Source organism: Leptidea sinapis, chromosome 30 (genome assembly GCF_905404315.1).
Source record: "Leptidea sinapis chromosome 30, ilLepSina1.1, whole genome shotgun sequence".
In the NCBI taxonomy this organism is placed as follows: Eukaryota; Metazoa; Arthropoda; class Insecta; order Lepidoptera; family Pieridae; genus Leptidea; species Leptidea sinapis.
The window spans coordinates 6,694,775-6,766,863 of NC_066294.1; the positions used below are offsets into that span (position 1 = coordinate 6,694,775).

A 72,089-nucleotide genomic window follows, 5' to 3' on the forward strand; every position below is an offset into this window, starting at 1 on the left:
GCCAGCTTCATGGGCACCTTACGGCAGGTAACAGACAGACAGCGTTCTTAATGATATTTACTATTTGTAATTAATTAATTTTATTCGAATATTTAAGTATTATTTTATTATTTTTTATATAAATAGTGATAATTATTATTATGTCATATGTAATTCATTTGAAATAAAACTTATAACTCATTATGCTATATAACTTGTTAGTTGGGTGCCGGGTGCGTATCCCGTTACGTTTTTTTTTTATGTTGAATATGTTGAGTTTGTTATATTGAATAGAAAACATCAAAAAAAGTGTGTGAGTCAGCTCCGACGCACGACTGGAGTATACACCTCAAGAACGATTGTCTTTGTTAGTTAGGCATTTGTACTGAAATTTCAAAATTTGGCCAAAAAATAACTCCTGTTAAAAAATTCTATAAAAATCAAATAAATCTCGCTGAAAATATGTCAGAAAATGCCCAAACACAACTCCTGTTAAAAGCGGAACTCAAAATTCGAATTTTAAAAGGTCCATCAAGGAAGTTACATTTTGGCACACCCTAATAGGTATATACATGCATAATCTATCACGCACTATACTGTAATGCTGGCTACACACAAGTATATAATATAAACACACACACACACAACTGAAAAGTGAAAGGTGCGCGAGAAATGATGCGCACCAAAAACGTTACTATCCCATTTGATGAGTAGGTTTTACTCTCCATATTTTTCTCATACCGGGCGCCTTATATGAAAATTTGATACAATACGATTCTTAAGGAGTAAACTCCAATAATACAGTATATGCCTAGATTGTGGGCAGGTTTTTAATTAATTTATGTGGAAATGGCTCAATTGTTATTAATACTCATTATTTTAATTTTAAATAATCACAGTCTGACAATTTACAATCTATATGATAGTTTGACTCTGTTTATTAAACAAAGGACTTAATTATAATAATTTTAACTTTATATATGAAATATTTTATTTTGCGCACAGAATTCCAGACGCAAATGTGATTTTTTTTATATAAGAGGGGGCAAACGGGCAAGAGGCTCAAGGGATGGGGAGAGGTGAGGCAACCGCCTCGCATAATATTTTGATCGTATTGTAGGTATTTTATTTAAAAATAGTTTTGTGTTGAGTAGAGGCATCACAAATTAGGTAAAAATATAAGCAAATGTTTTATGATCCGCGTGCGTCATGATAGGGACAGGCCGCCATTTTAGTGACGTCAGGTACAGGCTTCGAAGTTGTTATTTGCTGGCGTGAAGGAATATCGGATAGCTGTATGACATTATACTGAAATTAGTGTCATGTTTAAATTTGTAAAGCATCTGTAATTTTAAGAAAACAAATTTGTTAAAAAAACTCAATAATAATAATAATACTTAATAATAAATGTAAAAGAAAAACAATGCACAAATTGTACTGTAATTTTATAGTATATTGTATTTGATAAAAAGAAAAGCATTAACAAAAATTAATAGCAAAAGGTTCTTATCAATATATTACCTATTTTTAACCGACTACAAAAAAGGAGGACGTTCTCAATTCGACTGTATTTTTAACAAAATCGTGCCATTTTTGGAGTAGGCACGTCCTATTGGTATGTTTGCTACATAGCCCACAATATATCGTAAAATTATGAATCCGATACATTCATTTAGACTAGTATGAATGGCGATGTGTAGTCGTTTATCGGGTATTAGTAAATTATTATTAATAACTAGCTGACCCAGCAAACGTTGTATTGCTATCATAGTTACCAACTGTAGTTAATCTACCAACTATTGGTAGCTAAAATTAATTTGTTTTTACCACCTGAGAAAGTTAGAAAGACATAAAAAATCTGATTAGTTATTTATTTTAAACTATTATTTTAATTTGATTTCTGAACGAGGGGGGACACATCAAAGAAAAATCAAAATTGTTGTTTTTATTTAATTCCAAGAATTTTCATATTTGTTCACCGTTTAAACCTTCTATGGACTTCCACAAATAAATCAAGACCAAAATTAGCCAAATCGCTCCAACCGTTCTGGAGTTTTAGCGAGACTAACGAACAGCAATTCATTTTTATATTATATAATAGATAACTGAAGCATCTAAATATTCCTAAGTCTATAGCTCACGCGAGCCAATATTTACTGCGGTTATTTTGGCCGTATGTTCTCACACGTCGCCGATACACATCTGATTCATTACCGCGCTCTATAACTCTATGGTCAAGCTATTATCTACTCATAGATTATTTATGCATCACGTCTGTTATTTATACTCATATTAAAAAGAGATTGGATTTGTTAGGTTTTTTTAATATGTCGGGATCTTTTTAAAATGAAAAAGATTGCAAGAAACTAGTATTGCTTCACAGGTGCTGGATATGATGGGTATTTCGTAGGATAGGCGGATAAGAAATCTCTACTCTAGACGTAGTTCACAAATCTGTAAGAAAAAGCAGGACTATTGACGAGTGATCGTTGCAGAAGGATGTTTTTTTTAATGAAAATAAGGGACGAGACGATCCGGGCGTTGAGCTGATGGTAATTGGTACGTCCTGCCCATTACAACGCAGTGCCGCTCAGGATTCTTGAAAGACCCAAAAATTATGAGCGGCTCTACAACTGCGCTCGTCACCTTGAGATAAAGATGTTAAGTCTTATTTGACCATCAATCATTTCACCAGCTACGGCGCCTATTCGACCGAAACACAGTAATGCTAACAGATTACTGCTTCACGGCAGAAATGGTGCCATTGTGGTACCCATAATCTAGCCGGAATCCTGTGCAAAGGAGCCTCCCACTTTTCACTTAAGACTACATAGTGTTCTGTTAAGCCATTACCAAACGCATTTGGTACGTGTAAAAAGGCATAAAAAGGTATTTATTTTCTCAAAATTGATTCCTTTAGAATTCTTTTTGATCTCATTTCTAATAACTACTTGATACTACTACCGCTTCGGAAACAAATGGCGCTCTGAGAGAGAAGAAGCGGCGCAAGAAACTCTCCCAGCATTCTTTTTTGCGCTCTTTTTAATAAAAATATACAATATTGTACAGTCATTTCTGTCGCTATAAAATAATCACAATCTAGTCCCAGGCTGTCCGATCATTTAGATATTCAGCAGTGGAGTAGGTAATAGGATTTACGACACAGCCAATTTTTAATAAAACATTTAAATTTATTTATAGATAATGCCTGAACAGTGGCTGGGACTTTATTATAGAAGTGTATACATTTACCCTTAAAGCTATTATGTATCTTATGAAGCCTACTAGAATTAGTTACAAGCAATCCCTTAATATATCCCTTGTATAGATAGTAAGATAGAAGTGAAACCTACTGAACATAAATTCCTGCTACCAAATTCATATTTTTGCTACTAGGATGTCGTCTGGATATCTGGCGTTCAACCAAACAATAGAATGGATTCCTAGTGCGGTGTTTTCCAGGACTATATGACATGTTCATAAAATCCGCCAATGCTCCAGTTATTTCTCTGGATATGATAATTTAATAATTAAACCCATAGGTAACGGAGAAGATATTTGGAAATCATCTTTAAGTGTCTATTATGACAACGTAAAGTTTGTTACTACGCAGTCTAAATTCTCTCTCTTCCCTTGTATGCAGAGAAATTTGTCAGAATTTTACAAAGTACTCTTCCTACCTTAAATCTTAGGATACAAGTAACTTAAAAGTATTACTATATTTAAAGTATAAGTAATATTAAGGCAATCTTAGATCGTTTATACGCCTAGATAGACTATGACAGCTGTCAAAACGTCGAAAACTAACCTGTATTTTGAGCAATTCACGCACACTAACACAAAGTGTCATACAAATTGCGAGTGTAAGACCTAGCTTGTCACGCACACTAAACTAATATTCCCGGCCTGTTTTTATCGGTTGTCTAACGGCAAGAGACTCTATCTAGACGTGTTTATTATCTAAGAAAGCAAGATTTTGAATTCTTTATCATCAATAAAGTAAGCAGTAGGTTGATACTTACGTCAGTAACTGTACTAAAAGCAAGGTATTGCATGTATTTATGTACCAACTTCAGTTTGGAACTAATCTAAGTGGTTCCTACAAGTTGGCAGACAAGTGCTAACTTTTTTCCTTTTCATCGTTCGCTGCAGTTCAGTGATATGAACGTAACATGCATGAGAGAGTGGCATAGAGTAGGTTTGCAATAGATGATTTTTAATAATTGACTGAATCATTATGTATCCGAAGGTAGAACTTGAGATTTCGTTACGTTATGATCGAGTATTTGGGTGAGTATATTGAGAGCTAGTAGCTCAAATGTTTGTACAAATACCGTGGAGAGATATAGAGATCACCCAAGTCATATTATTATAGTGCGACCAGAAAATAAACGGATTTGAGGTTGCCACTTTTTGTAGTTTGTTGATTTTTATAATTGCGTTTTACCCCTATTTGTTTTCAATATGATTTCTAATTGGTATAAAATTCGGACGGTTGAGCGTAAAAGGGCCCAGATGAAAATATTGTTATCAGGCATCACCTTTCTTAAAACAAATCCTGAGTGACCGTATCAGTAAGCACTAATGTGTTTTGTGTGTGAAATTGTTGTCCGGTGTCCAAATGAGACTTATGAATGTCTCGAAATGACAATTTTTTTAGAACCCTGAGAGAAAATTAATCAGGGCAGGAAATAGGGCAGGGCGTATCACTCACCACCAGGTGAATGTCTTGCTCGCTTCGTCACTTTTTTTCATTAAAAAACATATAATTTTGCTTTGTCCTTGATATTTTATACCAATATAAGTTTAAAGTTTTGAAGTGAAAAATTCTTTAGCAGCGTTAAGCACTTTTTTTATGGAATAGGAAGACAAACGAGCGTACCTGTTGTTAAGTGATCACCGCTGCCCACAATCTCCACAATCTCTTGCAATCCAGAGGGATCACAGGAGCGTTGCCGGCCTTTAAGGAAGGCTTTTTTTGATGGTACCCATGTCGTATCGTCCCGGAAACACCGCGCGAGGAAGCTTATTCCACAGCTTTGTAGTACGTGGAAAAAAGCTCCTTGAAAACCGCACTGTGGAGGACCGCCACACAACCAGATGGTGGGGATGATATCCTAACTTGCGGCGTGTCGTGCGAAGGTGGAATTCAGTGGCAGGAATCCGGTTGAACAGCTCTTCGGAACACTCCCCAGAACAAGCACATTTCTTGGGATGGGTGTAAAATGTAAAACTCGCGTCAGTACACGTGATCTGATCGAAAATTCGTAAGACAGTCGTTGAAATTATGGATGAAAGTTGAATAATTTAATTTAATATTTGTCATTTTTGTGTACGATAGCGCAATAAATGAATATTGTATTTAACCAGATAAATGCTTAATTTCATAATAGTACTTTTATACTGATAAATAAATCAATTCGTGCGAAATTATTCCCAAACCATTCCAAAATATTCAAAAATTCACAACGTTAATATTCAAGTTTTCACTTCTGCCGGCACTCTCGGGTGCATTATTTGTTCCGTTATTTGTTAGTTTGTGTAGTTTTCAATATCCTCACTTCATAAATAAAAAATTTTAATAGCAAAGATGCTGTATTGTTTTCTCTGTGCGTTGATTAGTCTGCAAGTCACAAGTCAAGAAAAGTGCGGCGTCTAGGTGAGACCGAAATATTCATATCTTCTGCACCGACGCCCTTCTACAACTTTACAGAAAGCTGAAAGATGTACTGCAAATACATTCTGTTTTTTATGGATCTGTATGTATTTATGTTACATTTATTTATGTTCAGTTTTACCCTTTCCTTTTTTCTTTACTAGCATTATATAATTATTATTAACCAGTGGCAGGCAATATTCCATAGGATGCCGGCTTATGGGTACCACAACGGCGCCTATTTCTGCCGTGAAGTAGCAATGTGTAAGCATAATTGTGTTTCGATCCGAAAAGACCCGAAAGTATTGTTGAATAAATTCATCGAAATAAAGAACACGTCACCCTGTCACCCAGCTGTCAGAAACTTGTGTGTGTCAGTGTCAACTAGACAAGTGTCACTACACTACGCTCGGTCAATATATTCCCGCTAAAAATCCCGCTCATTCTGTCTGTGTCTCTGTAGATGTAATTTAATAAAACAAGTATTTAGTCTTTTCAAGTATTTTATTTATTTAATCCTTCAAGTATGGACGTCGTCAGTAGTATGTTTCATGAATTGGGGAATCAAAGATCAAAACGAATATGATGCCACGTGGACAGATTGATGTATTATTAGTGTCAAGTGTCAAGCCTCCGCAGTTCTGCCGCGACCACTATTCTGAATGCAAATGGATAGAAATATCGGCATCATATTAATAAAAGATATATCGTGAGTACCCCTCATAATAATTACAATACCATAATTGACTTTGGCATTATACGGAACTCTCTCCACGCGAGTTCAACTCGCCCTTGGCTGTTTTTTTCTTTTATGCACAGTTATAATGACAGTGACAAAATACACCTGATGACAGATTAGTTATTGAGACGACTACGCCACAAGCGAGTGGGAGGCTCCTTTGCACAGGAAGCCGGCTAGATTATGGGTATCACAACGGCGCCTATATCTGCCGTGAAGTAGTAATGTGTAAGCATTACTGTGTTTTAGTCTGAAGGGCGCCGTAGCTAGTGAAATTACTGGGCAAATGAGACTTAACATCTTATGTCTCAATGCGACCAGCGAAATTGAAGTCCCGCTCAGAATTTTTGGGTTTTTCAAGAACCCTGAGCGGTTCAGCATTGTAATGGGCAGAGCGTATCAATTACCATCAGCTGAACGTCCATTATTTTCATAAAAAAATAACTGGCCTAGCTTGCTTACATTAATTTGTTACACACCGTCCCGTGCTAAGCCTTCGTGTCAATGAAAACTGTAGTCATATTCAAAAGGGTAGGTAACTCATGCTCCCAATGCCATACATCAACACGAATTGCCATTACGTGTGGACCATTAGTATGTGAACCCCTGATAACATCTGACCTCCGTTTATAATCGGTTACCCGACGAATATTCAACTTTCCCCAGTTTTCGGTAATAACGCACGAGTTGATTTACATTAATATGTTCGGATGTTAATTTAGATTTCGTTCGATATTCAAATATTTTAGCCGTTGAGGTAATGTGTACTGTTTACGTACTTGAAAAGCCATTCCGAACAAATTATAGAACCCAACTTCATGACAACCAAACACCTCATCTAAGGAAAAATCAAAAAATATTATGACTAATAACTAGTAAATATATTGATAAAATAAATATTCTAAATTAAAATTTTATAAATTTAACTCTGACTTTATATAACTTTCTAAAGACTTAAGGCATAATTATGCTCGATGGCCTCAATACAGCTTCCCAAGGAGTCTCAGAATGAACATAGTTGTCCATGTTCCAAGAACATGTAAAATGTCCCTGTCGCACCTACTCCCATAACAATTAAGAACTGTACTCTCGAAATTGTCGACAAGTATATCTACCTTGGACAGGTCCAAATTCGCGAAAGAGGTCACTCGTCGAATCCAACTCGGATGGGCAGCGTTCGGGAAGCTCCATAAAATCTTATCGTCCCAAGTACCACAGTGTCTGAAGACGAAGGTTTTCAACCAGTGTGTGTTACCAGTGATGACTTACGGAACGCAGACGTGGTCGCTAACTATGGGCCTTGTGAAAACGCTCATGAGAGGGCTATGCTCGGAGTTTCGCTGCGAGATCGAATCAGAAATGAGGAGATCCGTAGGAATACCAAAGTTACCGACATAGCCGAATGATTGCCAAACTGAAGTGGCAGTGGATAGGACACATAGTTCAACAGACAGATGGCCGTTGGGGCAGTAATGTCCTCAAATGGCGACCACGTACCGGAAGACGCAATGTTGGTAGGCCTCCCACAAGATGGACCGACAATCTGGTCAAGATCGCCGGAATGCGTTGGATGTGGGCAGTGCAGGACCGATCGTCGTGGAAATCTTTAGGGGCCTTTGTCCAGCAGTGGACGTCTTTCGGCTGATGATGATGATAACTTTCTATAATTAGGTACAGAAGCTGGAATGCAATGTATGTAATATACCTATAAGTTACCAATTGTCACTGTAATGACATGTCGTCACTAGTTATAAGAACAAAATATTATCATTATAATGTACGCGTTTTTTAATTATAAGTATCTAAGTGTAAGGTCTTGACTTTCAGTTGTGTTTTGAGCGTAATTAAAATAAAATCTCAATAAACACGAAGGCATATTTCAAACAAAACCTAGCTCTCAGATGCTCGTTGTTACTACAAACGTTGAGAGTACAAAGAGGATGTAAGTACTACGTAATAAGAGGCGGCACAGTCTAAGTAAAAATTGAAATTTAGTTTAGTATGGAACGTGGGATTTGACATATTAAGATTGAAATAGTAATAACAATATGGCGACGAAGTATAATCCGGCTAAGTTTGAAAGCAAACAGTTGCTTAAAACGTAGTGGATTTCGACGATCTCCGTTTTTTACAATATTATAGCCGTCAACTGTCAATTTATCAATGACTGCACGTTTCATACAATCGCTTTTATCATAGAGAGTTTCGCATTCGCTTAATACTGTATATAGTGTCTTATTAATAAACGAAATGTAAATTTACTCCAAGTTTAAAATTATTACTTCTCCCTGTCATGCAATTCTGTAGTACATACAAACGGCGTTACAAGTGATAAATTGTTTAGATCATGGAAATCTTCACCGCATAATATAAATAAACGTTTAGAATATACAAAGTTTAGAAATAAAGTTAACAAACTAATAAATACAGCAAAAAATAACTATAGAAGGCAAGAAATAAAAATTTGTAAGGGTGATTATAGAAGAGCATGGGTTACTGTTAATAGCTGGTTAGGTAGGATAAAGCCAAGTGTAGATAGTGTAATTAAGAAATACTTAGGACAAATAAATAATAATATGTATAGTATATGTAATAATTTCTCAAAAACATTCACTCAAGAAATAATTCAAATTAAGCACAAGTGTTCAGTTAAATTCTTAGAAAGAAAAACTTACGTTAATCAATCTAACGTTTGCTTTAGATTCAAAAAAATACATCATACGGAGGTAAAAAAATTTATTATGAATCTAAGCAGCGACAAAGCTCCCGGCTATGATAGAATAAGGGTTCAAGACGTTAAGTTTATAGCAAACCGGTTGGCATCGATTTTAGCCCACTTTGTGAATTTGTGTGCTCGACAGGGTGTATATCCAAAAGAGCTAAAAAAAAGCAATTATACGCCCGATACATAAAGGTGGTAGCCACATTGAATACACCAATTATAGGCCAATCGCAATACTATCGGTAATAAATAAAATAGTCGAAAAATTAGTAGTAGGACAAGTATCACGGTTCTTGGAGAAACATAATATATTGAGTAATGCACAGCACGGGTTCAGGAAAGGACGAAGCACTGTAACAGCCCTCACTGAGTTCTCAGATGAAATTAATTTAAATCTTAACAGCGGGAAACAAATTTTGGCACTCTTTATTGATTATAAGAAGGCCTTTGACACCCTGGAAAAAGACGTCTTATTAATGGCAATGAAAGAGTGTGGCATTGAGGGCCCGACTAATAACTGGTTCCGTAATTACCTGTCAGAACGAACGATACGCACATGTATTGACGGGACTGTGGGTGACGAGTGTCAGGTAACCTTAGGAGTACCGACTGGCTCGATATATGGACCAGTGGGATATTTAATGCTTGTTAATAGTGCAGTTAATGTGATTAAGACATGTCGAGTATTTATGTATGCAGATGATATGTGCTTGCTATACGCGTCTAACGACGTGGAAGAGGCGCGTGATAATATCCTAATAGATTTTGAAAGCCTAACTAAATGGGCACACGATAATGGCATTATTATTAATATGGACAAAACAAAATGCATGCATATTTACTCGCCATATAACAGACGCGCTAAGACAGTCCAATACAAGGATATAGGTATAGTGGGGCATAGCTACGACTGCCTACACAGAGATAAATATGCGTGCGCGTGTAGCTATATTCAATATGTAGAAAATTATAAGTATTTGGGATTGCACATCGATTGTAACTTCAATTTCAAAACACATGTGACAGCGGTATGCAATAAACTACGATCAGTTCTAGGGCAGTTCTATCATCTCGAGCCCGTGCTGAACAAACATACAAAACTGGTAGTATATTATGCACTAGCTGATTCAGTCTTAAGCTATGGTCTAAATATTTACGGTAAAACGTTTAAGACTTACTTAAACGAGATTGAAAAAATTCAAATTAGACTATTAAAACTAATAATTGGAAGCAAGGAAAAGGAAAAATACGGAAAAAATTATGACAATATATTTAAAGACTTAAAAATACTGCCAGTAACTAACAAAGTAAACTATTTAATAACAAAAGAAAATTATTACTCAAATAGATTTAAAAACCCTGTTAATTTGAGGGAAAATTTGAGAAAGAATATCAGGAATATTTATATAATACCAAAAATATGTAACTACTATGGGGAAAGATTAAGGGAATATGTTGTGCCAAAAAATTTTAATAGTATAGAATGGTTAAGAGAGGATAAAAAAGACTGTAGAGTAGTACTTAAGAAAAAATTAAAAGAGCACTTTCTTAAAGTCTCCACATAAGCCTTAATATTTAAAGTAGTATAGTTTAGTTATATGTATACAGGTAAGATTTTAAAATGTTTTAGGAATATTATGAATTGATAACTAAGTAATGATATGTGTGTAATGTTATATGTGTATTAGTAATAGTGTATAATATAACGAACAAATTAGGTATAATTTATTATAGATGCACAATAGTATAATATTGTCTAAGAGCGTAAACTCGCCAACAAACTGTTGCAACAGTTTGGCGAGATGTAAAATTTAAGTACCAACTGTGCATATATTTATGATTAAATAAATTTATAAAATTTATAAAGTAAACTTTGTATAAAGTTATACCTGAGACTAAACCAAGAATATGTAAAATGTTGACAATATTACTGACAATACTGTCAATACAATCATAATTCTGAAGTTTTTCGAATGTTGAGCCTTGCCAATAAACGCGGAAAACTTTTATGTCCGAATAAACCAATCTATTTTTTGTTAACATTTGCATACTCTTGGTTATGCCAATTTTATTTGTAAGTTTACTTCGCGTTTATTAATAACACAATCTATGGTTTAAACCCAAACGCCTCTGAACCGTAAGTCTTAATTATTTGTAAGTATTTGACAGAACATCAATCCCTCGACACGCGACTCAAACAAGACCACTCATTCACGCATTACTGATGTGAAATAAACAGTCGTTTGTGTTCGCATCAACATCACGCGATCCAACGACCCGCTGCGTCGTGCTCAAGAATTAGTGCCACACTTAGCCAACGAGAATGGACTGAACTTTACCAGTGGGAGGCTCCTTTGCAGAAGATGCTGGCTAGATTACCTATGGGTTGTTATCCACGGCAGAACTAGGCGCCGTTGAACACAACGGCGCCTATTTCTGCCGTGAAGCAGTAATGTGTTTCGGTCTAAAGGGCGCCGTAGCTAGTGAAATTACTGGGCAAATGAGAATTAACATCTTATGTCTCAAGGTGACGAGCGCAGTTGAAGTGCCGCTCTGAATTTTTAGGTTTTTTGGCACTGAGTTGTAAAGGGGCGTATCAATTACCAAGCTGAACATCCTGCTCGTCTCGTCATTTGTTGTCATAAAAAATCCTTATCTTCGAAGTTATAACTTTTTAATCAACGGACGCAGTTCACCTCTCCCCATCCCGTGAGCCTCTTGCCCGTTTGCCCCCTCTCATATTTAAAAAAATACATCAAATATCCGATCAAATCAAATCAACGAGACTTAACATCTTGTCGAAGAGACGAGGAGATGAGGAGACCATGAAAAAGCCATTAACTCTGCGCGGCACTACAACTGCGCTCGTCACCTTGAGACATAAGATGCTAAGTCTTTTTTGCCCAGTAATTTCACCAGCTACGTCGCACTTCTGACCAAAACACAATAATGCTTACACATTACTGCTTCACGGCAGAAATAGACGCCATTGTGGTACCGATAATCTAGCCGGCATCCTGTAAAAAGGAGCCTCCCCCAGTGGGAGGCTAAAGGAACAAGAAAATATAGAAAACACTTTATTACCAACAAAATAACACCAAACACAAAAATTTACAATATTAATAAAAATCTTAAAATACTAAATTAAATAAGGTATCAATATCATTAAAATTAAAAAAAAAATAACTGTGCGGCGCGTGATTCCCTGCTAACAGCAGCTGACTCAGTATATTATTGGTCAATGCAGAAGACACCAACACATAAAAGGCATAAAGGCAAAAGGCATATATATTTTCTCATAATTGATTCCTTCAGAATTCCTTTTGATGTCATTTCTAATAACTACTAGATACTACTACCGCTTCGGAAACAAATGGCGCTCTGAGAGAAAAGAAGCGGCGCAAGAAACTCTCCCAGCATTCTTTTTTTGCGCAATAAAAAATATACAATATTGTACAGCCATTTCTATCGCTATAAAATAATCACAATCTAGTCCCAGGCTGTCCGATCATTTAGATATTCAGCAGTCGAGTAATAGGATTTACGACAGAGCCATTTTTTTATAAAACATTTAAATTTATTTATAGATAATGCCTGAACAGTGGCTGGGACTTTATTATAGAAGTGTATACATTTACCCTTCAAGCTATTATGTATCTTATGAAGCCTACTAGAACTAGTTACAAGCAATCCCTTATGTCTAGTGTTATAATAATGAAAATCACTATTAAGAGCAAAAAGCTGACGATTTTTGTGAACGTATATTAAATTTTCATAAATGTACTGACAATGAAGTCATAATATTTATTTCTTCAAATTTTTCTTTGAGAGACACTGGTTTTCAGCAGCCCCTCGTGACATTTGGAGTAGACAGTTGTTGTAGTCTTCCCATTGTAATTAATTTGTGTAGGTATCAAATACTGAATATTTTTAACAGTAGGAGGCTCCTTTACACACGTTGTCGGCTAGATTATGGGTACCATAACGGCGCCTATTTCTGCCATGAAGCAGTAATGTGTTAGTATTATTGTGTATCGGTCTGAAGGGCGCCGTTACTAGTGAAATTACTGTTCAATCGATTACTCAACTTCAGATGAACGTCCTGCTCGTCTCGTCCCTTATTTTTCATAAAAAAACTACACAGCTGTAAAATATAGAAATAGGAAACACTTTATGAGCAACAAAAAACACACAACTTACAATATTAATTAAAATCTTAAAGTACTAAATTAAATGAGTTAAGAAAAAAATGTTTCCGTGCTAAAAGGAGCTGACTCCAGGGGCGTGCATCCCATATAGGCAATTGGGCAATGCCTACCTTAATAAGAACCTAAATTATCTTTAGTATTAAAGCCCACTAAGTTTCGTATCTATAATCAAACTTCTATTGAAGATCCACCCAGTAAGTTTTACATTACGGTAAATACATTGTAAAAACAGTTGCCTCGCAAGGTAAACTCAACCTCTACGCGTTATGCGTGCAATATCTAAATTTCTAACTACATATATTAGGTACCTACTTAGGTTGACCAAACTGTCCGGAAACAATATACGAATCACAAAAAACTTGAATATTTTGACCTCAAAACCTAACGCTGCTCGACTAAAGCGCATTTTTGACTAGTAAGATCTACAGTGCCTACCTTACTTGAAAACCAATGAACGCCACTGGCTGACTCAGTATATTGTTGGTCAGCTCAGAAGACACCAAAGCAACACTGGTTTTCAGCAGCCCCTCGTGACATTTGGAGTAGATAGTTCTACAGTCTTCCCATCGTAAAAAAATTGTGTAGGTGTCAAAGACTGAATATTATAATAATAATAATATTGACACACTTTTTACACAAATTATCTTACCCCAAGTTAAGCATATATAGCCTGTGTTATGAGTAACAAGACAATGATATATTTAATACAATATACTTACTTAAACATACATAAATACATTTAAACATCCATAACTCGGAAACAAACATCCATATTCATCATATAAATGCTTGCACCTACCGGGATTGGAACCCGGGACCTCTAGCTTAGTAGGTAGGATCGCTAACCACTCGGTAATACAGGTATATTATATTTTGTTGATGTTGCGGCGTTGTTTATAAAAAAAAATACATACCCTTTTATTCATAATAGTCTGCTAACTTAAAGCATTGCTAATTCTCACTCTGTCTTCTTCTATTGACCTAAGTCAGAATGAGAAAAAAGAACTCCTTAGCGGCTGTTTTAAGTTAGCGGACCATTATGAATACCCTTATTCTGATAATATGTTATATGAGGTCACTCTGTCTTCTTCTATTGACCTAAGTCAGAATGAGAAAAAAGAACTCCTTAGCGGCTGTTTTAAGTTAGCGGACCATTATGAATACCCTTATTCTGATAATATGTTATATGAGGTCACTCTGTCTTCTTCTATTGACCTAAGTCAGAATGAGAAAAAAGAACTCCTTAGCGGCTGTTTTAAGTTAGCGGACCATTATGAATACCCTTATTCTGATAATATGTTATATGAGGTCACTCTGTCTTCTTCTATTGACCTAAGTCAGAATGAGAAAAAAGAACTCCTTAGCGGCTGTTTTAAGTTAGCGGACCATTATGAATACCCTTATTCTGATAATATGTTATATGAGGTCACTCTGTCTTCTTCTATTGACCTAAGTCAGAATGAGAAAAAAGAACTCCTTAGCGGCTGTTTTAAGTTAGCGGACCATTATGAATACCCTTATTCGGATAATATGTTATATGAGGTACTATTAATGAGATATACATACCTATATGCTACGGACTAGAAATTGTAAAGAGATTTACCGAATATGCGGAGAAATATATGTATAGGAACCTAAACAATTTGTTATTTTTTTAAAGTTCAATCTCTCACTTTCCGTTTTAAATATACGTTCATAAATTTTGGTTACAAATTGTTCCGATTTGAAAGAGCGACATCTCAAGTAAATTTCCAAATATGCAAATATTGGGGTTGAACAGGCTATCAACTGTAAAGTAGATCCTGTTGATGAAGCCACAACCTGAGAGTTGAACAAGACAACAAAGATTTACGAACCATGTGTCACTCGAACGGTTGGCTCAGTTTGTAAGAGCACTCGAACGGAACGGAGAGTTCCGTTCCGTTTTTGGTTACAAATTTATATTTGTATTATATAAGTATCTAAACATAAACTTTTTTCTATGGGATGGATAGCAAGACTAGAGTCTGTATGGTACACTCGATAGTATAGACTCTTTAGTTCGAAAATTTATTTCATGACATTAAGGGACGAGATGAGCAGGATGTTCAGCTGATGGTAATTGATACGCCCTACCCATTACAATGCAGTGCCGCTGAGGATTCTTGAAAAACTCATAAACTATGTTTGATGTCGAGACACTTGGCCCGTGTGGTCCAGAGGCTCGGAGAATGTACAAAGTACTATCTTCGCGCCTCAATAAGGCTACTGGAAACCCAAGCGTTGGCAGCTATTTCGGTCAACGGATCAGCCTATCTATCCAACGTGGAAATGCTGCCAGTAATCTTGGTACGCTTCCACGTAATGATAGTTTTTATTTCATGTAACCAAAATATTGTAAAAATAGTTTATAAGCTTTGTTTTGTTTGAATTAATTATTAATTAGAGACTTATGCGTGAATATTAACAAAAGGGACAACATATAGGTACTAATCTATGAAAAAAGTACCGGGAATAGATCATAATACAGAAAATCTTCCTTCAGAAAACAACCTTCAAAGTAGGAATGCTCTTAAGCTAACGACTCAACTCTGCGACTTTTGTTTTTGGAAAAAATTCAGCGGCCCGATTCACGTAATTTTACATGAGCGATATCGCAGCGACATCTGTCGTTCACCTACGATTCGTATTCACGTGATTTAAATCGCACGTTCGAGAAACGATCCTATCCAAAAATCGCTCAAGCGTATTCACGTCAGCTAGCCGGACTTCAACCGTTGGCAGTGATATTCTGCTATCTTTTTACAATCGGTTACCAACGATTTAATTTCAAATCGAACGTCTGAGAAGTCGCTGAGCTGAAGTAAGTAATTTGCAGTTGTTGGCTGTTGAAAGTATTTTTATAAACATGAATATCAGCTTGTCTTGGCTACTTTTGGATCTTTCCCAAAGGGAACATCGGCGAAGAGAACGTCGACGCCGAAATAAAGTTGTCGTCCTATCGAATCAGTAGTCCTACGTGAATACCAATTTTGGACCAAGTTTCAATAGGACGACTTCTGAACTACAACGATATTTGGATCGTTAGAACATACGTAAATCGGCCTATAGGTCTTAAGGGACTCGCCGAGCGGTAACATTTTCCAAGTGATTATTTAAAATGATACGACCGGCTCGTGAAGCATAGAAACTTTAGCGACTATCACTCACAAGCTTGATTGAAGATTTTGAGCCACTATTTCATTGTCTTTTGCGATGTAACTTAAAAAAAATATTAAATTTGAGTGATATCCCTGATTTCTGTGATTAAAATATATACAAATTAATTTTGTACCAAAATTTTGTATTCAAACCCGCGCCTCTTGGGTTCCGTCCGAGCGCTATTACCAACTGAGCCAACCGTCTAAGTGACACATCCTTCATAAATCTTGGTATGACTTGTACAACTCTCAGATTGTAGCTTCATCTACAGAGTCTACTTTAGATGACTGATTGATGATGATTTAAATTCATACAAATACAATTTGTATAAGTAGTAATTTATGTTTATGATGTTGGTGCCAAATCATAAGCTGATGGCAAATTTACCAGTGGGAGGTTCCTTTGCACAGGATGCCGTCTAGATTACGGGTACCACAACGGCGCCTATTTCGCAGTAATGTGTAAGCATTATTGTGTTTCGGTCTGAAGGGCGCCGTAGCTAGTGAAATTACTGAGAAAATGAGACTTCACACATAAATTGCGGTGCCGATCAGAATTTTTGGGATTTCCAATCCTGAGCGGTACCTACTACATTGTACCTAATGGCCAAGGCGTATCAATTACCATCAGCTGAAAGTCCTTTCGTCTTGTCCCTTATTGTCATAAAAAAAACTGAAGTTTATGTCGTCATTCTTCACTCAGGTCGAGTCAAATCTTCTGACATATCGTGACCGCTTGTGAACGTTCTGTAGGTACCTACCATAAGCATGCGTTTTTGATAGTTAGGCCTTCTGTAACATTTTTAGTGTTTAAGAGCACATAATCCGTTGGAAGTACAATAATTAAGACAAACTCTTTGGTCTATGGTTTGGGGCATCAGGGGCGTGCCTTCTATATATGTAGGCATTTAAGCAATGCCTACCTTAATAAGAACCTTAACTAATATATACCACTAGTAATAAGGTAATTTAGTTCCATCTAATATATAAAATTCTCGTGTCACGGTGTGCTGGACCGAACTCCTCCGAAATGGCTTGACCGATTCTCATGAAATTTTGGGTGCATATTGGGTAGGTCTGAGAATCGGACAACATCTATTTTTCATCCCTCTAAATATTAAGGGTGGTCCACACGAAATTTAATTTTTTAATTTTTTTGAAATTTTTTTGATTATGAGTCAGCATTAAAACATACATACAACTTCAATCATTTTCAACCATCTATGATCAACAGTTACTTTTGTATCGCGATTTTAATATCGGCAATACAACGTTTGCTGGGTCAGCTCGTTATTCTATAACAAAATTTCTATTGAACATCCACCCAGTAGGTTTTAGTTTACTTACTTTTGAAATCACAAAATTGACACGTCGAGAGTAAATCACAACTTTAACCTCCTCGCGTTATGTGTGCGATAACTAAATATTATCTATATTATTAAGTTAGGTACTTGTATCTTCAGTGCCTACCTGGCTAGAAAAGCAATGCTGAAAAACGATGGTTTTTTCCATTAAGAAATTCGCAACACACACTCGATAATATGATCTAACTAAAAACAGCACTGTATTTAATCTGAATGACATCTCAATGGTGATAACAGAAACTTCGCGCCAAAATGAAAAACCGTTGTGCCAATCTAACAACATCAAAAAAACAAAAACTTGAATTTGGAATCTTAAACAAATCATCCATTCCCGATAATTTTTTGACTAAATGTAAGCTACATAGATACCAAAGAGGATGTAAATACAACGTAATAAGAGGCAAGACGACCAAAGTAAAAATTAGTTTAGAAATTTATTTAAGTATGAAACGTGCAGTGATTTGATATAAGTTTGAAATAGTAGTAATTACAGTATGGTGATTGGCGACGAAGTATAATCCGGCTAAGTTTGAAAGCGAACGTTACTTAAAACGTAGTGAATTTCGTCTATCTCCGTTTTTTACAAGATTATAGCTGTCATCTGTAAATCTATCAATGACTTCACGTTTCATACAATCGAGTGAATCGCTTTTTTCTTAGAGAGTTACGCTAGGGTGATAGATATCTAATAAATACTTATCACCTATCACCGTAGCAGAAATAGTATTTTTGCTATAGGTACAAATGATTTAAGTTTTCTTTAGTGTTAATTCCGCCAATATTTGTTTCCAAAACAATTCGACACGTGTTTCGCCTCTACACGAGGCATCCTCAGGACGTGCCTCGCCAAAATCTGGCACAAGACTGACAGTAGAGTATTTTTGCTGCTTATATCGACAACTTGGACAAAATCGCGGGCTGCAGCAATTTAAGAATAATTTAGGTTACCTAAATTAACTAAAACGCAGATAGTAACAAAATTATTATATTATTAAATTATTTATTTTAATTTAATAACTCGAAAGTGATAGCCCTGACTGCTCCGCCGGCATTCACGTAGTGATCGCCGGCAAGTGTCCTCTCCGTACCGCACCGTCTCTTTCAATAGTGTCGCCTAAATTCTCAAAACTCTTAGGAGTTTATATTACTCTCATTAGTGAGTCGGGTGATGTTACTATAATGCAGAAGAAATAACACCACCTATTACCAGAACTTCACTTACCTATTACAAATTCCTTGCCAGATAATACTGTCATAAGATCAAAATGTAATATCAGCCCCAAGGCGCTTAAACTACACAGGCATAAAGGCATAAAAGGCATTTATTTTCTCAAAATTAACTCCTTTAGAATTCTTTTTGATGTCATTTCAAATAACTACTAGATACTACTACCGCTTCGGAAACAAATGGCGCTCTGAGAGATAAGACGCGGCGCAAAAAATCTCCCAGCATTTTTTTTTGCGCTCTTTTCAATAAAAACATACAATATTGTACAGTCATTTCTATCGCTATAAAATAATCACAATCTAGTCACAGGCTGCCGATCATTTAGATATTCAGCAGTGGAGTAATAGGACTTACCACAGAGCCATTTTTTTTATAAAACATTGAAATTTATTGTGGCTGGGACTTTATTATAGAAGTGTATACATTTACCCTTAAAGCTATTATGTATCTTATGAAGCCTACTAGAATTAGTTACAAGCAAACCCTTATTTCTAGTGTTATAATAATGAAAACACTATTAAGAGCATCACTATTACCAGCTGAACAATCCAGATTTTATAATATAGGAACCTACATACCTAAGTATTTATATAACACATGAACTTTGTATAAACTATTCCAATAATTCCATTATTATTTTATTCATAACAACATCACTAAGTTATAAAGTTGTATCTAAAATACTGCTATGGATTTTTTATTGGAACCAAATCCTAACCTATTCATTGAACGTTTTCAAGTTGTGTTTCACAGCTACATAGTTGTCTAAGTATAATATTTTCTATTTTAGTTTGAGTATGTATGTACTCGTTGTAAAGTAAAGTCTATTTCGTCCGCAATCAAAACCATAGAGAAACTAGCAGATAGAAAAATAGATGTCATGAGAAACGAACCTGTAGGTATCCGGAAAAATACATAAGGTAAGTAGGCGTCACGTATGTTGGTATCTGTGTGACATATGTGTTACGGTGTTGTGTGTGTGCAGTAACGGGTGGCCGAGGGGGGAGGCGAGCGGCGCGCGGGGGGGAGGGCAGGGCGTGGCGGGGCGGGGCCTCGCCGGCGGAGGCCCGGCGCCCGGCGTCAGTCCGCAGCACGACCCGCTCGCATCGTCTCGCCGACCTGGACCCGGCCGTCATTCCGCGCTCGCGAGTCGACCGCGACACACGTCTCGTCCGAACCGCAAGTGCCGACAACTTTCACGTCCCAATGCGAACGTCGCTCGCGGCCACCGTCTAAGCAAAGGGTTGTAGCGGCAGTACGATGGACGACAAGCCGAGCGAGGAGCACTACAGCCTGCGATGGAACAACCACCAGGCGCACCTGCTCCGCTCGTTCGAAGCTCTGCTGCACGCCGAGACGCTCGTGGACGTGACGCTGGTGTGCGCCGAGCGCCGCGTGCGAGCCCACAAGGTGCTCCTGGGAGCCTGCAGTCCGCTGTTCCGCCGGATCTTCAGCGAGAACCCGTGCAAGCATCCCGTTATCGTGCTCAAAGACTTTCAAGGGTGGGAAGTGCAGGCGGTTGTGGATTTTATGTACCGAGGGGAGGTTTCTGTGGCACAGGAGCAGCTGGGAACAGTGATTAGGGCGGGGGAGTCGCTGCAGGTGCGAGGGTTGGCAGACCAGGATGTGGCCGAAGTGGAGTCCGAGAGGTCGCCGGCTGTCAGTCCGGCGACGGGACCTCCTCGGGCGGTGAACTCGCCCTCCGCCAGTCCTCACAGTCCGCAGCCCAGGAGGAAGCAGGCGAGGCCTAGAAGACGCTCTGGTGAATCAGATACACCTGAAAACTTATCTATGCGGCGCTCACCCAGTGGTTTGAAGGCCGTGCGGCTGTCTCGAGGACGATCACCGCAGAAGCAGGAGCCGGAAGAGCATGAGCCGGAGTCAGCCCCGACCCCCAGGATGTACCAGCCCCACCAGGACATGTTCCCGCCGGTGCCTCCGCCCGCTGTCTCCGCAATGTCACTCACACCACCCCACAGTAAGTCCAGCACAATAATAAATTTATAGGTATCACTCTTCACTCGAAATCATACAGATACTAAGAATTTCGATAAAATCTAAATTTTATTTCTAAACGTTTTCACCCGATAATTATAGCAGTAGCTAAGTAATATCAGTACGGTATTTAGGTAATATTTTGGTACTTTTTACAAAAGATTTCTTTTCGATCAATATTTTAATAATCCTAACCTTTTCCTAATAATAACCTAACATCATCAATATTGTGTGACGTTCAAATAATTGTGGCATACTTAGGTTTACTTGACTTTAAAACGTGATTAATGAAAATGCATAGAAACTATTGTTTATAATTAATCAATAGATACGAATGGGTACCTTTTTCCATAACTTACTAATTGTAACAGTAATATATAAATGAAAGTTAACGTTATCTCGCACAGTTGGGTGATAAAACGTTCGACTAAAATACCTACCTACCCTAGTAAAAATAATTAATGTTTACACAAAACTATTGTTGCAGACATTTTTAAAAGGCTAAGGTCGAAACCATAAAGCCAGCGTCTTAAAGTGATAAAAGATTATTTTAAACAATGCACAATATTATGATTTTGGAACTTTCGCAGGTAACTTACCTTGAAAGTAATAATAATTTAACAATAAATGATATTTTATTGCATTTTCCACTTATTAGTCTATGGTTGGTATAATAGTTTAGAAAATGAAGCGATTATTGAATATTTTCATAAATTGATTTGAATTTAGAATTAAATATTTACGGCAACTGTCATCACAGAGTACCTACGTGCATTATTTAATAGATAATTCAGATATGTACCTATTTCCGTTTTTTATCTTTATTAGAATGTTATGTGAATATATTTTTTAAAGAACAATTTTAATAGAACAACAATCGAAGGCGTAATAACGGGGGATTTTTGTTTTAATCGAGTATATTCAAAAATAATTTAAATAATCTTTCTTTTATTGTATTTTGTTTTGATGGTCTTGTTACCAACGCTATAAATAAATAAAACAAACAAAAATAAAATTAAAATACATTTTTTTTTCGTAGGTATGTATTTGTGGGTAGTTTTAAATATAAAGGTTAACATTCTACAATGTCGTCGTGGATGAAGTGTTACATAACAAACAATATAATTACACGGCAATTTTGACCTTGTCAATTCATTGTCCAATTTTTATATATTGCATCAATGCTACACTTTTTATTACGATTGTGACAAGAAATATCGGCTGTTATAATTACAACACAATCAGGCACTAGCTTGGCTTTTTATAATGTTAATAAGGTTATGTATAAAATAAAAATGATTCAAGTGCGATTCTACTTGACGCGCGAGAGTTCCGTACTATAAACCAAAATATTTCAGCAATTTGATTTGATATTGATTGACCAACGGCGTCGGTTCATTAGAAGGTTATAACTTCGAAGATTAGGGCCTTTGTCCCTTATTGTCATAAACAATAAGGGCCGAGAAACCCAAAAATTCTGATCTACAATTGCGCTCGTCACTTTAAGATAGTTAAGTCACGTTTGCACAGTAATTTCACTAGCTATGGTGCCCTTTACACCGAAACACTTACACATTACTGCTTCACGGCAAAAAAAAGCGCGGTTGTGGTACCCATAATCTATCCGGGATCCTGTGCAAAGAATCCTCTCATATTATAAATATTAGTATTAACTGAAGAAGTTATATATCACAACATATTATGGACAGTGGCGTTGCCGGATTCGAACCCACACGCATTACTTAAAAACAGAAACGGAAAACTCAACCAACGGAGACTGACAGTAGAATTATTAAGCTTGTGATTTCGTGTACTAAAAATAAGTACCTAATAATTCGTTTGTTACGCATGATAACTGTAGTAGGTACATGAGCGATCATGTAAGACAAAATTTATCTAATTAGAATCTAACTATAGATATTAACGTTATGTTTATTAATAATTCTAATCTCCAGCTGTTAGATTCTTATTAGATAAATTTCATCTTGCATGGCCACTCATGTTTTACAATAAACATGTTGGGCTATTTGATACTCTACTACTAGGGATTTTAAGTATATATTTCTGTAAAACATCGTTTCGGTAACATAATAAAAAGACTAACCGTAAATTGCATGATGTTCGAAATTTAAGTAAATTGCAGTGCATTTTGTAGAAGCGAAATAGGCCTTGGTAAATATATGATCATATTTTGAGATGCGGTGTCTACTGTGCGCATAAAGTACACATGTCAAGTGAAACCTCTAAACTACATATGAAGTCCTGGTACAAGTTGCTAGGATGACACATGATTTCATGCCGCTATGAAACGCATTAATATCACTGCTACCATATTTACCTTCTCCTGGTGTCTATGTAGTTAAACGTCGTGCGCACCTCAGAATATATTAAGGTATACACGCGTCATACATATGACAATCTCTTCTTTAACTATGATCGCCTGGTACCAAAAAACTGCATAATGCCTCCTATCTCATTTTGTCCCACATTAAATCTTATGAATTATATATACGTGTGTGTCTCTTTTAACTGTCGCGCTTTTTCGTTTCATCGACTTTCAAATCTCAACGATGCTAAAGTGTTATCATTTCAAAAAATTACCCGAAAATGCAACCGAATCGTATACCACTCGTGCAAGAACGTATTAAAAAGGGACTCAGACAGATTAGCCGATTATTAAATTTTTACGAGTTTTGAGTTTCGATAAAAATCTTTAAAATTGTGTTCATTAATAAATAACTTAGCTGGATAATAAATACACTAGTTTGACAAGTTCGTAAATATTTTGCAATAAAGAATCATCGACGTTGGAATAAAATGTCGATATTTCTTTGTGAAACTGATCGTATGTGCGAGTTTTCTAAATAAAATCGTTATCGATACATTAAATCGCATGTAAGCTTAATGATTCGATTAGCTATCGATAGAGTGTTAACCGGAACCGCTCACAGATAAATTAAGATCACCCATTCATGTGTCGATTTCTTATCAGAAAAGAGGTTTAGTGTTGCCTTAGCCTTCTTGTGTCGCTATTAATTTTCACTATTTATTCCCTTTTACGTTAATTTATTAGCTGTATTTTAGAATACTTAGCAAAAGGGAGAAATACTTAGATATTATGTTCCTTAGGTATAAATGATTAAGGTTTCTTTACTATTATTATAGGAATTTATTTTTCTTTCCTTCAAGCTTATGAATATTATGAAGCTCCTTGCTCTATTTCAGATAGAATTTATGGCTCAACATTTTTTATAGCAACAGGATTCCATGGACTTGTTATTATTGGAACATTTTTTTTCTATTTGTTTAATTCATTTTTTAAACTCATCACTTTTCTAAACATCATCAACACATAATTATCTCAATGTTTATTTACTAGCCGTAGGCATGTTAAAATTTTTAATGAATAACTCCTTCCCAAAAAGTTAACATTGACAAAACATGGGCGGCTGTAAGATCCAACCTTTGCCCTGTCGTTTCATATCTCATTAACAAAATAAAAGTTTTACAACTATCCACTTTTGTTATGTAGACTTCCATGCACAGTCTATTAGTAGGTTTGTAGATAGTTATCGATACAATTCTACCGTACCTGAACATGTGTCAGTGTAAATTTTACACCTCTGTAATTATCTCTGCTTTTCTAAAGAGGCTGAGATCGCGAACCATTTACGATCCGATTTCGATTTGAAACTAGTTTATGGAGGAAACGACGCTGATTGTATTTGTCGTGTGTAGATTTCAACATTTACTTTGCTTGCATTAAACGCGGCAATTATGCAGATTTCAAATTTGAATTTAGAATTACCGCAATTTGACCACAGACAAAGTTTTGACGCATTCTTTTGACAGGTTGGAACTTCGTGTATACTAGACATTTTAGCTATAGAATAAAGTGTGCAATTCTCTTGTTAGATTATTGTAATTAAAAATGTTTACATTCATAGTGTTTTCTTTAATTAACGCGAGTGTAACACATTTAAATAAAACAATTTTTAAAGGAATAAAGCGCGTGGAATTGTAACTGTATCAGTCCCCCTGAAAACGTGATCTGGAAAGTTCTCGAAGCGTCGGGTTAACTAAAATAATAATAAAAATATCACTATTACACGCGTTTTAATCCTTTGACAAGTGTTTTTTTTTAATGTTTAGATGCATCTAACTCAGTTACCTATCTGAATTTAGGGAAATAGTCATAATTTATAAATAAGATGTCATCACCAGATAATTAATTATTCTATATGGAGAAATTATTATTATTTTAATTCAAACGTCACTTACAACTAACATTAGGTATGCACCTACCTCACTATTTCAAGGTATAATTTTATTATTGAAGCAAGATCAATTATCAATATTTGCTAACCAAAAATTGAACAAGAACGAAGCCCCTTTATTGCCTAAAAATAAATCAAAACGAAGTTTAGATGTATCTCGAAATTTGCGTATGTGTTGAGTATTTGATTGCGTCATAATAGTCGTAAGTTTTAATGAAGGGTTGCACGCATTCGCTTCACGTGGGGAGCTCGGAACTAAACGCGTCGAGGGGAGTTTTCGAATTTCGAACGCTTCCGTACACGTCACTTTAATTCAAAATTAGAAAACTTGTTTCGAACACAGTTTTTGGCTCTTTTTAACAGCGAATGCGCCTTTTTTTAAATACTTCATTCAAAATTTGAATACGAGCTCGCAGAAAGAAGGATGTAGTTTCTATACCTACATAGTATAGTTAGTTTATTGTTTCTGTTACACCTAAATGTTATTTGTGGTTTGTTTTTTTTTTTATAATCCAGATTTACAACAAGCGAATGCATAGAGTTGGATATAACAAGGATATAGTTTAAAATGTTTACAAGAAAAGCCGTAAACTATTTTATTGTTTCATTCGTATGTGACGAGAGTTTGATTACTCTTTATAGTGGATAAATGTAATGATGTGGAATTAAATACTTGTATTCAGGCAGACATTTCTGCGGTGCGCTGTTTCAGTTGCCGAGAAAATTCTCAATTTGATTCTAGCTCTTTCATTGCATTATTTAATGGAGGAATTATGTCGTAAAAGTTATATCTGTTGTCTATTATTGGATACAATTAGCAGCAGTAAAATCTAATGTGAAATGGCCTGCGTATGTGGTTTCATTAGTTATTTTAATTGAAGGAAATGATCTTTGTTACTTCATAAAATAATATACTTATTATTACTATTGATGTTAGATTTTCCGTTTTATATTTAAGTGTGTGGCTGTTTTTGAAATGAGTACTAGCTTATTGGTCGAAAATCTTAATTACATATTTTGTGGTTTGCGCGTATGGCCTATTAGTATGGCCGTAAGACATCATTATCTAAGATAAGGTTATAATCAAAAATTACCTTATGAATGCCAAATTCTGTGCAAATTATAAAAGCTTTGAATCAGAAGAATACATTTTACAATCAATTTTACCAGTGGGTGGCTCCTTTGCACATGATGCCGGCTAGATTATGGGTACCTACCACAACTGCGACTATTTCTGCCGTGAAGCCGTAATGTGTAAACATTACTGTGTTTCAGTCTGAAGGGCGCCGTAAGTTGTGAAATTACTGGGCAAATGAGACTTAACATCTTATGTCTCAAGGTGACGAGGGCAATTGTGGTGCCAATCAGAATTTTTGGGATTTTCAAGTATCCTGAGCTGCACTACATTGTAATGATCAGGGCGTATCAATTACCATCAGATGAACGTCCTGCTCGTCTCGTCCCTTATTGTCATCATCATTATTCCATAAACACATGCATTTAATTGTATTTTTATTCTTAAAGAAGCCATTACCCGTGTCTTTAATTTAAAAAAAACGAGAATGCATGGTGCATCGATTTTCCTCAATTACCATTACATCGGATAAGTCGTATTGATCAATTGTTAACATAGATTGTACACGCAAGGTCTTGTATCGGGCACACAACCTTGCCGGGTGATAAGAAAAAAAGCTACGACATTGGCACGGAGGAACTACACGACGCACGCAATAACTCAAACATGTATTGGAATATTGTTTTTTTTCTGTCTTGAATACTAGTGGTTGGCTGCAACTTCACCCGCGTGACGTTTGTACAAGTGGCAATCTAGGCTATAAACATTGAATTGAATCTTGTTCACAACGTCATGCGCCTTAACCTTTTGCATTACAAACAAACAAAATAAAAAAATAGAGTATAAATACCGTGCATTCATTTATATCCAATCTATAAAATATAGAGTGTTGGGGAAGTTCTCAATCTGTTCGTGAAAAAATAAGAAAGCTGACATGGAAGGGTTGATGTGGACAATGACGTTGTAAAAAGAAGTCCTCCATCTGCCTATCCCTACCCCGGAGAAGATGGGCATGATGTGTGATTTCAACCGGAATTTTTCCACTGCTGGACAAAGGCCTCCCCTAAAGACGACGGTCCTGCGCTGCCCTCATCCAACCTATTCCGGCGATCTTGCCCAGATCGTCGGTCCATCTTGTGGGGGGCCTACCAACACTACGTCTTCCGGTACGTGGTCGCCATTTGAGGACCTGCCACAACGGCCATCTGTCCGTCGAGCTATTTACCCTGCCCACTGTCACTTCAGTTTCGCAATCATCCGAACTCTATCGGTGACTTTGGTTCTCCCACGAATCTACTCATTGACTATCGACAACGTATTTACAGCACTGGCCTACTGACCAATACAAATGTTTCTGTCCTTAACTACTATACAAACTATATTTTACAACACTAGCAACTCGCACTAGAGTTAAATCTTAACTATGCATTCATGCACTTAGAAATACTAACATATAATACTACTATTTTTTGTGAAAATAAGGGACGAGACGAGCAGGACGTACAGCTGATGGTAATTGATACGTCCTGCCAATTACAATGCAGTACCGCTCAGGATTCTTGAAAAACCCAAAAATTCTGAGCGGCACTACAGTTGCGCTCGTCACCTTGGCACCATAGATGTTAACTCTCATTTGCCCAGTAATTTAACTAGATACGGCGCCCTACAGACCGAAACACAATAATGTTTACACATTACTGCTTCACGGCAGAAATAGGCGCTGCTGTTGTACTCATATTCTAGCGGGCATCCTGTGCAAAGGAGCCTCCCACTGGTAAACGTGATGTGCAATAAAAAGATTGATAATTCGACAATTATATTCATAAATACTTAATAATAATCGCATGTCTGTGACTCATGCACGTATTAACTGTAATTAGCATGTATTTAATTACGCAGTTAGCCCATTGTGTCATAACTCCCATAGTTTTTTGTTGGCGCTTCTAGTTCTATCAATGTCGCGTCATCGATGTTATTGGCGTATTTATAGAACAGGTACTGTTTTTGAAGTTAAATTAAAAAAAAATGTTTTGATCTAGTTCCATAATTGAGATTAATTATGATTAGGTAATGTCAAATTTATCGATACGATACCGTGAATTAGTTTTTTAGTGTGACGTAGTTTATAACTTTATAAGATTTGTGTATAGTTATTCTGTGATCTTTCTAATCTTAAAGAGAAAAAAACATAAGGTAGTCACGGACGAGTAAAAAAATAAGGACTCCGTGTCACCTTACATAACACTGAGGCACCAAAACAAGCCGGTAAACGTGTGAATACATAGCCCCACGCATACACTTACACTAATACAAGCCGATGGGCCGCCATTATGAGATTTGCCATCGTCTGTGACAGATCAGTTTGCGTCGTAATAAAATATTTTAAAAATGCCGTCGTGCGTTGTGAAAAAGTGTAAAAACAATAATATAAAAGTATTTGTGGATATATGATTATTTAAGTGAGAAAAAATTGTGTAACTGGTATACCCCGTAACCGTACACACACTAGCATAAAGGTTCACTTGCTAATATCACGGCGCGGAGTCCTTCTTTTGTTACTAGTCCGTGAAGGTAGTATTGTTTGCGGACGACACTTCACTAATTTTCAAAGTGAAAAGAAACCAAACTATTATGTATGAGGAAGTGAACGATATTCTATCTGACATCGTGTACTGGTTTAGCGCCAATTAATTAACCTATTGTTAAATAGCAAGAAAATATACCAAATGTCAAAAATGCAAGTGTTTTGTTAAACGGAGAGGTGATAGAACCGGTGGAATCTGTGGTATTATTAATATAATATCTCTATACATATAATATAATATCTCTATACATATTTAATACATATAGAGATATTACCAATGGGAGGCTCGTTTGCACTGGATGCCGGACGCACAGGATACGAAATTATGGGTACCACAACGGCGCATATTTCTGCCGTGAAGCAGTAATATGTAAGCATTACTGTGTTTCGGTCTGAAGGGCGCCGTAGCTAGTTAAAATAATGGACAAATGAGACTTAACATCTTATGTCTCAAGGTGACGAGCTCAGTTGTAGGTCCGCTCAGTTTTGGGGTTTTTCAATAATGGGCAGGGCGTATCAATTATCATCAGATGAACGTCCTGCTCGTCTCGTCCCTTATTTTCATAAAAAAATGATAAAGACTCAACATTGAGAAGTTCAAAAAACAACAATATGACTATGGGGCAACTGAGCACAGATTATAACATAAGAATAGTATTTCACTCGCGCCTATGTGCTTAGGTCTGAATGCATACAGCCAAAAGGATATTGTCTTAAAAAGAATCATAAAAAAGTGAATTTATCTTAAAACTATTTAGTTCGAGTATTTAACAACTCACTCACATAAAATTAAATTCTATTCATGTAATTCATCATGTAATAATTTACATAAATAAATAAATGTTGTTGGACCAAAACGACTGGGAATACAGCTATTTTGCCTGAACGACAACAACAAAAATTATCAATTCAATTATCGTCAATATTGTCTTTAACGAATAATATTGATAGCTTAGTCACAAATCATTTTCGCCTATACCGAATTAGTTTCACAACGCCTATATTAAATCCTGAGTGCCCAATGTAAGCCGCGAGTTCCTCACTTTAGTGGGATTATCTTCAGATAAAAACTGTTTATTTCGGTCAATAAGATTTAAAAAAAAGAGGTTACCACGTATTTCTTACAACAGGAGTATTTACTAGAAGATTAGGCGACAGTATTCACAAAACGAGGTGATCACCCATATGAGGTTCAATAGCTTTATAGACAAGAGTGTGTCTTTAACACATGGCTATCCCTTTCACCCCAATACAAGGTAAAAGAGATAGCAAGCACACAAACCCGTCCAGAAGCAATTTACGTGCGCGACATATAACTTTTCCAATTTGTGATAATATCAATAATTCAATTTTAACTATTTTTGCGTCATTTAATAGTAAAATGGTTAAAAAATATAGATACACTTCGTTTATACAAATATGAAGCTACCGTTCGTACCTTTGTATTAGTGATTAAAAAATATTTTAAATATATCAGATTTTCATAGGGCATCGTTATTACGACGATTATATAAGATTTTCATAGGGCATGGTTATTTGACGACCTGTAGCCGAGTGGTTAGCGATCCTATCTACTAAGCTAGAGGTCCCGGGTTCGAATCCCGGTAGGTGCAAGCATTTATATGATGAATATGGATGTTTGTTTCAGAGTCATGAAAATTTAAATATATTTATGTATTCTTATATGTATGTTTATATGAATATATGTATGTTTAAGTATAGTGTGTCAATATTATTATTATTATTACGTGGATTCGTCAAACACAGAGAAATATCATGTTTTTTAGCATTTATTGATAAAAAGATGGATCGCCATCTTATGGTTTTTGATATCAATATGAATGTTTACTTAACGTATTCCTTTAATTTACAGGAATACCTCCTGCAATATTGTCTCACTTGTAAATGGTGGATAATCTGTAAAAAAAAATCTGTATGTACTAATGTACCTACTATAATAGCACGCAAGAAGTTATACTTCTTTGGCCTAACGAAGCAAAAATCATTAAAATTATTTATTGCTCGTGCTATTCTACGTTTTTAGAAAAAACAATATTCAAAAAATCTTACAAAGATGGCTTTGACAATAATTACCTAATTATTAAATAATGAATACGGCTGTATGGGCTTGAAGCCTTTGCCTGTCCTAATAATGAACCAAAAAAAAATAACGAATGTCGCAAACGTCAGAAAATTTTAGGAACCAACTTCAACCTGTTACTTTTGTGATGTGCGCGCATCTTAAAATTTCACTCTCATAATTTTTTTATAACGCGCCTAAAGAAGTATAACTTCAAAACAGTTTTAACTATAAAATGCAATACAGTGGAACATTCTTATGCATTTATATCAGAGCTTTATTCAACAATAAAGCCCACAGTCTGTAGATATCCATAGTAAAAGTCCGCTGTGATCAACGTATCCGACTTAAATAGGTTTTAAGGTCAAAGTATACGATACAAGCAGTTTCCGCGAAGGTGAGGTTGCATAGTTTAATGTAGCGTGCTTCATGAAATATAAAAAGTTTTAGAATTTTAAATTTGGAAGTTCAGTGTAGTACAGAATATTTACTATGGTTGACATTTCTTAAATTCAAACATGGCCAAGACTATTACGGTTATTATGAACGGAAGTAGACATAAAACAAAGAGGATGTAAATACTACGTAATAAGAGACGTGACTGCCTAAGTAAAAATTGAAATTTAGTTTAGTATGAAACGAGCAGTCATTTGACATAAGTTTGAAATAGTAGTAAATGCAATAAGGCGATTGGCCACGAAGTATAATCCGGCTAAGTTTGATAGCGAACAGTTGCTTAAAACGTAGTGGATTTCGGGTTACACCGTTTTTTACAAGATTATAGCCGTCGTCTGTCAATCTATCAATGACTGCACGTTTCATACAATCGAGTGAACCGCTTTTGTCTTAGAGAGTTTCGCTAGGCTGACATAAAAAATATAATTTTTGTTTATTCATCTTAATAGTCAGTTTTTTTAATTGCCTGCCCAAATAATTGTTAAAATATTATAATAATATATAGTATATATAATATAATAATTAAAGTGGCGACATATTTAAAACAACGATTTGCAATAAATACACGAGTTCATTCATCATTTGTAATATTATATTTATAAGAATATATAATTATATTGTAAGCCTTGCCAATATTTTGGCCTATATATTCAAAATATATTAAAATAGGATTCAAAATCACTTATTCATCGTCAAAAACTGCCACCCATTCAAAATAGACTGCCTTACCTGAGAAGAACGGGCGCTAGAAACTCGGCGGGCTTTTTCTTATTTTTATATAAATATGGATTACAATGTAATATCGTAAATTTATAATTAAAGAGCCTGAGGGTGTTCGCTTCTTTACCAGCCTGTGGTATCATTAAACGTTATAGTAACCTTTCCCACACAAAAGTTTTGCAACATTTCTTTAAAATTTCGTAGAAACATTTGTTTTGTACATTTCTTGGGATCATATTGTAAAAGCATATACATCGCCCAATAAAAGACTAACTCGACTTAACCGAGTAGTAGGCATAACAAGATTTTGTTTGTGCCTCGTGTTAATATTATGATAGTCACAGTTTCTAGCAAATTCCTCAATGTGCTTATGAACATAATATAGAACGTTATCAAGAATATATTTAGAAGTAACAGTCAATGTTTCATATATGTATATATAGTCTTATTGTGTGACATAAATAGGTCTACACACAAGAAAGTCTGTGGGCGTTTCGTTTTACGGTAGTGTTACAATAATTTATGTGAACATTTCTATCAGCCGCTTTACAAGCGTGTGCCGGACTCGTGAAAGGTGAGTGGTCAACTATATTTAGAATTGGAACAAGCGCTGAATTTCGAACGATAATATATTCTTTGGTGGCCATAGACTATATTTTATAATAGACATAGATACATAATTACATCTTTAAGCGCGTTATGAAAAAATGATGAGACTAGTAAAAAAGGACTCCGGCGCCGTGAAGCACCTTTATGCTAGTGTGTGTGTGCGGTTACGGGGTATACCAGTTACACAATTTTTTCTCACTTAAATAATCATATATCCACAAATACTTTTATAGTATTGTTTTTACACTTTTTCACAACGCACGACGGCATTTTTAAAATATTTTATTGCGACGCAAACTGATCTGTCACAGACGATGGCAAATCTCATAATGGCGGCCGATCGGCTTGTATTAGTGTATGTGTATGCGTTGGGCTATATATTTACACGTTTACCGGCTTGTTTTGGTGCCTCACTGTTATGTAAGGTGACACGGAGTCCTTAAATTAATATAATTTGGTAGCAAAGTGTATGTTTAAATGCATTTTTATTATTTTACGTATAAAGTTAAAATTAAGTAAGTCGAAATCAGATTATTTTTATTAAAATAAGTTTATAAAAACGCTTTTATCAATGAATTTTTTACACGGATTCGTAAAGCTGCTTGTGTTGTGAATATTAAAATCATTATAATACAAACTGCTACTTGTGATCTGATTTTATATAGATTTTTTCTTCTCATCATAAGTCCGTGTTGCCTAAGATTTGCTTGCCTCGACGATCACTGATAGATAGAATAGATAGATAGATACAAGCTAAATATAACACAGAAAATTAAAACTAAACTATTTAGGCAAATCTTGCGCGAACGGTATGAGGCTGTGTTATCGAAACGGCCATGTTGTTTGCTTGAATACGGGTACCAATCCCTACATATTGATAGTTTCAAGATCAAATATATTTGTAATTTTTTTATGATAATAAGGGACGAGACGAATCAGGACCTTCAGCTGGTGGTAGTTGATACGCCCTACCCATTACAATGGAGTGCCACTCAGGATTCTTGGAAAACCCAAAAATTCTGAGTGGCACTACAATTGCGCTCGTCACCTTGAGACATAAGATGATAAGTCTCATTTGCCCAGTAATTTCACTAGCCCTTCGGTGCCCTTCAGACCGAATCACAGTAATGTATACTCTTTACTGCTTCACGGCAGGAATAGGCGCCGTTGTGGTACCCATAATCTAGCCGGCTTCCTGTGCAAAGGAGCCTCCCACTGTAATATCATTGATACATCACAATAAAGTTAGGCAAATCAGACTTAACATCTTATGTCTCAAGTTGACGAGCGCAATTGTAGTGCCGCTCAGTATTTTTGGGTTTTTCAAGAATCCTGAGCGGTTATCCGAAAAGTCAAAATAATATTCTACGCGAAATCGTTTACCCATATTCTGTTTTTTTTTTTATGGAATAAGAGGATAAACGAGCGTACGGGTCACCTGGTGTTAAGTGATCACCGCCGCCCACATACTCTTGCAACACCAGAGGAATGACAAGAGCGTTGCCGGCCTTTAAGGAAGGTGTACGCGCTTTTTTTGAAGGTACCCATGTCGTACCGTCCCGGAAACACCGCACAAGGAAGCTCATTCCACAGCTTTGTAGTACGTGGAAGAAAGCTCCTTGAAAACCGCATTGTGGAGGACTGTTATCGTCACTTTTCTGAATTACCTTCCAGTATTGAAGCAAATGTAAAGCCGTATTCACACGAATATGGGGATGGTGCGTTGAAAATATATGAAATAATAAAACACTAAACTAATTATTCCTAGATAGTTATATATAGCCTACCACTAACCCGTCGTAACCTCAGTTAAATTGTCATTACGGCCATCAAATCTTGGAGTCGTTTACGTAAATAATATTCTGAATCGTTATTGTCTATGGTCATTAAACGCGCTGCCCATAGACAAGTGAAAATGAGATATAAATTATTGCAATAATATGCATGTGATAATACAGAGTTTAATGGTTTTTCACGCAGTGATGTAAAGCAGTGGGATTAAGTTCTAGAATGAATGTTCAATATCAGTTATGTTTTATGCTATTAAGTAGCCGTTCCCGCCCGAATTTTAAAATGAAATAAATTGATGAAAGAACGTTGGAATTCGAAAAAGAGGTAGCCATAAATAATCTAAGATAAATTTCGCATTGAATGGTGGTAGTTTCATGTCGATATGATCAGTGGTTTAGGCGTGATTGAGCCTCAAACCAAGACCATTTTCATTATATGTATATAGATTTAAAGCGATGTGCCAACTAACACTATACCCGAAAGGTTTCTATCAGAGGGCTGTATCATATAAACTGTTATAGTTACACACCTGAATTTAGAGTGGTGTGCTAAATTAAGTCGTAGCGGACATAGGGTTACCATGAATCCGGATTAATCCGGCTATGTCCGGACTTATAGACACTAGTCCGGATTTTGTCACTAACTAATATCAAAGTTTTTAATCTTTACGAGAAATGATATCTTAACGAGCTCTAAACTAAAAAAATAGAAAAAGTCCCGACTTTTATACAAATATCAGGCTTTTTGTCTGTACTTTTCTAATTACTAAATAGTAGGCCCTAAGCTGAGATAATGGCATGCATAGATTAGGAAAGTTCATCAGGGTAAATGGCATTTTATTGTCTCAAAATTGATTCCTTTAGAATTCTTATTGATGTCATTTGTAATATACTAGATACTACTACCGCTTCGGAAACAAGTGGCGCTCTGAGAGAGAAGCAGCGGCACAAGAAACTCTCCCAGCATTCCATTTCCATTCCATTGCATTTGCTCTCTTTTTAATGAAACATACAATATTGTACTGTCATTGCTATTGCTATGAAATAATCTTAATCTAGTCCCAGGCTGTCCGATCACTCAGATATTCAGCTGAGGAGTAATAGGATTTACGACACAGCCATTTTTTAATAATGCATTTAAATTTATTTATAGATAATGCCTGAACAGTGGCTGGGACTTTATTATAAAACTGTATTCATTTACCCTTAAAGCTATTATGTATCTTATCATAGAAAGGACTCCAACTGCATGAATGACAGTAGTTGCTTGGCATAAAATGCGAGATCAAACTGTCAATGTGTTGTCATTTTCATAACGAGCCGTTTATTAGTTCTGTCAACAAAGCAACTTGTCTATGGGCTGTCGTATCGCAATGTCAAACTGCCGCAAGTTATTGCACAGGCAACCAAATGCATACGTTTAATTGGACGCCGTTAGTCCGCCATTTTTATAACGCTGCAATAAATAATATCATTTATTGACAACAGTATACTTGTATTAATGTTTGTATTATTCCAAATAATTAGAATAATTAGTACCTGAGAGTTGAACAGCGCATACAAGATTTTATGAATGATACGTCACTCGAACGGTTTGCTCAGTTGGTAAGAGCGCTGCACGGAACGAGAGAGGTCGCGGGTTTGAGCGCTGTATCGTTCATAAAATTAGATTAGTGTGTATATGGTTTTATGGGTTCGAATCCCGGTAGGTGCAAGGATTTATATGTAGAATATGGATGTTTGTTTCCGAGTTATGGATGTTTAAATGTATTTATGTATGTTTATATGAATTTATGTATGTTTAAGTAAGTATATTGTATTAAATATATCATTGTCTTGTAACCCATAACACAGGCTATATATGCTTAATTTGGGGCAAGATAATTTGTGTAAGAAGTGTGTCAATATATTATAACAAGATCCCAGAAAATGTTTGAAAGAAAAGTATTATGATATTCAAAAGAATTGTTAAGAAACGTTTGACTTTCTTAATTATTCCATAGATTGAGAATGGAGCGACCGCCCTCAGGCTATTAAGTAATTAGTTTACTTTTAAAATATTATTTTGTAAACTTAATATTTTTGATGAAAAAAAAAGCTCGCTGAGTTCATTGCGCCCATTCTTCTCAGGTCTGAGGCATTCTTTTTGGAATGGGTGGTAGTTTTTGACTTTCAGTAAGTGATGTCACATCCTATTTTGAATAAAAATATTTGATTTTGATAGTTGCAACTAAGAGAATCTCATAATTTTGAAGCTCCCTAATTATACTATATTTGATCAGGGTAAAATCGCGGTCAACAGTCTGGTAACTAATAAATCTTAAGTGGACGTATTGTAAATGTAAATAATTAGTGATTATTAATAATTATGTCTTGTGTTTAGACAGAAGTGACCTTTATGTTATGTAGATTGAAGGTAAATTATGTGTAATTTGCTTAACACAAGCTAATACTGAAACCAAAGCCGGATTTACATTGCGTTTTATAATAAAATCGATATCAGTTCCGATTGGGCAATAATTACGATATTTTGTGGAAGTTTGGATTTTATGTTTTATATAAATTTGAAATGTTATAAGCTATTGAGTATACTCAAGTCAATTTCCTAGTATGCAAATCAGAGTTGAGCTGGTTATCAATTGTTTAGTAGATCCTGTAGATGAAGCCACATCCTGAGAGTTGAACAAAGCATAAAAGATTTTATGACGATACGTCCCTCGAACGGTTAGCTCAGTTGGAAGAGCACTCGCACGGAACGCGAGAGATCATGGGTTCGAGTCCCGCAACGTTCATATTTTTTTTTTCAAATTTTAATTGTGTATTAATCCTAGAAGTGAGGGTTATCACTTCAAAAAACATAACAATTTGTTTAGATATTTATTTGACAATGTATTTTACGTGCTCATACAATTGAAGCAAAAGCCCATCACGCAACCGGAACATGAACCAGTGAATTACATTTCATACGAATTTAATAACAAGTGCGTACTCACCATTGTCTGCTGACCATGTGAAAAAATCTACACGATAAAAAGGTGCCGACACGACGCAATCATAGAGATTGATGTGCATGCGTGATCTCCTGCTGTGTGACCGCCTTAATTAATACCTATCCATACTCTGTGGTATGTTGTAGTCTATATATACTCTTTGACGAATTAGTTGATGACTTATATTAATAAATATTAGAGGCGTAATTCGCTTGTCGCTAGACTCGCTACCAACCCTTTCACTGCGTATTGCGACGTAAAAATCGATTCCTACCGTTAAATTTCTTCGGACCGTGAACTAAATCGAACGCCACAGATCTTAAATAATAAAAACAACACGTCACGCCAGTGTGTGATAGCTATGGGAATTCATTTCTACGAAAACTAATTATGTCCAGCGGAGCGCTTCCGAAACTACAATTGACACATGGAATAGAGATCGAACATTGATTCTCTCTCTCGATTCATTCGGCTGATTGAAATTTGAACAAAAACTGAACGTTGCAATCCAAGAGCGCTTTTAAATCTCAATGCTTCGAAATAGACGAATGGAATCTGAGAGTAATCAATCGTATTCTTGCTTGGGATATTAATAGTAAGCGAAAATTTTAATATACCGATTTTTTTTTAAACTTCTTTTTCCTGCAAGCTGTCTAGGAAATATTTAGCTATAGTTGTGTTTTTGAAAGTTAGTAATGCATGGTGTCCAGTGATACATCCATATGTTCAATATATCATCTTTGTTCTAAAGAAGATCTTGAGGGCCTTTTAGTCTTTTAAATAATTGTTTTGTTTGCCTCTTCATTAGGGTTCTTTTCTAAAGGTTTGGGATGATAGTGAATTCGTTTTGTGTATGTCAGTAGCGAGACCTTAGCTTCATCAATAACCGTTTTAATGTTTAGATCGTGGTGTATGCGACTATTAGTGATGTACCAAGCCCCTGTTTTGATTGAAAGCGTTGCAAGATTTCAATGTTGGATATGAATACCTACCGATTATTGAAGCTGCAGTATTTATACTTACATCAAAACATATAAAAAGGATAGAAGATTCATATTACAGTTCTTATAAGTACATTATTTAATCTTGATTTCAACCTGCTTCAAAAAGGAGGGTTCACAATTCGATTGTTCTTTGTTATTATCTCCATGGTTACATATATAGTTACTTAGGTAATAGTTACTTAGGTAACTATTAGTAGACCGATCTGCGGCCGTTTTCAATAACCTATCTATCCTTAGTTTAACTTACTAGAGGTAGACACATCTATCCTTTTACGCTTACTTACATTTCTATAACCTATCCGTACAAATCATTGGACTATAACTGTTCTGGACTTAAACTTATCTTGTCATTAAACGGTGATAGCAATGTACCCGTAACTAGAAATACGTTGTTGAAAACGGCCGTATAACTATATTGGACATAACTATGGATAGATAAGATCTTGTCATTAAACGGTGATAGCAATGTACCCGTAACTAGAGATACGTTATTGAAAACGGCCGCTGGTAATGAAACCGGGAGGTAGGCTTTGTAACTAAAAATTATATTAAAAACATTTGATGTTAGTGCCAAGTTAAACAGCATATTTATAATATTAATTGCTTATATTATGTATTCTCGTTAACTAAGCGTTAAAAAATAACAGTTTATAAATTGATATTTTATGCCAACACTTGAATTATTCTCGTACCACAAGACTCACCTCACCAAAGAGCCAAATGTCACTGAAAAACAAATTTCATAAACAACTTAAGGACACAACAAAGACGTTTGTGACATAAAAAGCGCTATAAGATATTGAAATGAGATTACAGATTACAAAAGTTTCCGGACAGCGTGACCACAGAGTCAGAAACCACAGTTCGTCGTGTGTACAAGCCTTAATGCTACTAAAGGTTTTTACTGATATGTTTTTACTTTATTATCATTTCTATTGTAAACGATCGATAGGAACTTGTAGACTTTAGGACATGGTTATAATATAGTATCCTACTGTATTAAAAGCCCGACTACTATATTTTTCACAAAAGCCATTATTAAAGAGCTGATGTTGAATATTTTCTATTTCTAAAATGAATATCAGTGTTAATAATAGCAGTGGTGCTACGAGACACTGCTACAGTTGAAGAATAGCAACAATTTCTCAGTATTGCAGATTTTATTTAAAATAATAATATAATTTCTTCTTTCAATATATTTTATATATAACAATTAATGGCGAGATGAATAGCTATGAGCTATGCAATAAAAAATATTAATAAAGGCTTAAAGTAAAAAAAAATATTCTTTTAAGAAATAATGTAAGTAGGTACCTTTTTTGAAACTACTATATTTTTTTTTCTTTTCGTTATTACTATTTTTTGTGGGTAACTATTTTAGAACTACTATTGTTGACCGACAAAGAGTTGGCAATCCTAGCTGTACCAACGTATTGAGGAGATTCCCTTTTTGATCTCTAACTGGAAGTCACTACAAAAAAAAATCTTTAAAAATGTTTGAGTAATTGATTATCTTTTTAAATATTGAATTTCGAATTCATTGAACAAACAGGAGCAAAATTGAGAAACTAAACATATAAAATTCTTTTTAACAATTCACTTGACAGTTTAATGTAGGCGAAATACAAACAAATCATGCTTTCATTTAGATAAACGACATTGAGTTCTATATTTTAAATTAAGATTCACGTACAAGGCGAACGTTTGTATGTTACTCGTAGCTTTCGTAGTAAACGAAACTTGTCCATACTAAGATAAAGTATTTAGCAACAAATTATTTCATGGTATGTAAGCACCCCTGATATATGAATATAAAAGGAGGTGGCAAATTTTCGTAAATGAATTTTAATTATTGGCACAGGTAACTTTCAATTAAGTAATGCAATGTTACCAAAAAAGTTAAATGTAATAAAATTGATAACTATTTTGATGTATAAGAACTAATTCCCGGAATAGTTAATTAACTTTTATGTACCGGCATTACAGATCACGTATGAATCACGTACATGAATCAGTTCTGTGGTTAACCACACGTTCAAACAGCAATTTGGTTCAATGAACACTTTTTGTGATACCACATCCAACTCTATAACTTTAGACGCGTAATATTAAAGAATACAAACGCTTCTAAACTTTTTCTTTTGCCACAACAATATATTTTTTGTATTTAAAAATCGAATCAATATGAAGCTTAATGTTTTCATCAAGGAGTTAGCTGGTCGACATTTATATAATTAGCGATTTACATAAAAAAAAATTACGAGACCTACTAACAATTAAAAGTAAAACTAACCTAATCTTATAAAATATATATTTTATAATTTCTGAGAGCAGCCATTATTATATTATTGTATATTTATAATTTATGGTGTTCAAGGTCTTCTAATATTTTAATAATAAAATAAAATTTGTAACCAATATTTATGAACGATACATGAATCGGACCCGCGACCTCTCGGGTTTCAGTGCTCTTCCAACTGAGCCAACACTTCGAGTGCCGTATGGTTCGTAAATTTTGGTATGTCTTGTTCATCTCTCAAAATGAATTTTATTAATCCTAGAAGTGGAGAATATCACATTAAAAATAACAAATTTTTAGGATTGTAATAATTATTAACATACATTTTTAAAACTCAGGAACATTAATTTCGGATTATATGTTCTCAAATCATTAGCATTGTTGCAATATACTAACGACATGATAATTACAAGTTGATCATAACAAAGCTTGGCTCATAATTAAGTATGTTAACTTTCAATTATGTCGTAACTAGAGATAAGAATGTATTCGTAACATGCCCACGTAAAACGTTACTTTAAAATTAAATTAAACATAATAGCTTCGTTTTTGTTTTATTTTATGCTATCTGTACGTTATTATAGTTCTTTACTAATTTAAATCAGGAAAATTTAGTAACTAATTATTAAAAATTACAGGTGGTTTTATTTACAACAAATGCTTACATTTTGGTAATATTCTTGTGATAATATTCATAACGCCACAATTTATAATTACATACAACCTATTGTTTTATTGGTAGGCATTTAGAATTCTGTTAAAAAATCAACGATAAATGTTCAATAAAATCGTGACAACCCTAATCATGACAATACAAAATAAAAATGTCTCGAGACGCCATTCAATATATTTCCTCTCACTAAATCGAGTTTTTGCTGTTTGCTTTTGCTCAATTTTTATTACAGTACACACTAAACTAATTTCACACATGAAAATACAATTGACAAGAGATTTACTCAAGTTTACGGACCGTTCTCTTTAGGTCATCCTCAACAAATCGTAGTACTCGAGTCACTCAACAATTCTGAACAATCTAAAAATTATATAATATACTCATCTTTTATATTAAAAGCATAACACATTAAATACCTATATTAATTGAACACTAATGCGTTAATATAATAATTATATAACTAATATTTAACTAATATTTAACTAATATTTTATGCTCAGGTAATAATTATTCTCATCTCTTGAAGAACAACATGTCTCTTGACCATATTGTGCACCAGTCATTATTAACTATTAAAATAATATATGTAACTATTAAACAACGTATGTTTCTGAAATTTACTTAATTTCATAATTTATGTATTTATTAATAATCTAAACGAAGTCATCGTTAGGATACTTTTTGACTTTCTGTATCCATCCATAACACATTAGTAGGTAACTTTATTATTTTTTCGATAAAACAATTAAATAATTAGGAACTATTTTAGATGGTGTCTATTTCCGGCGATAATAAAAGACCAACCTTACTCCGTCGGAAAAAGATTGCAGCGAAAATTTGCTTTCTAACCGTTTTGGTCCTCCTTGAAAAAGAAAAGTTTAGAATTGAGCTATATTTACTTACAATTTTGATATTTATATTCTTGTTAATATAATGTGTAAAACTTATGTTAATAATTACTCAAAATCAATTCGTTGTCAATACGCAAGAGAAAGTTACCAACCGTATACCGTATCCATTTTTATTTACTCGTATTACCTCTCAAATCGATTCCCGCCAGAATCGTTTTGGCGCCTATATGATTACATACGTAACGGAAGCGGATCGAAACCACAGACAAATTGTTGTGTAAAAAGTTCTTATACGTTGAATTGGTATCATATTAAATTCTTTTATAGACTTTTGAATGTTCTTTATTTCGTTTCCATGTTGTTAATTTTATAATGAGATAAACAATAATAATATTAGGCTAAATTTGTAGATACTATGGAGGGTAGAGGCAAGGAGAATCGTGTGTATATGAAAATGTGTCCGTCAAAATGTAATGTAGGGTGGCGCTATAAAATATAAAATAATACTAATCACTCTAGGTGCATGTTTCCCTATAATTATTCTATAAGGTTATATTAACTACATTATTTTGCTGTTATTATATTGACTAGTGATTCGTCCTCGCTTAGTTTCACTTAACAAAATAAAATCACTATTACTTTTCACAGGGCACGCTCTTGGGTTTGCTTGTTATAACTTTGGTAAGGATTTTTTTTAAATTATATACAGTCCCATGTCATTCGTTGATAATGCAGCTATAGATGAAATCGGTTAAGCAGTTTGTAAAGTTTATCCATTGCAATCAAACACAGAAAAATATTTTCTCTTAATCATGTTAGTTTAGACACGTGAATGTCGATTCATAAAAGGCATTTGTTTTCTCAAAATTGAATTGAATTGATTTCTCAAAATTGGATGAATTCTTTAGAATTATTTTTGATGTCATTTCTAATATACTAGATACTACTACCGCTTCGGAAACAAATGGTGCTCTGAGAGAGAAGAAGAGGCGCAAGAAACTCCCAGAATTCTTTTTTTTTGCGCTCTTTTTAATCAAAATATACAATATTGTACTGTCATTGTTATTGCTATAAAATAATCATAATCTAGTCCCAGGCTGTTGGATTACTTAGATATTCAGCTGTGGAGTAGTAGGACTTAAGACAGAGCCATTTTTTAATAAAACATTTAACTTTATTTATAGATTATGCCTGAACATTATTATTAAAGTGTATACATTTGCCCTTAAAGCTATTATGTATCTTATGAAGCCTACTAGAATTAGTTACAAACAATCCCTTATTTCTAGTATTATAATAATGAATATCACTATTAAGAGGAAAAAGGTGACGATTTTTGTGATATCATTTTCATATATAGTAACTTTAAAATATACTGTTATTAAATTACGATTTGTGCATTCACCGAATATGGCCACGATAACAAAACCAACACTTGGGTAATAAGATGTTATTTAAAAAAGATAAATCTCTGCATCTGTGAATTTCGAAGAACAATGGATTCTCACATATAAAAGTTCAGACCGAAAATCCATTTCAATAGAAATTGGTTTAAATTAACAGTCTTATAATTTGTAGTGTGTGGGATCTCTCAGGCCTGTTCCGTGTGTGATTGCTCTCATGTTGCACTAGGGCTGTCACGTGCAACTATTACCTAATGGATATTTAACACGCTCCTATTGGTAAAAAGACAGTTGGTGATAATTTATCCAATCCATGATTGGGTAAATAAATGTTTCTATTTTCGTATTCCTTCACAGAACTTTACTTAACAACCCAACAATATTTAATGATTATATTATTAGTATTGAAGAAATAAAGGCAGACAAATACGTATAATTTACATTAATCAATTATAGTTTAATTGACTACTATAATACGCTTTTGGCCCTATAGTGGAAAAAGTGCCTCTATTTTTTTATGACAATAAGAGACGAGACGGGCAGGACGTTCAGCTGATGGTAATCCATACGCCCTGCCCATTAGAAGGCTGTGCCGCTTAGGATTCTTAAAAATAAATCTGAGTGGCACTACAATTGCGCTCATCTCCTTGAGACATACGATGTTATGTCTCGTTTGCGCAGTAATTTTACTAGCTACGACGTCCTTCTGACCGAAACAATAATGTTTACATATTACTGCTTCACGGCAGAAAAAGTCGCCGTTTTGGTACCCAAAATCCAGCCTGCAAAGGAGCCTCCCACTGGACTCCCACTCTATGAAATCACTTCGCACAATCATCTGCATTTATTGTTGTAAATTATATTAAACGTATTTAAATAGTTTGGCAACCCTGGATATTCTTGTTGGTTAGCTCAACCCGTGTATGTATTGTTATGAACGAAATGAAATTATCTGGCAATAATTACTACCTTAATAAAACGACATGCTCCGGTTTCACTGAGACACACGAATATAAGAAGGTTTTAGTTCATTCTGCATACGAACAGGTCTATTTGATTGAAGGTTATATTGTAATGAAGAAATAACTAAGAAATATTTTCTTTTTTGCAACGTACCTTAAGGTAAGTAAGAATTTGAAACAGTTACTGTCTTATTAATAAACGCAATGTAAAGTTACAAGCAGTGGGAGGCTCCTTTGCACAGGATTCCGGCTAGATTATAGGTACCACAACGCCGCCTATTTCTGCCGCGAAGCAGTAATGTTTACACATTACTTTGTTACGGTCTGAAGGGCGCCGTAGCTAGTGAAATTACTGTGCAAATGAGACTTAACAACTTATGTCTCAAAGTGATGAGCGCAATTGTAGGGCCACTCAGAATTTTTGGGTTTAGCAAGAGTTCTGAGCGGCACTGCATTGTTACGGGCTGGGCGTATCAATTACCATCAGCGAACGTCCTGCTCGTCGCGTCTCTTACTTTTTACTGTTATGTAATTCTGTAGTGACAATGGTAACTCGTCGCTTTGAGACATAAAGGCGCTCTTCAGACCGAAACACAGTTATGTGTAAACATTACTGCTTCGCGGTAGAAATAGACGCTGTTGTGGAGACCTATAATCTAGCCGAAATCCTGTTCAAAGGAGCCTCCCACTGGTCTCCCACTCTATTGGTTTTGTAGTTGTTTCCTTAATTATTGCTACCATGATAAATGCGTAGCAACTAATAGTAACACTAGCAGGTACCAGAAATAAAAAATTGTTAATCTAGATTCGTCTTAGATTCTAGAACCATCTGTTATGAAATAGACAGACAGTATAAATAAATTATTGCTTTGATTCTCGATAAGTGTTCAAAGTTTCAAACTACGACGTTTTGTAGGGGTCGAATTATAGATGATACATAGATCTTAGGTAATTAATACGTCTAGATCAGGGGTGCTCAAGCTTGAAGTGCTGGCGATCTACCTCAAAATTGTTAGACTACGATCGATCGGCTCTGAGAGGCTTCAAGTATGTGTGATGATGGATTTTCGTCTAGGTAGAGTGTCACGATGACATAGATATTAGTTTTGCGCAAAATATGCATTTTTTAGTCAAAGTAAGTGTAGCTCTGCTTTTAAATGTCAATGAAAAAACTCATAATTATTATTCAAAATTGCGAGTTTATTGGTTGTTACAAAACAAACGCGTTCTAAATTTCTAAGCTTAATTTAGTTAAGCTTGGATGTTGAAGCGTGACACTGCATGCCCTGAGCATACTTTTCATAAGATGGTACGTAATTACCGTTTTTAGTTTATTATACCGGATTTTTTTCTCGAGATCGACTCAAAAAGGACTCGCGATCGACATGTCGATCCCGATCGACCGTTTGAGCACCCCTGGTGTAGATATTACTCTATAGCTATCTCGATAGCTTTTGCTGTTAGACAACCGATAAAAACAGAGATGGAATAATACTTTAGTGTGCGTGACAAGCTACGTCTTATTTTTGATTTGTATGACACTTTATGTTAGTGTGCGTGAATTGCTCTAAATAAAGGTCAGTTTTATTCGACTTTTTAACAGCTGTCATAGTCTATCTAGACCTATAAATGATCTAAGACATAGGTAATAAAAGCGTGTTAAAAAAAGGGAACTCGTATCTGCATCTCGTGCGTAGAAGATATTAATAAGAGTAATTGAATTAACAATAAAGATTTAATTAAATGATAATGAATTCAAAAATAGTTTTATTGATAAAGGTTCTTCATGCGATACTTATTAACAATTACAAACAACAATGTACGAGTAACTCGCTTGTCAAGGTGTGCAAGTGTATTTTCCTCATCAAGCCATATCAACCCTCCAAGATTTATGTAAGGAGGTCTGAGTCTCTACGTACTCCGCACGCGATCACCGAACAATGCAAGGATACTCACAACCACGACCCAGAACCTACTCTTAATAACTCCTCACATTAAAACAATAGATTAACCCAATTGACGTATATATCTATTACTTTCGCGTCCTTGGCGTGTTGTGCTATGTGATCTATTGTATAGTCAACGGCTCTCAGATTAAAGCGATAATTAATGCTGATTCCATACGACCTACATTTGGCTCCGCTCGATAAAGTTAATTTACAGTTATAGTTGTAAATCTCGTTGCAAAATAAACTAGCACGCGCGGCCTGACCATAGACAACATGCGACAACTCCCACACGACTCGAAACCTACGTCACGACCGCCCGCGCTCCGTGTGTCAATGAATTAACACATGACGGGAGCGTAACCCGGCCGAAACACATTGTGCTGTCATCCGGGCCCTTGCTACGCGCTCCTGTAGCTTTCGCTTTCGATGGGGTGAACGCATGAAACATGTGGGCTTCAGTGTGTGAGCGAGACGGCTGCAGCTTGTGTGTGAAGGCCATGAATGAACGTGTTGACAATTTGGCGGGAAAGGGTTGCTCCACGTTACACTTTCGATTTCAGTGCGTTGCATATGAGGTTGGGGTGGGTAGCGATCGATGGAAACTTTGTAAACAGGGTCATTCTAAGACTGTCTAACTGTTGTTAACTTGTTGATAACAATAAATTACTTTAATTACATTATTTCCCCGCTTAGACCGACATTTTGTTTAAGAATGTATAAAATTATGAGACTTCGTGTGTTTGCTTCAAGTAAGATCTTAAAAACCTTCACCTAAATAATATTTTCAACACACTTGCTCGTAAAGTGAGCTACATCGTTGTTAGGGCCATAAACCTAACTATAACACTGCCTAATATAATTATCCGTATAAAGTAAAGTTAGTACCTAACTGCAAATTATATGAGAGTAAACAGAGCTTCTCAATTCTACCGGGTAATACAGCTTTTTTTTGCAACAACAAAAAGGTTTTCTGCCGCTGAAAAAACATTTACATTTTCGGAATAAATAAATGTGTCCCAAATTAAGACGAAAAAACATTTATTATTATCAAATATAATAAATATAAAAACAATTAAAAATACTTTGTTATAAAATATAATTTATGCATTTTATCACAAAATTTATAATTTTGAAGTTGGCTGTACGGCTATATCTATTCAATCACCTTACATTTAGCGCGTGAAAAAAAAAAGACTTGCGCGCCATTTCCCCATAATTTTCATATTTTGTTTTGTATCGCATTTTTGTTGTATGGTAAATAGCATTTGTTTTTTCCTCACAACTATGTTGAAAAAGTGCATACGGAACTTACATCTCGCTCACTAGACACTCTTATTTATGCCCTCGCCTACGGCACGGGCTGTATAATATGCAACTTATCTCACTTGTATCATATACTATTATATAACAAGTATCCCAGTATTAAAAGACTCTGTCACACTAAATGGTTTTTAATTTCCATCCTTCATTTTTTTTAATCTTTAAGGCCTTGGTCTGTAACTGTAGAAGTTTTGTAAAGAATCGAAAACCCCTCGCAAAAAGCGTGAAGTGTGTAGGTTGCATCAAACGCCGCCATATTTCGTCACAATTGTTTATGGTCGAACAGTTCTCGATGTCTATCTAGAGTTAGAAAGCGTCGAGAAGCCAACATTATATCTAATTGACCGCAGCTTTACGCTGTCTGTATTCAAATTGAACTGTTAAAATATAATTTATAATAGGTAATAGCTAAACTTTCAGTTAAAAAGGCTAGCAGAAAATTATTAATCAACGATTTTTTAAATGAAACTAGCAGACCTAGCAAACGTTGTATTTCAAGTAAGCATTGATCAATTTGTAAGTGTTAATTGTAAATCTTAATGTATATAAATTACGTTACACGTTGTTTGTCCGCGATGGACTCCTAAACTAATGAACGGATTTTGATGGGGATTACTTCATGGAGTGCAGTTTGGTCCAACTTGAGAGATAGGATAGTTTTTATTTCGATTTGGGACCCATAATTACTTTTATTTTCAATATTTGTTTTGTCTGGACATATTTTCTATTAGAGAATTTAGTGACGCACGGTTTGACAGTTCTGCTGTGAAACAATCTCATTATAACAACAGGGAGCATTTTTTACGAAATAATGCTTGATGTTTTGAAATATTATCGGCAAATATTATCTGTCGGGGCAGCTAGCTATTATTAAAATATTCATTTTACATTGTACTAGGAGTTCATAAGACATAAACTTCGCGGAACAGCGAATGCTCATAAAGTATATTAGGTATCATATAAGTTGCCATGAAGTTTTAACTGGCATATTTCGACATAAATTCAGATGATTTTCAACAAAAATTGGGATAAAACCCATGTATTGGGTTAGATATTATTTTTTTAATAACAATTTTGAATGTTCACTAACTTCTTATTTGATTGGTCTAAGCTATTTTTAAAACCGATTAAATAAAGTTGATATATTGAAAAGTTGCCATCGAAATAATTAGTTGAAGTTTTTTAGTTAAATTATTATCGATAAGGCTCCTTGCTATAATTCTTATCTCAAACGAATTAATGTTAAAATATATAAATTTCCCTTTAAAATTTTGTATTATTTCCTTACAATTATTTTAATGATCATAATAGTTCTAAGTACAAGCTCAAAAGAACCAATGACCAATTTTCTCTAAATACGTAGACCGTTCAATTATGCAAATACCAACCCGCGCCGAGTGCGGAGTGACACGATTTCAACTCCTGCGCATACCGCACTGACAAGCAATGTAACAACCAAACTGAATTATGCGTCAGTTTCATTGGCTATTAAACGTTTTATACATTTATATGACTGTTGATGTAAGTGAACATTATAAACCCTTTTGTGGAATTTACAAAGATTTTACCAGTGGGCTCGTTTGCACAGGGTGCCGGCTAGATTATGGGAACCTCAACGGCACCTATTTCTGCCGTGAAGCAGTAATGTAAGTATTATTGTATTTCGGTCTGAAGGGCGCCGTAGCTAGTGAAACTATTGGACAAATGAGACTTAACATCTTATGTCTCAAGGTGACGAGCGCAATTGTAGTGCCGCTCAGAATTTTGGGGGTTTTTCAAGAATCCTAAGGGGCACTGCAGTGTAATGGGCACGGCGTATCTATTACCATCAGCTGAACGTCCTGCTCGTCTCGCCATTATTGTCATAAAAAACGTACCTATGTGAAAACTCAAAACACGTTCTAAAGAGTTGATCATAACGCGTTTTGATTTTGTTTTGCTAGGTCGGAAATGCCAACATTCTTATTTCTATGTTAATTTGACTATACACTTGTACTGTTGTTGAACAATCTGGTAAACTGGTATAAAAAATCACATTGAACTTATTGCCATAATGCTATCTGCAAATTAATTAATACAACCAATAAATAAGCAACGCCAAGTGATAACACTTGGCGTTGCGTAGAGACGTCGTTTCATTGTGTGTCTTCTACCGCATTTGTTACGGGGAGTCTTCCGAAGAGCTGTTTCACGCGATTCCTGCTGCCGAATTCCACCTACGCACGACAAGCCACAAGTTAGGATATCATCCCCACCATATGGATTTGTCCTCGACAGTGCGGATTTTAAGGAGCTCTCTTCCATGTACTACAAAGATGTGGAATGAACTTCCTTGTTCCGGGACGATACGACATTGGTACCTTCAAAAAAAGCGACTAGAATTACGATCCACACCATAAAACCACGAAGGCTTCAGATCAATATGACACCGATATCTTATAAAGGCCGGTTACCCACCAAAGCTAGTTAAAGAGCAGTTTTGCTCATGTGATCCCTCTGATCCCTCTGACAAAACGGCTTTATTCCATAAAAAATTAAGTCACTAGTTGTGAAATTACACAAAAGTTGCGCAAATCGCACGCAACAAGGTACCCCATACTTAGCCGTTTGTAGGAAATGTCTAGGTAGGTACATATAACACGACACACGCACGTAATTGCACGCACAGATCGGCGCGCGGCCAACGAGTTAATGATACACTGTCCAGGATTTACGATCGAGAACTGTGTAAAAATATATGAAAGTGGATTAACGGGAAACAGGACGCCTTCCGTTGATTATACTCGCTTGCTCTTAATATACATTCAATGTGTTATAATAATAATAAGTTTTATCATTTTAATTACAATCTAGCCATAGGCTAATAGACAATTTAATTTTAACTAAATTTTGCTAAGTATAGTAAAACTAAGAAAGTGTCCATTAGCACTATTCATATAATCTCTATTAAGGGGAAGATACTATTTTCTTGTGTTCTTTACACTTAAAATACCTACATTTTACTATTCATTGGACTATATCTATTACACTAGCTTTTCACAACACTAACTCAAAGATCTAGTTTGAGTCTTCTGACTAGGTTCGTGTTGTCGTGAAGTTTTAGCTCATGAGCTTGTGCATATTTTTGAATAATTTTTACGACTAAATCCACCTTAAGGTCACAATGAAGGTCGTCGTTTCGTATGTAACAAGGGGCATTTACAAATACCTCGAAGCACCTTATTCTACCATATACCATTATGATAAAATATTTACGAAAACATTTATTTATCCTACAGTTTCACGTTCTTTACATTTTTAATAAGAAATATTGATTACACTATTATCAACCATGCAAAATTATTTAGTGGATGATTATAATAACAGAAGATATTAACAATTAAATGAGGATTCTGAAGTCAGTACATACTCTTTTATAGAACACAACACATTTAATTGTATACAGGAGATAGAATGTTTTATGTTTTAAAATTTGAACAATTTATTCAATATATATATTTGTATATATAACGGATCTGCAATTTTGCGGTTAAGAAAGGGACCTTTGATAGCCAGAACATATAGAAGGTACAAATAATATCTTATAAGACCACCCACGGCCGCAGTATCTCAGTAAATATAACAATCATAACGTATTAAATATACAATCACATCGTATTAAACATGTCTATCAAGCATTTAGTACTAACTGCGAATTGCAATAACAAAAATAATTATACGGACTGCATAAAATAAAGAGTAAAAAGCTGTAGAAATAAAGCGCGTCGCATCTCGAAAGCTCATCTCGAATTCGTTCACGAGACAGACGCGGACCGTCTATACTCTATGGATTATATACAGAAGCTGCTAGGTTGTTGTAATAATTATGTACTCGCAGATCTATCGATTCGACGAGTTCGCTTACAATGTGACAGTTCACACCTCGCCCTGACGACTGTTTTTATGTAGTTTATCTAGTGATACAATATTTATTCTATCGTTATTGTTTTATATTACAAAGTCATTCTTTCATGATACCTATATCAAATATAATGATGATAATATTTTTATGGATCTATTTAAAAACTAATTATGCAAACGTGCTAAACAAAATATAAGTACAAGTAGCAAACAAGACTGTTACGAATGTTGTCAGTACTATAAAAATAGGTGTCGAATTAATTATAGTTTTAATAATGTTAGTTTTCATTGCCCATCAGACGCAAGTTAAATTTTGTATTCGATTTCGAAGAAGGTTGTGCACTTTCTAGTTTCTCTTCATGACGGCTAGCGCCATCTCGTATCGAGTAGCGACGACGACATAGCCGCTACATAAAGTATTGAGACTGCGATTAATTGTTGTGTTCTTACGAAATATTGTAATGTTCATTATTAGTGATTTTTCTAGTGTTAGATAATTATTTTATTTTAAATTGGTTAATAATATTTGCTCAAAGCTTATATTTTATATCACATCGCACATCATCTACAGATGAGAACGGGACTCACTTGGTAGGTGATCACCTCGTAAATAAACAACATTGGAGAAGGAGAAGTTTCAAACTACGAAATATCGAACCAAACATGTCGGACTATTAATAATTATTAACAATTTCTATCACCCGAATATTTTTATAAGAGTTGGTATCTAAATGACTAAAAGAACAGATACCCACGCCATAAGCTGCCCGATTGCCAATAACAGTGACAATAATCTCAGTTTTAACGCAATATAACCCGGTCTGAGGCGTAGCGTAATGAGCATTCAATTCGTGTTTAAAATTTAACAATTTTATATGCAATTTAGGCTTAAATATAGGGTACACTTCATTAACTTAAAATCTATGTATTTTGATATTCAGACATATTTTGATCATTATACATATCTCCTCTAATAACTTTCTTATTTACATTATTCGAATAACAACCACGGAGTAAAATATAAAATAGGTAAAAACTACTACAGGGCCAAAAAGTACGCCGTGTATATTTTGAGTCTTTTTTGGCAAACGTTTACATATAAAGTGCTTATCGAAGAAATGATTGACTGCTGGTAGTCGCTAGCTTAAACCAGCCATGATCCCTAGGCTTTTGAAGTGATAACTTCTTATGGGAGGGTAAACCGCTTTGTAACGTAACGCGTTACGGCGCCAGTCTGTCTGGCTTACCTTTCACTCACTCTAACCAATTGTTACTTTTATAGGAATAAATAATGATACTAATAATGTACATATACAAAATTCTAATGTACATTTCAAGAATTGTAACTAAAAATAAAGTATATTTTATAATCAATAGAAGATTTTATTAATAAATAAACTGTCCTTTCATTATCATATCAATACAATTTTAGTACCTAGTTACCTAAGCTGTTCTCAAGTTAAACAATTTCAATATTAAATAGTTCAACTTGAATAATTTTAAGTTAACACATCTATCGGGCGTTTTTTAAAATGGCGTTTTTTTATTTACGAAAATATTCTCCGGGTACAATTACCTATGGATAACAGTTTTCATGAAATTCGTTTGAGCTAAAAAATGAAGCTGACCTAATGCAACGCCATCTAGTAGTGAGTAGCGACAACGTGGATAGCAAAGATGCCTTATGCCTAGAAGTTATTTTAAATTCTCAATTAATAAATTATTTTTACTTTAACGTTAGGTATCTTCCCAAGTGTAAGCAATAAGTTAGCAAAGTTTGATCGCATTCAAATCAAATCAAAATCACTTTATTCATGTAGGTCACGCAAGTGACACTTATGAAGGTCAAAAAATATCTTTTCTTATTGAATCTACCGCTACTTCGTAAAGGGTTGAGCTAATGAGAAGAAGTAGCAAGAAACTCATTCCGACTCTTTTATATCATGAAATTAAATGCCAACAAGAAGTAAGTTGTACATCTTAGATTATTCTGATATATTGCGATTATCAAGGCCAAAGCGCCTTGTGCCTTTGCAATACGACACGGGACCATCAAACACTTCACTCACCTAAACGGCCGGCAATGATCTTATAATTCCTCTGGTGTTGTGAGAGTATAGGCCACCGTAACTCAAATGACCCGAACTCAAGTCCTCCTCTTTCATAAAATATATATAATATTATTAACATTGTTTTTAATTTGTTTCAGTGTTCGGAATGGATTCACCCCTGGGGCTATTTCCCCCTGGGATGGAGCACAAAATGTACCCTCTGATGGATGTGGACCACCGGCCGCAACCCTTGGACGCGCAACTATTCACAAACGTCAAGAAGAAATGTGGGTTACATTTATATCCTACTCATAGTAAGTCAGTTTTTTTAGCGGCCCGCCGTACTTACTATCTAGTAGACACATACACACTCTCAACTGGAAGTAGGACTTGTTAGGTAGTTGTAAAACTAACATAGTAATACCAGTGGGAGGTTCCTTTGCACCAGATGCCGGCTAGATTATGGGTACCACAACGGCGCCTATCTCTGCCGAGAATCAGTAATGTGTAAGTATTACTGTGTTTCGGACAGAAGGGCGCCGTAGTTAATAAAATTATTGGGCAAATGAGACTTTACATCTAATGTCTCAAGGTGACGAGCGTAATTGTAGTGTCGTTCAGATTTTTTAGGTTTTTCAAGAATAGTAGGAGTATCAATTACCATCAGCTGAACGTCCTGCTCGTCTCGTCCCTTATTTTCATAAAAAAACCCGAACAAACTTCTGGTCTCCGTTTTCCTTGGATTAGTTGTACCAGCTTTATCATGGCGCATGATATAACGAAAGAATTGGGCCTTCCTTTTCTTTATTTCGCCGTTAGCTACAGAATCGCCTCGTTTCGGATCCACTCTCCATGAAATTCTCATCATCCTGTACCTAAGCGTCTACACATGCAAGTCCATAGCGCGTGACAACTCTCTAATATGACCACGCAATGCTCAACACGTCCACCTACAAATTACTTATAACATTAACAATGCGCCCAAAGGTATCTCAAGCGACAAGCATTACGAAACTCAGAAATAATATGAAATAAGATGGAGTCCGTATTCAATTATGTTACGAAATGCACACACCAGTTGCAAAAGCCAAACGCGACCAAACACAATAGTTATTATGTATCTGACATGCGGAGCTAATAATAGTTTTGCACTGCAGTCCCGTCATATATCGAATGTTCTCGCAACGCCGTATAATGCTAAACGACTATTGTCCCGACTGTACACTAAGACGATCTGATACCACGTTTCATGCAGACATGTGTACAATGCTGCACCGTCTCGCACCAACAATACCACATCGATTAGCACTGTTACTCCCGTTGATAATTCTGCATTTAAGTTGAAGTGTATATGTTTATACTAGTGATTATCCGCTCGAATCTCGCGTGTCTCCTACCCACAACTAATTCTATGGTTAATGTTTGAACCTGACTAGCTTTTGAAAGTTTTCGTTTCCACCTGGAAGCCCAACTTCAACGATTTTAAGTTTTTCGCATCAACACCTTACCAACGATATTATAGGGTCTGCACCTTGTGGTTGCTGAGGATCAAAAAATCCAACGCAGTGTTTGTCCTTTATATATATAGAGATCAGTCAATAATGTACAAAAATTAAGAAGCTTTTACATGAAACAAGAACGCACAGGTCACGTTATACTAACACACGTTTTAGATGAGTCAGGAAACAGTTTGGTTTTACGTGGAAGAAAGTTACTTGAAAAACTAGGAACGTTTCATATCCAGATGGTAAGGGTTTTACCAGATTTAAGCTATTGGCACTAAAGGTACTATAGCAATGATAATATGAATACTGGTGAGAATCACAAGGTTAGGAAATATTTCACACTTCACATCCTAATCGCCAATGCTTGGTTGATGCGATTAGAAACTCCTTCAACCCGAAGTTAAACACATATCCAGATTTGGAAATTTACCCAATCGATTATAAGTTGAAGAAAGATACCTTTGTGTTCAGAAATTTAATTCAAACCGCTTTTACTTTTGCGTGACTTATAAGTCCATTAGAATAAAAACTAATTTCCGTAATGAAATAGCATCCACCCTCAATATTTGATTTAACGTGATCCTCGGAAATTATAAAAGTATCAAGTTACATGCGCGACATCGCTGCGGTATGTAGTTCTTTCAGAACCGCCTTAATAGTCGCGTGCTGGCGTCGAATTAATGAGGAGTCGAGCAGAACCCGCTCATTTTGGTGTACTGTCGCCGACTTGTTCAGCCAAAACACAGTTATTAGATAGCTGCGGTGCATTATCGGCACACGGCATATATCGTGCGCTATATCAGCTAGTAAACCATCAAATAAACTTCTAGAATATATTTAGAACCAGTACTTACTGTATATATGCCACCATAGCTATTTGTAACATAAAACAGCGGTGCAGTAGTATCTATAGTACAAGTATTCTGGCAGTTCAGTATCGATCAATACGTATACAAGCACATTCCACCTTTAAGTTTTTATTTGAAAAAAAATTATTAAACTTATAGCTGGTAACATGTAAAGTTTTCAATTTCGGTAAAATTAATAACAATTTTTTACAAATAAATATTAATTATAGTGTAAAATTTACGGTTGACGGTTTTTTTATTATTTTTGTTAATACGCTGACTAAATCTATGTGGTTTTGTTTTGTATCAAATAAATCAAAATCATATTCACTGTATACCACTGCAATTGGCATGCTCTAATAATTTAGTTGATTTTTTCTATTTTACTGAATGTACTTCGAAATTGTTGCCTCCACTTTGCGAGCAGTCTATGATCCGCAAACTAAGCTGCCCCAGCTATTTTCCACAGTTTACTGCAGAGATAGCTAGCTGTATTTAAGACCTTAGTAATGTCTGCAATTCTCTTAAAAAAGTTTAAAATCAATTTGCTAACAACGTGATACATAATTCTGACAGTTTCTCTGGTTGCCTTGCATCACTGAGGTTTTTGGAAAGTTCTAAATTCTATTATCTTCCGCAGGGCGACCGAAAGGCCAGCACAGCGCACCGCGAGGTGGTCCTCCACGATCCTGGACTAACGCTGAACTGACAGAAGCGCTACAACACGTTTGGAACAAGAAAATGACCACAAGCCAGGCGTCCCGAATTTTCGGGATCCCATACAACTCTCTATTAATGTACGTTCGAGGTAAATACGGAAAGAGCTTAAAACTGGAGCAGCTGAGGAAGGACTGTATAGGCGGACCGCTGGAGGTGCTAAATCTGAACGCGGGTAACAATAACAATAACCATCCTCCAAACAAGCACCACGACAAGGACGATCAGCACCAGAACTCGGGCCAGAGGCCGGCCAGTTCGGAGCCGGACATTTCCTCCAACCCAATGTTCAATCCATTCCAGCAAGGTTTCTACCCGGAGTTCCCGCCTGGTTTCCCGATGCCTCTTAATATGCTTCATCTGTTGCCACCGAGCGATAAGGCCAGAGAGTTATACCAGTCGATGCCGATGGCGCTCGACCCGATGTCCGTCGTTACGAAGGAGGAAGACTGCAAGAGTGACAGGTCGAAGGAGAACTCGGCAGACGAGGAGGGAGACACGTATCGTAACCCTCCCCACCCTGCCCATCAGCCTGATAACCGCACCCTGCTACACCACAATGGTCAGGATTAAAACTTCCATTGAACAATAACGTCTTCGATTCCAAAACTCCTTTCACCCTTCTCTTATGATTTTTCTTCCAATTGGATAGTACGGAGCAACTCGGTTTTATAAGCATATTATACGGGCGATATATTGCGTGCAGATCTAAATCTTCGTACACTATAATATGCTTTTAGAAGTTTAGTTCCTCTCGCTCGAAGTCAGGGTTCGATCTCTTGGTGTCGAATGATGTCAAATTAGTTAAATTTATATTTAAATATGTTAATATTTGTAAATGTATTTAAATCGCGTACTTGCGTTCGGGATTGAAGCCGAGGAGTGCAATAATTGTGTTGGACGGTGTTGTGTTTGTTACCGTAACTCTTTGTTGTTGACCATTCCATTAATACATTCCTTTTTAATTATTTTTAGATAATATTTCATATCATTTTACTGTAAAGTGTATTTTCTTATGTATATTATGTTAATCGAATGTAGATTATACATTAAATGTTCGAGTCGACTCCTACATTTCACCAAAGTTTGTAAAATATTTCGTAGTTTATAAATCAATAAACAATTTTTAAATGTAAATAGTTATTGATAGTCGTATATAGTGACCGTTGGTTAAGTGGACATCAATGTCGAAGTGGTACATAGTAGTTTGTATGTAATTGTTGTAGTTTTAGTGAAAGAACAGAATCTCTGTCGTCGCGAGAGTCGGGAAGTTGTCGTGAGTCCACACACATACAATTCGAACAATAAATCGAACTCGGAGCCGATACGTTTCCCACAAATTACTGGCTATGTCGTAACTAGAGTTGTCGGGGAAATAATAGGCCAGGGAAAAGGCATTGCGGCCGTTTCGTAGACGCAGCGTCGCGATCCGGAAATCGTGATTCCGAAGTCAAGACGGAGCCGCGACCGTTCGGGTGGTCCTGATTGCTTCGTGACGTCAGCAACTTTATGATTACACAATAAAAAACAAGATTTCATTATCAATAACAATGAAACATACGACAGTGGTCGCCTTAGACAAATAATGTATCTGCACTCAATGTTCAAATGAAAAGGAGCTTTCGAAATTTTAGTGAATAATGAAAGTTTAGGATAATTGGGTTTAAAACTGGCTTTAGATAATTGTATACAGTGTAGTTGGTATACCGGTCGGTAACTCGCGTCTTCAATGTCTATGCCTACTTGTAAATATTTTAATTATAAATCTATGTTGAGAATATATTATAGTTTTTCAGTCGATTACATTCTACGCGATGTAAGGCTATTTATTTAGTTTCGTAATTATCACAAGTTATTGATTTGACATTGAGGTTATGACGTTATGGAACTGCAAATCTCTAATCAGAAGACTGAATACTATTTTCGACTATTTTGTATGATCTAACAGTAAACAACACTTCAAACACGGAGCAAGGTACCTGCGTCATCTACAATATGTCGTTACAGGGATTTTATAGATTAAACTAATTATTATATCGAGGTTTTACTATTTACTTTCCTTCGCTTTCTCTTATGACACTTCTGGTTTAAATTGTGTCTATGCATCAATAGCTTTGTTGATACACAATTTATTGGTTTCTCTGAACAGAACTAATGTAGAACAAGACATATTCTAAGTGAATAACTGGCGCCGTGTTAGGTTAGATGTGCCAAATATATCGCACAATTTGTTATTTTCTCTACATTCCTATATGAGTTGTGATTGTTGTTTGCCTAGATATATTTCGTACAAATTCAGCAGTATTAGAGTGATTTTGTTAAAGTTTTAATTGACGTTTTATTTTAGTTACTTATGTTATTTGTTACGGCGATTAACAATGATTAAATGATTATAGTTATTTGTAATGTAAATGATGAATCTCAATTATTAATAGTTTATAAGTATTAATCGGAATCATTTCACAAAATCTTATTAAGTATTTCAGATCTACTCGCTGACAGACGAAACATTTCTTCTATACTAAAGTCTTTATTTCTCAGCAACATAAAATTACTTAAAATTTATCATAATAATATCTATTTATAAGATTTTTCATAATTTTTTATTAAAACATTATTGTGATTCCGTTACTTAAATAGAATAAAGAGTTTAGTTCCTCCAATTTCGTTATGTGTAATTTATATACTGTATTTTAAATGGTCTTAGCACTAGTAATAAATAATTGTTCTCTCACACAAAGAGTATAATAATATTAATAAGTTGTGTAATTATTTTTTGTTGTATTTTGCCTAATATAATTACAAATAAATTAAATCGTTACATTAGAATGTAAAAAAGATTATCTATTTGATCTTAATTAATACGAAAAATATATTTATGTTCTAGTGGCATTCTGTCAAATAATTAATTGAATTGGAAATGATGGAGCGATGTAGTGAAATTCGACACCGACGTAAAAGTGTAAAAAAAATAAAATAAAGTTATGGAATACCGTTGCGGGCTTTTATTTCTCGAAAAACACAACCAACCGCATTCATGAAATGTTCCTTGGTTCATATCACATCGACTATCTCTACCTACCTAAACTATATACCTACTAAAAAAGCAAAATAATGGAGGGAAAATGAAAAATAGTGGTTAATGCCACTAACAGAACCTGGTCATGCTTTGCTGTGTGTGCTGTGGCTTTTCTTGTACCTATTGATCATCATCATTTCAGCCGGAAGACTTCCACTGCTCAACAAAGACCTCCTCCAAAGATCGCCATGACGATCGGTCCTGTGCTGCCCTCATCCAACCTATTCCGCCGATCTTGACCGGATCGTAGGCCCATCTTACGTTTGGCCTACCAGCCTTCCGGTACGTGGTCGCCATTGGACGACATTACTATCCAAACGTCCATCTGTCCGTCGAGCTATAATAAATAATTAAAACTCCGAGCCCATTGCCCGCTGAGCGACAATGAGCTTCCTCATAAGGTCCATAGTTAGCGACCACTTCTGCGTATTTCATCACTGGCAACACACATTGGTTAAAAGCCTTCGTCTTACGGAGCTTCCCGAACGCTGCCCATCCGATGTATTCGACGAGTGATCCCTTTCGCGAAATTGGACCTGCCCAACTGCATTATTTGTCTAAGGTAGTATTTGTCTCGTCAACAATTTCGAGTGTACAGTTCCTAACTGTTATGGGAGTAGGTGCGACAAGGACATTAGACATGATCTTCGTCTTGTCCATGTCCATTTTAAGAGTACGGGTAAGGTACTCCTTGGGGAGCTGTATTGAGGCCATCGAGCTCGAAGCGTAGTCTTCACCAGTAGAGACCACTCCAGTTTTGGATTGATATTCAATGTGCCTCTTATGCGGTGATCACTCTCAGTTTTATTTAAGTTGATCACAGAGACATCAATGAATATACGTCTTTTGGTCGACATGATGAAATCAGTCTCATTTTTTGTGGCATCATCGGGACTAATCTAAGTCCATTTGCGTTGTTCCGGCTTCATGCAGGAGTTCATCATAAAGAGATCATCCTTCTCCATAAAGTCAGGCAGCATCAGGCTTCTGGCGTGACGATTTCCATAACCAAATTTAACCCACTCTTAACTCATCGCCGCTAAGTTTGCCCAGTTTTGCGTTGAAGTCTCCCATGACAGAGTTGAAGTGGGACATTATATGTTGCCAGGGCCATTTTTGGTTGGTGGTAGCGTTGCCCGGGGATTCTCGGCGACCCCAGCCCCGTCACTTATGTGGCTGCTACCGTGACCAGTGGCTATCACGAGCGGGGCCGCCGGGCCCTTTCAGTGTCTGTTTTCATTTTGGGGGTTTTCTGCCATAATCGCCACGCTTGGCAGGCGGGTTAGCGATCGCAGTGCATATTGGTGCTTCTCGGAAGGATGCTGCTGCCCATCCTCCACGGGAGGAGATGGGTGGTGCTATTCTGGTGCGACACCACACGCGAAGCTTGCACCTACTACCTATAAGGAATATATTTTGTAAAAAAATAAACACAATGATACAAATAATGCATCGAATCTCTCTCTGGGGACGATCCCTCATGTCTGAGAATCGTGGTCAGCATTAGAGTTGCATCTGGAGCGGATGATATGCCTCCACCGGATACTGTCCAACGCGTCTCTTACAACTGTGGAGAATTTAGATGATGAGTCTTAAATTTGGTTAGTCCATCTTGTTGGAGAACGACCGCGCGATTTTTCGGTATATCCAACCACGATAATTTTTTCCAAGCTTTCGTCGGCTCTGCGCATTGTGTGACCAAAATATGAAAGAATAACAGAATCCAAGGTATTCTTAACATTCGTATGCAACAACAAATCTCGATTGCATCAATCCTTTGCCTTTCACGGCCCAAGATTGCCTACGTTTCTTCATGGATAGGGAAAACATGCAAATGCATCCAATGTATACAGAAAAATAAGTATAGAATGTATAACTGCCCGATAAATAGGGGACAGAAGTGGGAAGAGGAGTTGCATTTGGGGCAGAGGATGCGAACCGGCGATCACTACGTGAGTGCCGGTGGAGCAACCAGGGTTGGCACGTTATAATAATTTGATAGAAAATAATTTTGTTTGAATCTGCCAATATTAATAAATAATTATAACAATTAGGTAAGTCAAATATATAATAATTAGATATCATTGTTTTCTGTTGGTAGGTAGTCATGTGGCCTGGGTTTTTTAGTTCTAGACGAAGCTATCCCGTTCAGAGTCACGCGTCCGAGAACACCGACTTCAAACCTATCAATAGGTAGCATATGCAAATAGTAGTATTTTGTTAATATTATAGGTAAAAGAATTGTATAAGAGGTGTATTATTATTAAGTTTCTGTTTTTGAAGTCGGTTTTTTTAAACGTAGTTTTTTTTATTTCGTTACTTTTTACTGTCATATATTAAATAATAATATTTTAAGTAAGTAGTAAGTAATTTCCGCGAGCCTTAAACAATATAGATCCTGTATCATGTTCTAGTGAGACACTGAAATATTGTGTAGAACGTTTGTTAGGTATGAATGACAGGCAGCTGTCTTGTCATGACAAGATGAAAACTCCTAAAAAGCATTACACAAACTATTGTTACACCATCCATGTTAACAAAAATATTCATAAAAATGCTCATAAAATGAAAACTACTAGATCAAACTAAGTCAAATTTTTATGGGACAAAATGGCAAACATTCCGCATCAAACTAAAAAAGAAAAACGAATATCAGATCATAAATCTCAGCGTAATCTGTGTACATACTTAAAAAAGATACCATTCGAATTGAGAACCACCTCCTTTTCGAAGTCGGTTAAAAACCACGTTGCGCTGATATATGTCATCACTGACAACACCTGTCATTGATATCTGTACTCTATGTCAACGCCTGTTGTTTACTGTCACAGACTATGAAAACACACTGACCTCGTCGACTTCCTTTTTAATTAATTTACTATAGGTTTATATTTTTGATTCATTTCTATACATAATATATCTATATTTATTAAAAGGTACTGGCCTAAAAGGGCTATAACGCTAGTACAATTCCTCTGGTACTGCATCAGAGTATTGATTGCGGTGATCACTTTGGTCTTTTGTAGCATCGAGTGACCCATAGGTACGCTCTCCTATTCTCCAGATTCATAAAAAAATAGCAGGCCTGCGTCGGTTAGCTATTTTTAACCGACTTCAAAAAAGGAGGAGGATCTCAATTCGTCGGTATGTTTTTTTATGTTTGTTACCTCAGAACTTTCGACTGGGTGAACCGATTTTGATAATTCTTTTATTATTTGAAAGCTGGTGCTTCCCGTGTGGTCTCATTGACAAAATAATAATAATTATCGTAACTAGAATCAGATTAAATAATTAGATTGTAAGACGCAATTATTTTTATACATTTTAGTGCATTTTATATCTATTGATTTGGAATAGTGTTTTTGAAGTCGGTTATTTTTTTGTTAAATTTTTTTTTAAACGTTATTACTTTTTTTTGCATTTATACATCTTTACCTTGGGTTGTCAACCGTGCTCTAAAATAGAATTTTGTAATCTTCTTCAGATGTGAGTACTTTAAAATCATTCTATACCAATATAGTAAGCTTAAAAACTCTATAATATAACACCAAGGTTTTCTATTCACTGAACTAAATATATTGGTCGGTACTCGGTACCGAAAACCATAAACTCGGAATTTTCTGAACGGAGCCACAATAGTACAGGACAAAATATAATGTAAAAGTAAAAAATTCTTGGAGGAAGAAATCATTTTATAAAAACACCTTCACCGGTATTTATGAATATCTGTAACCGACTCATTTGGGCACGATTTTGACCCACTTTAAACGGCCAGATTTCGTTCAAACTTCGAGGACCGATGACTATTGTCATACCTATTGTCTTAATAGGGCGTATCAATTACCATCAGCTGAACGTCCTGCTCGCGGTATTTTCATAAAAAATACATATTTGCAAATAAGATTTTTGTTAATTTATATAATTTTTTCATCTATCGATAAGTCGATAAGGTAGGAATTGATGTTAATTTTAAATTTCAACCATTATCTTTTCAAAGCGTGTTTTTTAGTTTTTTTTAAACTATTTTTAATATTTGTAGGTACTCTTTATTTATTCTCTCTCATATCAGAAATAGTACACAGCCCTAACCTATCCTCACTAGTACCAAGAACCTCAGGAATATAGACTACTAATAAACTCAGGGGTAAATTTCATCGTCATGCGTGGAATTAAATAAATGTGTAGAGACGCGGCGAACAATGAAACATATGAGATGGCACGTAATGCGTCGTATGCAATCATTGGTGCGTCACTTACTATTGTGCTTAGAATGGATTTATGATTATCTCTGATATCTACACGAGAATATAATGCATTACTTGTCTCAGACTTGTTTAAGTTTACGACGACGCTAAGTACCAACTTTCGACTCGACTAGGTAGGTAATAAAGTTTATGTGACAGTTAATAATATAGTATGTAGGTCATGAACGAACGAATATGAGAGTTCATTCAATGGTAGGTGAACACTTCAGCTCATTATATAATAACTAGCTTGCACGGTAACTTATCACCGTGGTTAAATCTTATATAGTGGCTTCATCAGCGGGCGAATATTCGTGTCGCGCTGTCAAAAACTTCGTCTTTGGGTTAACGCGATGTTCTTGGCTACATCTAGTTAACTGCAACTACATCGCCTATCGCGCGATTGACGTGGGCGCTAATTTTTAATATTATATTATAATGAAGCGGCGAAGTCAAGCCACGCAATGCTGTCGCGACAAAATCCATTTAATGCGCGCCCGACACAGACCGCGATGCGACGAATAGCGAATATTCGCCCTAGCCCGCTTATGTAGCCCGAGCATATATTTGGAGTACGTAATCGCCAGAAAATTTCATCATACATATCGTTTTTTTTAAATAAGTTACCGACAATCAGCATAATCCGATATAATTTATTTATATAGTCGAGTTAGCAAGTCTTTTGTGGGGCGATGCATATGCTTTTACAACAGGATCCCAGAAAATGTTTAAAACAAAAGTATTACGTTATTCAAAAGAATTGTTAAAAAACGTTAGTGTGGTAAAGGTTACTATAACATAAATGACTTTCTTAATGATACCACAGATTGGGAATGGAGCGACCGTCCTCAGGCTATTAAATAATAAGTTTAATTGTACAATGTTACTTTGTAAATTTTACTTTAATTGTAAAACAAATTTTTTGATGAAAAAAAAAGCGCGCTGAGTTTATTGCGCCCATTCTTCTCAGGTCTGAGGCATTCATTTTGGAATGGGTAGTAGTTTTTTGACACATCCTATTTTGAATAAAAATATTTGAATTTGAATATATTATTATTATACGAGGCAATGTATAGAATAAACAAAGTGCTTAGCTACTGTATGAAATATTATTGTTGATGTTTGTGTTGTAGGGACAGTAAAGTGGTCGCATTTTTTTAATAATTCGATAGTACATATTATTCACTAATATAATAATAGTACGGCAAACCAGGCATATATCTCGGACATATGACCGTACCTTCGCTGTGGTTGCAGTCCGAAATTAGCCACCTTTGTTTGTGAAACATAAATTTTAAGTTTGAATAGAAGAAAATCTCGTTCGACAGCAATTTAACCACGCAATGGGCGGATGTGATCGCTTTCAATAAAGAGAGACACACGCTCATCTGTTAATCGTCAGACAATTGGTCAATGATGAAAAATGTATAATGTGATTAGTAGGCTTCTTTGTACAGAATGCCGGCTAGATTATGGGTACCACAACGGCACCCATTTCTGTCGTGAAGCAGTAATGTGTCAACATTACTGTTTTTCAGTTTAAAAGGCGCCGTAGCTAGTAAAATTACTGGCCAAATGAGACTTAACATCTTATGTCTCAAGGAGACGAGCGCAATTGTAGTGCTGCTAAGAATTTTAGGTTTTCCAATAATACTGAGCGGCATTGCATTGTAATGGGCAGGACGTATCAGTTACCAACAGCTGAACGTCTTGATCGTCTCGTCCCTTTTTTTCATAAAAAAAATTGTAAATGAACTGATATAAATACCAACTGTCCAAAGTTATACCAGAAAATATAAGACCTTAATTAAACTTAATCTGTAATTGAATTAGCGAAAGCTATTTGTGAGTGTACGAACTAATCAAATGAAGCACACAAAGCTAAAAAATTAGAATTAAAACATTCAATGATTCAATTTAGAATACCGTTACGATTCGATATTAGGAAAGCGGAATATTGAATAATAATTATTGATTGGCCCTAGGTATTTGATTAAAATAAAAAGTCAATTTCCATTAGTTGGTACTTGATACAGCGGGAGTAATCGATTTTCCTATCAGATTTTTAATGAAAAGTAAATTTATATTGTTAGAAAACAAACTAATTATAATATTGTAATAACTTGGTGCTTTCGCTATTATTAATATTGGATAATTCGTTTCGCTGTGAACGTAGGTAAAAGTCACGCATGAACAGAACAAAGTGTGGAACAGATTTTCAAAAAACTTATATTTGTGATTAATTTTAGTCAAGTGAAGTAAACTTATATCAGGCTTAAAGTAAGAGCATCTGAATCTTCACCATAAACATTTCTTTTAAATTACTGATTCTACCATATGTTCGAAAAAAAGTTGAGCTCGTTAGAGGAACATACAAGAAACGGCAACTCTTTTCCAATTAAATAGAGTATTTTACAATGGCTGTAATATACAAACCAAATAAGATTGTAATATGAATTGTCTTTAAATAATATCAAATATTTCATAAAAAGCAATAAAGAAAAGTTTATTCTTATAAACATACTTAAATAGAGGCGTGTGTCCCTATATTTCATGTGATTTCAAGAAATGTTTGAAATGATTTGGATTGTTCTAGAAAATGCTGCATCCAATATATGAATCGTGTTTGTTTAAGACGTGAATAGTACTTAGTGGGTCAGAAACCTAGAACTATTCCGAAGTATAAGCTTCTATGATGGTGTTTAGGTCAACGCATTGTTATAATTTTATATCGATACTTCCCATAAGTACTTAGGTACTCTATTTTCCGTGTGTTAATTCCAAATTTCACAAAGGCTATAGGCAGATTATGAGTACCACAACGGCGCCTATTTTTGCCGTGAAGCAGTAATGTGTAAGCATTATTGTGTTTCGGTCCGAAGGGCGCCGTAACTAGTGAAATTACTGGGCAAATAAGACTTAACATCGTATGTCTCAAGGTGTCGAGCGCAATTGTAGAGCCGCTCAGAATTTGGGGTTTTTCAAGAATCCTGAGCGGCACTGCATTGGAATGACAGGGCGTATCAATTACCATCAGCTGAACGTCCTACTCGTCTAGTCCCTTACTGTCATGAAAAAAAATACTTTTCGGAGTCGGACTCGCCCATGTAGGGTTCCGTAGCAGCAAGTGACATTCGAGTTGTTACTGTATGAAATGAAAGTATTCTAGTCTTATGAAGATATATGGGAAGTACTGCATTCACTTATCGACTTGTTTCTCTGTGGTAATGATAGGTTATCATTTATTGAATAATTTCTCATACTTATCTCAACATTACTGAATTTCAGACTTGTTACGCTTTGGAACTGAGGTATCGGTATAATGAATATTTTATTGCATGTGTTATTTGTAAATCTAAAAGTGTTGGAGGCGACTTCTGAAAATCCCTTGGACGGTTTTCCCAACCAAGAATTCCATTTTAAAAGAACTGAAGATAAAAGATAGGCTATCGTCGACTGTACAACTACGAATTCTGAGGTTCTAGTGCAGGGCAGTTGGAGGGGAGAAGATCGGGAGGATGCTCACCTACGCGATGTTCGGATCTTATCAAAGCACTGACACAGACAACAGGGCTCCTGCAGTGCTACAAGCCGTCAAAAGTGGACGATCATCACGAGGGAGGCAGTGCGACCCAAAACTAAAGAGACCAACGGCGACTAATGTTGCATCATCTTTGCGACCACGACCACTCTGACAAGAGTGACCGATTGAGAAGAAGTTCTAAGGAAGTATGATTGTAGGCATTTGTAAGAGTATGTAATATCTTTGAGTCTTCCATAATTTCTTATTATTGTAAGTGTTTACAAGTACAGTAGTTTCTGTATCTTTTGTATGTTGTTTTTAGATACAAATATGAAAAGTAATTATTGACGTTATTGTGAAAACGTATAAAAAATAAATTAGGTACCACCATAACTTACTTTATAATAAGTATAATTTAAAAATAAATAAATAATTCAAACTTGTATTCATAATTCATATCAAACCTGTGTTGTGTACTTATATGGATACCATTTCAGTCGGAAGACGTCCACTGCTGGACAAAGGCCTTCCATTTCTTCCAAAAGATTGCCATGACGATCGGTCCTGCGCTGCCCTCATCCAACCTACTCCGGCGATCTTGACCAGATCGTCGCTACATCTTGTGGGAGGCCTCCCAACACTACATCGTTCTGTACGTGGTCGCCATTCGATAACTTTACTGCCCCAACGGCCATGCCATCTGTCCGTCGAGCTATGAACCCTGCCCAGTGCCACTTCAGTTTCGCAACTAGGCTGTGTATATATGCTAGGCCTATTGGGCTATGTCGGTGACTTAGGTTCTCCTACGAATCTCCTCATTTCTGATTCTATCTCGTAGGGAAACTCCGAGCATAGCGACCTCCATTGCCCTCTGAGCGACAATGAACTTCCTCATAAGGCCCATAGTTAGCGACCACGTCTGCGTTCCGTATCCACCTAAGTCATCACTGGCAAAACACACTGGTTAAAAACCTTCGTCTTCAGTTGGATTTGGCGAGTGAGCTCTCTACGAAATTGGACATGCCAGCTTACTGAGCAAACGAGACTTAACATCTTATGTCTCAAGGAGATGTGTAATTTGTAATAAATAAACATTGAAATGAGCAGGGCGCATCAATTACTGTCATCATCAACTGAACATCCTGCCCGTCTCGTCCCTTATTGATAGAACATAAAAATGAGCTGGTAAGATTATTTTTTAATAGATATTTTCCAAATAAAACATCGAAGTCTATTCAAATTTTAATACAGTTACAATTCCATCAATCCATCAACAACTTACACAATATAATAATTTATATACCTCTCACACGTCGCGACCACAGACCAAACTTCAAAATGGTACTTTTTCACATGAAACAAGGCTTTGTATTCTAATAATTTAATTACAATGAAGATATGAGAATAAATATAAGCGATATGAATTAATCAAATTGTATTTACATTAGACTTATTTAGCTTAGCTTAACGCTTAACATTATCACAGATTCGTGGCAAAATACGACCCGTTATATTCTAATGTCAAACCCTCGCTGCCCGTGCCATATAATGACCGTAGTGACGAACTTGTAGTGGCAAAGTGACACACTACTTCTCTCGGATCATCTGTCCGTGCGATACTATAAAAGGTGACGAAAGCTTTGGCAACATGCAAGCTATTTTTATTATCTACTAGCTGACCGAGCAAACGTTGTATTGCTATATAAAGTAATTAAAAAAAGTTTTTGGGGTATAAAAAATAGAGGCAACTGATTCTCAGACTTACCAAATATATCATACTACAATTATTGTATTCGATTGCTATCTTGCAACAGCGGATTTGTGGATGGAACAAAATAATATAAAAATCGCGATACAATAATAATTGTAGCTTGTAGAAGGCCGAAAAATGGAAGTTGTGTGTATTTTTAATGCTGAATCTTAATAAAATAAAAAAATAATAATTAAATAAAAAAAAGTATATTTAGGGGTGGATCACGTGAGGTAGCTTCTTCGCATATTTGATTGACTGCGACGATCTAGGTCAGGTTAACAACTGTAGTTAATGAACCAACTATAGTTAGCTAAAATTTAGTTTATTTTTTACCTCCTGAGAAAGTTAGAACGATATAAACATTCTAATTAGTTATTCGTTTTAAACTATTCTTTCAATTTGATTTCTGAACGACGGGAGACACATCAGAGATAAAACAAAATTGTGTTTTTATTTAATTCCGAGCATTTTTATATTTTATTTTTTAAACCTTCTCTGGACTTCCACAAATAATTCAAGACCTAAAATACCTGAATTATTTGTGGAAGTCCAGAGAAGGTTTAAAAGGTGAATAAATAGGAAAATGCTGCTAAATTAAATAAAAACATCAAATTTGTTTTTCCTTTGATGTGTCCATACATAATTTCTATGAGAGAATTTATTGATGCACGGTTTGATAGTTCTGCTGTGAAATAATTTCATTACGACAGCAGGGTGCATATTTTGCGAAATAATACTTGATGTTATGCAATATTACTGACAAATTCATACAAAAATATTATTTTATTTATTATATACAGAACAACGTCTGTCGGGTCAGCTAGTATTCAATAAAATTTTGGAAAAAGTGACAGATAGATAATTATGATGAACAAATATTTCTTTTAATTTTATGGAAACATTTTTTTTTACTATTGTGACACATCTTTACCCTTCATAAGCAGCCAGCCAAACTTATTTTTTTACGGGGCCCCGCTAAGGAACGCTATGCCACTGCGCGACCCATACTCCTTAATTAACGCCAGAGGAATCCCAAGAGCGTTGCCGATCTTATAAACGTACATATAAATACAAAAACACATTGGTACATGGCGCGCTAAAAGGCCCATGCCCACAGTATGGTATTCGTTAAGGTAACAAGTCCGTTTCTGAACCGACTATAGCACAGGCGTCAAGTGTTTGACATTAGTATAGTAATACACATGTTTTCAGAGTAACCATTGTACGGTCGGTCGGATATGAGCTTTAGCAGTAAGTACTGGTTAAGTCGCTATAATTCAAGAGCAACAAGTATCTAGAATAGAACTCATATTACATATAATAAGTTTAAAAAAAATACACATTTTTAAATTCTGACGATAGTTAGAAAGGGAACAACTTTTATCCTCTACTGACTTATTAATAAACACAGCGTTTATATGTCAGTTTCGGCAGCAATGGCTTGTTAAAACGTTTACTCTGTTTTCGACAAATTGTCTACAAACGCCAGCGACTGTCGTCGAGGTCAATGGACTAAATTATTTGTGCTCGCGACCGTACAATATGTTATGGTGATGCCGTGTATTATTATTGGATTTGTTTTGACCTCTGTATATCGGGTCCAATACTATTCGTACTCGGGTGGAGAGAAACCAGGTTAAGTACGGATTTAATAATTCACATAAATTGTTTTTTAACGGTAGTTCTGTTATGAAAATCGCATAGAATTTGTCAAAAATCAATTCAACCAAAAATATTATTAAATTCAATATCTCTTATAAGTTATATATACGTGTCTATCATGTGGATGGATGGACATTACGATATTTTAGTTCCGAGCTATATTATATATGGTTCATAAAATTTGACGTTTGTTTTCTACAGTACCATTACCAGTGGGAGGCTCTTTGCACAGGATGCCGGCTAGATTATGGGTACCACAACGGCGCCTATTTCTGCCGTTCAGCAGTAATATGTAAACATCATTGTGTTTCAGTCTGAAGGGCGCCGTAGCTAGTGAAATTACTGGGCAAATGAGACTTAACATCTTATGTCTCAAGGTGATGAGCGCAGTTGTAGTGTCGCTCAGAGTTTTTGGGTTTTTCAAGAATCCTGAGCGGCACTGCATTGTAATGGGCAGGGCGCATTAATTACCATCAGTTGAACGTCCTTCTCGTCTCGTCCCTTATTTTCATAAAAAAAAACTGTTAGTATCCATTTACGGGAGTGACTACGTGGCTCAGGTTGTCAACGTGGCGAGGTCTTAAACACAGCTTCCGGAAGACTGAAAGACTACACCACCTAATAAATTACGCATGACGTCTCCACTGGTTAAATATTGTAAATAGTGACAAAATAACTCCATACGGCAGAACATA

At 35.6% G+C, this 72,089-nt stretch overlaps 1 protein-coding gene across 2 annotated transcripts; it reads left to right on the forward strand.

Moving 5' to 3' along the window:
- The first annotated feature begins 20,183 nt into the window (after positions 1–20,183).
- On the forward strand, positions 20,184–60,127 carry LOC126973882 (protein jim lovell). Of its 2 annotated transcripts, none has more exons than XM_050821240.1 (3): positions 20,184–21,053; positions 54,222–54,377; positions 57,057–60,127. In XM_050821240.1, exons 1-3 carry the CDS (start codon positions 20,336–20,338, stop codon positions 57,704–57,706), a joined length of 1,524 nt encoding a protein of 507 aa, XP_050677197.1. In that variant the 5' UTR covers positions 20,184–20,335; the 3' UTR covers positions 57,707–60,127. The 2 variants fall into 2 exon arrangements, with proteins under 2 accessions (XP_050677197.1, XP_050677198.1); XM_050821241.1 differs by having other exon boundaries at positions 54,222–54,350.
- The last annotated feature ends 11,962 nt before the right edge of the window (positions 60,128–72,089 follow it).

Coding starts and splice junctions, on each gene's coding strand:
- LOC126973882 (XM_050821240.1), top strand. CDS start 20,336: ATGGACGACAAGCCGAGCGAGGAGCACTACAGCCTGCGATGGAACAAC. Junction 21,054..54,221: donor GTCACTCACACCACCCCACA/GTAAGTCCAGCA, acceptor AATTTGTTTCAG/TGTTCGGAATGGATTCACCC. Junction 54,378..57,056: donor ACATTTATATCCTACTCATA/GTAAGTCAGTTT, acceptor TATCTTCCGCAG/GGCGACCGAAAGGCCAGCAC.